The 67900-nt window shown below is 40.7% G+C and overlaps 2 protein-coding genes across 3 annotated transcripts in view; one reads left to right on the top strand and one right to left on the bottom strand.

The window, feature by feature from the left end:
* Positions 1 to 10156: 10156 nt before the first annotated feature.
* CCDC77 (coiled-coil domain containing 77) lies at positions 10157 to 36323 on the bottom strand. The gene is made up of 12 exons (XM_063445332.1): positions 36056 to 36323; positions 35173 to 35249; positions 33371 to 33590; positions 21824 to 21966; positions 20816 to 20912; positions 19648 to 19720; positions 17957 to 18042; positions 17012 to 17160; positions 15733 to 15979; positions 14847 to 14972; positions 13739 to 13891; positions 10157 to 10807 (listed from the first exon to the last, which is right to left on the bottom strand). The coding sequence occupies exons 2-12, from the start codon at positions 35208 to 35210 to the stop codon at positions 10661 to 10663; spliced, it is 1479 nt and encodes a 492-aa protein (XP_063301402.1). The 5' UTR covers positions 35211 to 35249; positions 36056 to 36323; the 3' UTR covers positions 10157 to 10660.
* A 9721-nt stretch (positions 36324 to 46044) lies between these two features.
* The window catches only part of KDM5A (lysine demethylase 5A), a 61662-nt gene continuing 39806 nt past the window's right edge, over positions 46045 to 67900 (top strand). The window contains exons 1-9 of one of the 2 annotated variants that reach the window (XM_063447701.1): positions 46045 to 47025; positions 51914 to 51991; positions 52743 to 52865; positions 54660 to 54830; positions 59365 to 59496; positions 59931 to 60045; positions 62054 to 62142; positions 63189 to 63347; positions 64637 to 64756. In XM_063447701.1, coding sequence (XP_063303771.1) covers positions 46879 to 47025; positions 51914 to 51991; positions 52743 to 52865; positions 54660 to 54830; positions 59365 to 59496; positions 59931 to 60045; positions 62054 to 62142; positions 63189 to 63347; positions 64637 to 64756 — 1134 coding nt within the window. In that variant the 5' untranslated portion in view covers positions 46045 to 46878. The remainder of the gene's footprint in view (positions 47026 to 51913; positions 51992 to 52742; positions 52866 to 54659; positions 54831 to 59364; positions 59497 to 59930; positions 60046 to 62053; positions 62143 to 63188; positions 63348 to 64636; positions 64757 to 67900) is intronic. The other variant, XM_063447702.1, reaches the window with a different exon arrangement.

Below are 67900 nucleotides of genomic sequence, written 5' to 3' on the forward strand. Positions count from 1 at the left end.
ACGCAAACACACACTGCATCCCCTATAAACACACTACATCCCTTACACAAATTGCACACATAAAACATCCCCAACTCATGGATGGGCCATGTAGGTGGATTTATGGGTGGGCATTGTAGGCATACTCACGGTCAAGCTCTGGGTGCCCAGACCTTGAGCTGTGTAAGGGGCCCTAAAAAATGGAGCTGCTTCCTGTTCGTTAATTGTTGTGAGCACTGTTAAAAACAGTCTCCAGAGAGCCTCTTCTACACCAGACCTGTGGAGCCAGACTGAGCCCATCATCAGCCTCTTGTCCTCATCTGGTGGTAAGTAGGCAATCCAATATATTATTAGTGGCACTAATTTCTAATTTACCTCACATTAAATGGATACTATAGTCACCAGAAGCTCTACAGCATAATGTAGTGGTTCTGGTGTCTATAACCTGTGCCTGTAGGCTTTTTAATGTAAACACACTGTCTTTTCAGATAAAAGACACTTTGTGAAGACTGGCATGAGCATATGGGCGGGGCATTGGGATGTCACATGGTGGGAAGGACATATGAGGGTGGGGGGGGGGCAAAAATCCTTGCACCGGCCCTGACAACAAGTGGTAACACTTGAAAACCTCCATAAGGCCACCCTATCGGAAGACACCTACAAAGAAATCTTGGAAGCTCGGAGGAACCTCAGACATCTAGTCGCACAGGGCCTCCTCCGAACCATTCGAAAATCCCATAGACATTTCTACGAATACTCTGATAAATGCGGGAGACTCCTGGCCAGACGATTGCAGCGGGAACAGAGACTCTCACACATCGCTAAAATCCGCGACCGGACCGGCAAGGTCACCCAACTGCCTGACGGAATAGCGAAGGCCTTCTACCAATATTACACAGACCTCTATAATATACCAACGGCACAGGAGGCAACTGCACAAACTAGACGCGAGACCAAAATCGCATCCTACCTGGAACAACATGTGTCCCGAACCCTTACAGAGGAACAGAGGACTGCAATGGAAGAGCCTATCACCCTGGAGGAACTCAAACTGGCTCTTAAGATCGCCAAGGCCCACAAGGCACCTGGCCCAGACTGCCTCCCCGCAGCATATTATAAAAAATTCCAAAACATTCTGCTACCACACCTCCTATGTAGCCTTAACCACCTACTTGACGGCAGCCACCTACCGAGAGACACGCTGGCGGCCACCATCTCACTCATCCCAAAAGACGGAAAGGACTTAACGAACTGCTCCAGCTACAGACCAATTTCCTTACTCAATGCAGACCTGAAATTGTTCACCAAAGTGTTGGCCATGCGGGTCGGGCGTGCACTGACGGACCTGGTACACGCGGACCAGGTGGGATTCGTCCCTGGCAGGGAGGCACGCGACAATACCACCAGGGCCCTTAACGTGATCCACATGGCGGTGGGCAGCCGGCGGGGCACCCTTCTCCTCTCGACCGACGCTGAGAAGGCATTCGACCGGGTGGACTGGCAATTCATGCTGGCAACGCTCCGCGCGATGGGATTCGGGCCACACATTTTGACATGGATAACCTCCCTTTACACAACGCCCACAGCTCGTCTGCGCATCAACGGTGCCCTGTCGCAGCCGTTCAACATCCACAATTGCACGAGACAGGGGTGCCCCCTGCCCCCCCTCCTGTTTGCCCTCTCCCTGGAACCTTTCCTGGGGGCGGTCAGACGGGACGGGGGAGTAACGAGCTTCACCTGTAACGGACTGGAACAGAGAGTCGCAGCCTACGCAGATGATCTCCTCTTTTTCCTCGCCAACCCACTCATCTCACTACTAGCAAGCTTCCGGGAATATGGACATCTCTCCAACCTAAAGCTCAATACAGATAAATCAGAAGCCTACCCACTCAACCTACCCGCCACAGACACAACCCACCTCCGAGCTCAATACCCATTTAAATGGTGCGTAGACAAGATCAAATACTTAGGTATCTGGCTCACCGGAGACACAACACGCCTCTACCAAGAGAATTTCATACCCATTCTCCGCACGCTGCAAAAAGATATGATGACCTGGGGTGGCCTTTGTGTCTCGTGGTTCGGGAGAATCAATGCCCTGAAGCTAAACTTGCTCCCGCGACTCCTCTACCTATTCCAAACTATCCCAATAACGAAACCCCGAGCCTTCTTTCAGGCGCTCAACACTGTAATAATAAGATTTGTATGGAAAACGGGACGGCCCAGAGTAAACGGGGCACTCCTGTCTCTGCCCAAACAAATGGGGGCTTGAGACTCCCCTCGATAGTTCACTACTACAGGGCCACCCACCTACTACGGCTGGTGGACTGGCACACTTTAAGTCCAGATAAAATATGGCATGAACTGGAGAACAACCAAGTGGCCCAGAAGCTACCTTCCGCAGTATGGACGACGCACCCCCCCAGGGATCCTAAAATGAACCAAAACCCGTTTATTCGGGCCACGATGAAGATATGGATAGCCACCCGACTGACTGACGGGCTCACCATGACGCCAGGCCCCCTGACCGCTATAACCCATAACCCTGACATCGCAGGAGGCCTGCGACCTGGAGATGTGGCAGGCCCCGGGGGCACAGACTGGATCCATGAAGCACCTATGCTCCGCTGCGAGACTGAAACCATTAATGGAGCTGATCCCAGAAGGCACCATTTCACTAATGGACAGGTTCCGCTACCATCAGATACAGCACTTTCACCGGACCACGACAGGCAAACATTTGTTCCATAGGGAACTAACCGCCTTCGAACACATGTGCGTAGCCAGAGATCGACCACTGAGGGGAATCACGCTCCTCTACTCCATGCTGCTCACAACCACACCACGTGCACCACCGCGGTACATGTCTCGCTGGGAACAAGCTACAGACCAAACAATAACGGACCAACAATGGGAAAAGATACACATATTAGCACACCAGGGTACAATCAGCTCGAAAATCCAGGAACTTAATTACAAAATTATGGCCAACTGGTACAGGACCCCAGCCAGATTACATCGCATGAATAGCGAACTCCCTGACACCTGCTGGAGATGCGGAGCCGAGGGGGGAACGGACATCCACATCTGGTGGTCGTGCACCAAAATCAGGCAGTACTGGAAGCAAATTCATTCCAAAATCAAGAGCATAGCAGACCCGGAGCTGCCATTCCAGCCCCTACCAATGCTACTCCACCACACCCCACTTCCCATCACCGCCTACAAACGTTCACTTACCAAACATTTACTTAATGCAGCGAAATCCCTCATCCCAACTAAATGGCGCTCGGCGGAGCCACCGACTGTGGAGCAATGGATGGACCGGGTAGAGGACATATATAGCATGGAATCCCTCACTGCATCGCTGCACGGCACAGGAGACAAATGCGCTATCACCTGGTTCCCTTGGTGCACCTTTATAGCCCGAAGACAGACCACAGCAGCCGGGGGCGGACACCGCCCAGAAGTGGGGAACTAGGGAGGCACTGGACCCCACCCCACCCAACCCCCCTCACAGAGGCTACAAAAGATACAGACACCCTTACACCCTTACACCCTTACACCCCAGCCCCCCTTCTTTTTTTTTTTTTTTTTTTTTACTTTACTTCCTCTTCTTCTCAATCCCTGTCCCCCCCCCCTCTGCTCCCCTGCCCTCACCCCCTCCCCACTCCGTCCTTCCCTCCAGTCGGGGGGCAACACACCCTGCGGGGACGAAGTGGGGGCACAGAAGGAGGAGAGAGCCCACGGTCCCAACAGGCGCACATATAGGGAGCACGATGAGAACGGGGCACACCAGAGGGGAGCAACCGGGCGAGATGACCCACCGACGACGGACCCCTAGACCGGGAACCAGGGCTAGGACTTGGACCACCACTAGGACATGAATCCAAAATGATGCACTAAGCCATGACTGATAGCTGGGACAGACAGACGCAATCAGCCAGGTAGCTTGACCAGACCAGATATACACACAGTCAACTGTAAATCGAGCCAAGAGGCGAACCCTTATGCTACCCCACTTATCACTCACATATACCCGACGGCTCCCTACGCCCGCAACACGTAACGACACTCAAGTAACCTACAGCCCATGAAAACTATTTTACCAAAATTGACGAAGTAGCGAAGACCTACCCCATACCACTAACCTATCCCCTGACGTTCACCATTATACCGAACATATAACCTATACCTACTCGCTTAGTTCAAGCCACTGTTTAACCTGAAGACATCATGCCACAACAATAGATGATAACCAAGAAGCCGGCTAGCAGTTAAGCGGACATATCTATTGAGAGTTATACCGTATTATATGATATAGTTTGTTATTAATTATTAGACCAGTATGTTTACCATAAAATGAGGCCTACAGTAAATCTGGGATGATATACATTGCATTGGGCCATACCCGTTATGTGTGAAACCTACTGTCTCCCTTTTCTCATTCTGTACCCCATACACTTTTATGTCTCAATAAAAAAAAAGTGATTGACAAAAAAAAACATAATTCCTATCATACTGAACAGAACTCCCACATCCCCAGATAGCTTGGATCTGAGTGCTCACTATATCCGAACAGCGCTCAGATCCCATGAACACAGTCAAATCGCCATTGGGTTAAACCACAGCAAGGGCTGATGAGAGACAGAGGAGGGGAAAAACAGCAAGTTCCACTGGTCTGGCAGTGTCCCTGGGACAATGCCCTGCTGGAGAACAATAGACAGGAAACGGGGGAGGGGCACACCTTCCCATGTATTCAAAGGGGCAGGAAAAGTGTTTAAAAATCCAATAAGCCCAAATAAGTTTCTTAAAGGGCAATATTCAGGGGCCATAGTCACAGGGCAGGAGGCTGGCAAACAGGCTTCTCCAAGTTCCTGTACTGCGGTGCGCACTGCTCCGCTCGGCCACACTACACAGAATGCCTGGCAGGAGGGAGCGCTGTGTGCCCACTTCTTGCCGTTCACTCTATTCTAGTGCCCCCCGGGACATTTGTGCCGCCTTATGGACGCGCTGGCCCACCTCATTATCAGTGTTACCAGTGATTATCGGCCGATATTTACCAAAAATATGAATATCGCCCAATATGAGCAAAACCGATAATCGGTTGATCCCTAATATTAATACCTTGGATAAGATTATGAGTGGGAGAAGTATTAAACCTTTCTCTTCTTTAGTCTCTGAATACAATATTCCAAATTCTGAAATATTAAATTATTTAAGGATCAAGTTGTATTTATCAAAATATATGTTTAACCCCTTAAGGACACATGACATGTGTGACATGTCATGATTCCCTTTTATTCCAGAAGTTTGGTCCTTAAGGGGTTAAGGGATCAGATAGACAGTGTAATCTTATGAAACAAGTGTTTGACCCAAAGGTTAAAGTAAAGATACTGGCCAAATGTTATGATTTAGTAATGATAACCCTATTGGAGGAAAAATCTAAGGTAATTCTAAAATGGGAAAAGGAATTTACCCCTTAAGGACCAAACTTCTGGAATAAAAGGGAATCATGACATGTCACACATGTCATGTGTCCTTAAGGGGTTAAGGGGACACTATAGTCACCAAAACAACTTTAGCTTAATGAAGCAGTTTTTGTGTATAGATCATGCCTTTGGTGTATCTTTGCTCAATTATCTGCCATTTCTGAGTTAAATCACTTTTGTTTCTGTTAATGCAGCCCTGGTCACACCTCCCCTGGCTGTGACTCACACAGCCTGCATGAAAAAAAAGATGGTTTCACTTTCAATCAGAGAGTAACTTACTTTAAACGCTCTCTAAATTTAATTTTAATCGCATACAGGAGACTCCTGCAGTGTTGTGCAAGTTAGTAACAGAGCAGGAGATAAGAAATTCTCAATTGAACAGAATTAGCAATAAAAGAAGTGTAAACATTAGATGACTCTTTAAGTGTTTAGGAAAGCAATGGAAGTCACATGCAAGGAGGTGGGACCAGGGCTGCAATAAAAAGTGATTTAACTGCTAAATGGCAGATAATTGAGCAGTGAGACTGCGGGGGCATGATCTATACACCAAAACGGCTTCATTAAGCTAAAGTTGTTTGGTGACTATAGTGTCAATTTAATGTTAAAATCAATCTTAACGAATGGTGTAAAGCATTAGTTGGAGTCAATAAACATATTCACAATTTATCATTGAGAGAAACCTTCTATAAAGTAAGCAATAAATTGTATCTGATGCCTATGAGATTAGCCAAAATCAACCCAAATACTTCAAGATTTTGTTGGAGATGTGGAGTTGCAATAAGTAGCTACCGTGTTTCTCCGAAAATAAGACCGGGTCTTATATTAATTTTAGTCACAAAAAACACACTAGGGCTTATTTTCACGGTAGGGCTTATTTATTTACAGTACCGGTATGTACATTGAACCCCCCTTTAATGAATCCACCCCCCCCTTTAATGAATCCACCCCCTCTAATTAATCCACCCCCCCTTTAACCCCTTAAAGGGACACTCCAGGCACCCAGACCACTTCTGCTCATTGGAGTGGTCTGGGCGCCAACTCCCACTACCCTTAACCCTGCAACTGTAATTATTGCAGTTTTTCATAAACTGCAATATTTACATTGCAGGGTTAACTCCACCTCTAGTGGCTGTCTATAAGACAGCCACTAGAGGTCACTTCCTGGGTTCTAGCACAGGTTTCCTGTGCTAGAGCGTCGCTGGACGTCCTCACGCTGTGTGAGGACCTCCAGCGTCGCTCAAAACCCCATAGGAAAGCATTGAAATTATTTTTCAATGCTTTCCTATGGGGAGACGTAATGCGCATGCGCGGAATTTCCGCGCATGCGCATTAGGTCTCCTCGGCCGGTGAGCGAGATTAGTCTCGCCCACCGGCCGACGTAAACACTAGGAGGAGCGTCGCGGAGGCGGAGACAGCGGCGAGGGACATCGCCGCTGTCCCAGGTAAGTCACTGAAGGGGTTTTCACCCCTTCAGTAACCAGGGATTGGTGGGTGGGAGGGAGAGGGACCCTCCAGTGCCAGAAAAACGGATCGTTTTTCTGGCACTGGAGTTTCCCTTTAAGGACCAAACTTCTGGAATAAAAGGGAATCATGACATGTCACACATGTCATGTGTCCTTAAGGGGTTAATAAATCTACCCCCGTCTAATTAATCCACCCCTCCTTTAATAAATCCACCCCCCCTCTAATTAATCCACACCCCTCTAATTAACCCCTTAAGGACCAAACTTCTGGAATAAAAGGGAATCATGATATGTCACACACGTCATGTGTCCTTAAGGGGTTAATAAATCTACCCCCGTCTAATTAATCCACCCCTCCTTTAATAAATCCACCCCCCCCTCTAATTAATCCACACCCCTCTAATTAACCCCTTAAGGACCAAACTTCTGGAATAAAAGGGAATCATGATATGTCACACACGTCATGTGTCCTTAAGGGGTTAATAAATCTACCCCCGTCTAATTAATCCACCCCTCCTTTAATAAATCCACCCCCCCCTCTAATTAATCCACACCCCTCTAATTAACCCCTTAAGGACCAAACTTCTGGAATAAAAGGGAATCATGATATGTCACACACGTCATGTGTCCTTAAGGGGTTAATCCACCCCCCCTTTAATAAATCCACCCCCTCTAATTAATCCTCCCCCTCTAATTAATCCCCCCTCTAATTAATCCACCCCCCTTCTAATTAATCATCCACCCCCTCTAATTAATCCCCCCTTCTAATTAATCCACCACCCCTTTAATTAATCCACCACCCCTTTAATAAATCCACCCCCTCTAATTAATCCAGCCCCCCCTTTAATTAATTCACCCCCCCTTTAATTAATTAAGTTCCAGACATAAAATATCTACTCACATTTCAAAGATGCCTTCCTTGCCCGCCGAGTCCAACCACTGGGTGCCTCACCGCCCGGAAATGGATCCTTCCGCTGAAGATCCGTGAAGGCAGACGGACGGCGCTGCGCGCGTCGTCATCAAGTTGCGCGATGCCGCAGCCCGCAACGCTCGTCCCCCTCCTCCTCAATGAAGAAGGAAGTCCCGTCGGGCCACAAAGGTGCAATGCCTAGGTCTTATTTTCGGGGTAGGGCTTATATTGCAGCCCACCCCGAAAATTCAGCTAGGGCTTATTTTCGGGGTAGGGTGTATTTTCGGGGAAACACGGTACAAACACATTTGGTGGAGTTGCCTGAAAAGTAAAAAATTACGGGAACGGGCCTATGAGATTTTGATTGGTATGGATCAGATTAAAATAGAACGTAAACCTCAAACAGCCCTCTTGCATTTGTTCTGGCCCACCCTAAACAAAACTCAATACTATCTTTATTTCACAGCAATTACAATTTTAATAGCAAGAGATTGGAAACAACAACATGAAATACAATACTCTCAGTGGAAAGAACAAATTATTTATCAATTAAAAATGGAAAATGGCATGGGTTGGATAAATAATTCATCTTCCAAAAACAAAATAAGGGAACAATGTCTTCAAAAAGCACTAGCACTTTTATAATACAATTATAATACGCCTATATTATCACACAAATTTAAAAATGATAATTAAATCACTCTCTGAGAATCCAGCTTAGGGAAAGTCCTCTCAGACGCTTATGTAATGTTGGTTAAGTATATGTAATGTTTAATAAGGATGTATGTTGGATGTAATACATTGTACTGTTTGTATATTTATGCAATATAAAATTAATTTAAAAAAAAAATTGGAAGCCAGGTAGAAAAGAAAAGAATAGATAAAAAAAAAAGTAAAATGGCACACTCACAGATGGAAGTACCAAAATACCTTTATTAAAACAATATAAAATATCCACAATGCGTTTCACCAACAAGGCGTTATCAAATGGAGATAAAGTCTTGGCAGGGAAGGTTTTTTTTCATATGAAATACGAACATGACAGATTTGAAATTGGCACCTAAATGACATCATAATTGTGTAATTGACATTTTTCTTTTTAATTTATAATTGGTGTTTTAACAGTATTGTGAATAAGTTCCCATTGGCAGGGACTGCTTGTTACGATTAAGTGCAAAAAAAACACACATAATTTTACCATAGTTAGAAGCTTATTTTTTTTATATTGCACTATTAGTCTTTTCTTTTTACATACAGATTTAACGAATACCCAGATCTGACACTTTTTTAGAAGAATATTTCTGGACAGATTTGAGGCTATATCTACTGGCAAGTTTTATTGGAACTTTTATTGTATTATTCATATATTGGTCCTTTTTTTGCTTCTTATTATTTGTACCTATACATGGTCTATACTGTTTTGGTGCAACCTTATTTCCTCCTTTGTATAGTATTAAACTACCTGTTTAGATGACTGATCTCCCTCAAATTAAATTGAAAATGGGATTTTACTCATGTTTTCACCATCGCATTGCCAGTCACACTGCGGCTGGTGCCGCCTTCATGGCTGAGATCACCAATCTTGATGATCTCATTCAGTCCAAAACTTTCCCATAGGAAAACATTGGGAGACTATTGAACATGCAAGGCAAAATGCTGCACCAATTAGCATCTCCTCATATACAGTATCTCACAAAAGTGAATACACCCCTCACATTTTTGTAAATATTTTATATCTTTTACAGCCTGTAGTAAGTGTACAGCCTGTATAACAGTGTAAATTTGTCACACAGCCATTAATGTCTAAACCGTTGGCAACAAAAGTGAGTACATCCCTAAGTGGAAATGTCCAAATTGGGCCCAATTAGCCATTTTCCCTCCCCGGTGTCATGTGACTCAGTGTTAGAAGGTCTTAGGTGTTAATGGGGAGCAGGTGTGTTAAATTTGGTGTAATTGCTCTCTCATACTGGTCACTGGAAGTTCAGCATGGCACCTCATGGCAAAGAACTGTTTGAGGATCTAAAAAAAAAAAAAAAAAAGAATTGTTGCTCTACATAAAGATGGCTATAAGAAGATTGCCAAGACCCTGAAACTGAGCTGCAGCACGGTGGGCAAGACCATATAGCGGTTTCACAAGTTCCACCAACTGGAATCTGTATTAGTATTATTTTTAAAATTCAAACTCATGACTTTTTTCAGAAACCTGAAAAACGTGTTTATATAAAAGTAGAGATATTTTCACATTACATAGGAATGCACTTTGGAAACAAAGCTAAAATGTTTATTTTCTTAATAATTAACAGATATTAGCCCAAGTTCAAAAAAGTGTCAAGTCCTATAAAATAACAGAAGTGTATACAGTCTATGCCCAAAAATCAACCACTTGCATCACCACCTCTGAATGTTCTAGAGTGGTGGCTCCCAACCCAGTCCTCAAGTACCCCCTAACAGTCCAGGATTTAGGGATTACCCAGGTGTGTCTAAGGTGTAATCCATAAATCCTTGACTGGTAAGGGGTACTTGCGGACTGTGTTGGGAACCACTGTTCTAGCGAAAATTATTTTTTTGATGATTGCATCACAACATTGAATACAAATATTGTTGAAACTCACAATTACAAACAGTCACATATAGTAACATTACTTGCTTTTAATAGAACTTTAATACAGTAGTAAAAAAATACAAAAAATCTTTAATAATTTAAATTTCAATTAAACATGTCGAGAGAACAGCTGTCCATTTAATTCACTTCTTTGTATTAAGGTTAGCATTTCAGTCTGACTGTATCCAACAACGATTTTCATAACTGCAAAAATCCTTCATCCTATTCGGAGCTCATTCTCCAGCCCATAGATTTTGGCTTTTAGGTTGCGCAGCTCCCCTTGGATTTTGTGTGTGCGTTTGTTCCCTTGGCGCACAGCACTCAGGATGGCGAGGTCTTGGTCTGGGCCAATGTTTAAAGTTACCTAGAAAAATGGTATAAAAAAAATGTAAGAAACCAACAAACAATGGTTCTAATTAAATATTTGATTTTACTATGCTACCAAAATTAATGTGTGGCTAACATTATTAAAGCAAAGTTGGTTTAATATAAAAATATAACAAATTACATAGATAATAAAAGGAGAGAGAGACTACACATAGGAACCACATTCCTTGTATCAAACCAATAAGCTGTAGTAGTTATGGTTATTGGAGGATTAGAGTCATAGAACTCAGAGCTCCATCAGCTGTTCCATGGCCATTTGAAACAGGTAGCCTTCTGGAAGACTCGGTTCCCTCCCACCCACCCCATGCTTAATTCCACATTTATAGATAGTCTCCCACACAACTTTCAATCTCCTGAAATTGACAGGTGAAAACACTGATCAGCACATCCTTCCAATCTCTTAACCCTATAGAACACATACCCTCTCTCCCTACAAATAGATATATCACACACCAATACTATATACTTTGTTTAATTTTGGTTTTTCACAATATCTGTTTCAGTTTAATTTTCAACTACACACCTCATACCACTAACATGAATCCAAATATAACCATACTGATATTCTTAATAACCCTTTTTTTCAATTCAATTTTGTTCACACCACTACCAGAATAAGCACACACCTCAAACTGGAACACAAATTATCATACACCATGGCATGCTTTGTTCCTGTAACTTATCTGCTGAGTGCTGGTGGAGAGTTCTAAAAAATAGCCCTCCTACCCACACCTCACAAAATTATAAAGTATCCCATTCACTATATGCCCAAACAAAAACGATGTCCAAATTCCTATTCCTTATGTTACTTGCCCTTGCAAATGATGTGGAGTCTAACCCTGGTCCCCCAGCTAATTCTAGTCCTAATCTCCTCACTAAAAGAGGCCTCTCTTTTGTGCACTGCAACATCCATAATTTACTCCCTAAACTAGATGCACTGCAAGCCTGGTGTTCCCATTACAAACCAAAAATCATTGTGCTCTCAGAGTCTTGGTTAACGACTAAAATACCAGACACCGCCATTGCAATACAGGGGTATTCATGTTTTAGAAATGACAGAGCAAAGAGAGGAGGAGGCATTGTTATTTATGTTGACAATTCCATAAAGTTTACCCCTTTACAAAACCTTAGTCCTCCTGCCACCTTTGATTTCTTCTCTGGCACAATTGAGATCCCATGCAGTAATTCAATCATTGTTGCAGGAATCTACCGCCCACCTAGCTCCCCTGGGCATTCCCTTTCGGACATAGCCCATCTCCTTAGTGAAACCATTGCTCAAAACCCTAAAAGTGAACTGTTGGTCTTTGGAGATTTTAATATTGATTGGCTGAATCCTAAAAATAATAGTTCTTGCACGCTGTTTAAGACTTTGCAGATAACGCAATTAATCTCCTCCCCAACTCGCATAAACATTAAAAGCCTTAACCATACCCTGCTAGATTGTATTCTCTCCACTTCTCCTGATAGAATCCAGGAGGCCGGTGTTCTCCCAAACACTTTCAGTGATCACTGTTTAGTGTACTGTGTGCGCAAAATAAAGGCTATTAAATCCTCTCCCAAGGTTAAAATAACTAGACCCTTCAAAAAATTAAATCTTGAATCCTTTCTAAAGGACATCAAGAACCTCCCATGGCACAGATTAAACATTATCCCAGATCTAGACTGTGCTGAATTCTTGAATTCTTTCAGTCTGAACTCCTACAAATTTGGAATCTGCATGCCCCGCTGCGTAAGGTGAGGGTAAAAGGAGCACATATGAAGTGGATCACAGCTAACCTCATCCAAATGTACCAGTTTCAGGATTCTTTGTGGTCAAAGTTTAAGCATACTGGCTCTATGAATGACCACATTAATAAACTCAACACATTGTATAACTCGTTCTGCCAATTTGTGTTACAATGTAATTACAGGACCCACCATTGTGACATGCTAAAAGAACTAAACTGGCTGTCGCTGGAATCCAGACGCACCCTTCATCTTTCAATCCTTGTGTTTAAGAGCTTTTCTGGGAAACTCCCACCCTACCTGAACGCAATGCTTTCCCCGGCTGTTCCCACTTCCTACAACCTCTGATCCAGTACCAACACTTTACTTAGTCTACCTCAATACAAAAAGAAAGCAGCCCGATCCTCCTCCTCCTACAGAGCACCGCATTTGTGGAACGACCTCCCGCACAAATTAAAATCTTCCCTAAGCCTAAAGTCCTTTAAGAGATCCCTCTCTACATACCTCAAAACAGAATGCACCTGTCATGGTTGATTATATATTTCCTACCTGTTCTATGTTAAATTTTGTATGTATTGTATATTAATATTGTTTTTGTATTTTATTGTACACTAACTGTAACAATGCAATGATTTGTGGACCTAGGACATACTTGAAAACGAGAGAAATCTCAATGTATCTTTCCTGGTAAAATATTTTATAAATAAATAATTTTGACACAGATCAAAATTCTGAAAGAAAAGTCATAGTTGAACAATATATACCACCTAAGCGTATTTTTAAAGGGGCACTCTAAGAATTAAAAACACTACAGTTCATTGTAAAAGTTCTAGTGCTATGAGTCTATGGGAAGTATTCAAAGACTGAATGGTTTTGCACAAATAATGCAGAAATGTGGCTTCAGATGAGGTGGGAGGTAAAGTGGGTATTATGAGTACCTAAAAAGCCTAGCTTTTTGTTAAACTTCTCCAAAAACAGTTAACAGAAAACTTTGAGAGCTCCAATAAACTGATAGCACAAATAACACTATGATAAACTGTTCATGATGCCTTCATTCTACGTAAATTGTTTATTAATATATATATAAAAAAAAAAAGTGTTGGCATTCAAGTAAACATCCTGCAATTATTTTTAATACCCAATATCCATGTAATTGAAGTTTCAGTGCATTACTCTGACTCACCTTGAACAGCTGTTTCTCTACATCCTTTAACCTCTGCCTGAGCAACTTAATATCAGTTTTGAAGCCCTCAACCTCCATGTTGCGCCTCTTTTCCAGTGCCTCATAGCGCTGGGTCATCATTTGCAGTCTTTTGGCCACTTTATCAGAACGTTCCTAACAGATAAAATTAGAATACTGGAGATTAACCTGCTGGTTAATAAAGCATGGCAAATGTTGGATTTTGAGCTTCAATCTAAAAGGAGCCAGATGATAAAAAAAATGGAAGGAAATCTACAGGTTTTCTGACAAAATGCATATATGTAGAAGGACGCTATGAAATTAGCCATATTCCCCCAGAGCAGTTCCATTTTAAATTTATGTTGTATTATTTTACAGCATAGGTTTTGTTTGCACCCCCCCCCCCCCCCCCCCATCGATAATGGAGCTGCTAGCATTGACGCTACATTCTGAGAGAGGCTCTTTTTTCACTCAATGTCAGGAACACATCTACTGCTCATTATGTTTAACCCCTTAAGGACCAAACTTCTGGAATAAAAGGGAATCATGACATGTCACACATGTCATGTGTCCTTAAGGGGTTAAAGGGGATGCGAACATAACGAAAAGTCATAGCTCTGCTCTCTTTCCACACACCGTACATCTGAAGGGAGAAATAAGAGGTGGAAAGGCAGTTTCCATAATTTCCTCCTGCAACTTCCCTCGGTTTGGATGTTTATCTATATGTATACCTCTAGGGGGAGGTGTATATATAAACACACATTAACCCTAATGCTTCAGGACTCTGGAGTTCGTGCTGCAGCTGTGTGTAAAGGAACATTAATCGGTCTATGTGACCACATCTGGAAGCATAAATGTGGGCATTTTGGAGTACGGTTCTGTGGTACTAATAGAAGGCAACTTGGCCAATAGATACCATGTTAGTGGAGTTGGAGACCTCTGCTCTAGAGTTTCTGACTACAACATCCAAAATTAGCTGGTAGAGAATAAGCCATGCAGTAGACTAACCGCTGAGAGACCCTAGGTTTAGGTAACTGGAGTCACTCGAAGCACCGATGGTGATGGTAATTTATGATTGATCTGAATTTAAAGACTGCACAGTGTCTCTCACCTTAAAGATTTCACGCCCCACGTCACCCTCTTCTCGGATCCTCGCCAGTTCGTCTTCCAGTGCCACACACTGCTCCCGGTACATATCTGACAGACGGTGCACTTGTGCCAATTGCTCTGTGAGGGACTGGACAAACCAGGGATGTGAGTTTGAGGAACAAAAATAAAATGGTGCAAGGTTAAGAGAGAAGGGCAGACAAAAAAATAAAATTTCTTAGTATGGGAGAAGCAGTAAAACTCGGTTTGCAGTGTTTTCAAGCTTTACCAATGCAGAGTGATATTTTAGAAAGGATAGCAGTGAGTCTGCAGTTGGCAATCATCTTGGTCTAGGAGGTAAGCAGAACATGAATTATGCTGCATAAAGTGTTGCAAGAGGCATGTGGGAGGATTAACCTTTTATTCACCCCTGATGTAGAACATACCTTTAATGCATCGTCATGTGGGAATGTAGTATATAGCCATATAACTAAATAATTTACAATTTAGTCATTATACCCAGAGGAACAGAATTGGGAAATGCCTTTATCATGCAACTGTCAAATGTGCATTGAGGACTAGGAACCACAGATCTACAGCTTCCCCATAAAAGAAGCTTTTTATCCTATCCAAACAGCATGGTTACGGTAATAGAATACCATATCTTGACAAATTAATGCTAAACTTAATGACAATTTTTTTGGTGGCATCAAAGCTATAATGTTACATCAGACCTTATGCTTTCATGAGCAAACTTACATCAGTGGTTTGTCTGGTAATATTCGGGGATGCTAAACATAGGTTTCATTGCCCTACATCCAGGTAGTGGATTTAAAAAAATAAAAAAAATGGCACCAGTCTTGCACAGTTTAAAGCAGGAGAGACATTGCAGGTTCATGAAATTGAGTCACCTTAACTTCTTCACTCCGTGACGTCCGAGCTGCTCTTTCAGCTTGTGAAAGACGCAGGACCTCCATCTCATGGTCCTTCTCTCGCTCGGGGTTCTCGGACACAGTTAGCTGGTCTCGGCAACGGTCTAGATCCCGCAGAAGCCTGTCTTTTTCTGCCATCCAAGATTTCTCATTAGCTCGGCCCTCAAATTTCAGCTGCAAAAAATCCCTTGTGCTTTCATAGAGCAGCTTTTGAGTTTTATTCAATCTGGTTGAGACATGGAGTTCAAGATCAGTTAGTAGTAACAAGGTGAACAAGGAAAAAGGAGTGTAGAGTGTTACTGGCTGAGCAAAGTAACTTGATAAACCATGCATAGCAGTGTGTAAATGTCAATGTAAGTCACTAAAGTGAGAATTCAAATTTAAGGCCAATGTAACTAAACTGGAAGCATAGCAGATTTGGAAGAAATACCCTGTTCAGCTACTTTTACCTTACTTTTAATATTTAGTTTTTATTCTCAGTTTAGTAAAATAACCCTGTGTGTGTTGTCTTTTCTAGTTAATTTACTTAAAGAGTTACTCCAAGCATAAAACAATAGAGCAGGCATGCTGTGCAAACCAAAATGTAGACACCCAAAAGACAGAATTCACATTAGCCACCTAGTATGCTTGTTCAAGGCTGGCTAATACAACTCAAATTATGCTGCAGTTACAGCTCCAGCAGCAGATGGATAAAATTCAGTATGTGTAGCTTTTCATAGTAAAACAAAAACTCCAGTCACCATGACCACTTCAAATCACTGAAGTGTTCATGGAGCTTGGAGTAACCCTTTAGAAAGAAATAGAAAAAATGCACAAAACAATGCACACAGAATTGGAGATGCAAGAAATATCTCAATTTTTAAAAACAACAAACATAGGAGAAAAATAAAAATAAAAAAGTGTGGGTACTTGAGAAGGAAGGGGGTATAACCACCACGATGAGTCTATAGCAACCATTAAAAACTAAAATGATGCTATTAGAGACATCATTTTATCAAGGATCTTTAACTGTGTAAAAAGAAGGGAGAAGATTATAAACAGTGGCCATCAATTAAATGATCATCTTCAATTTTAGCTAGAACCGCTCAGAGAGAAGGGGCATAGATTGTATCTTCCCTTCTACTTATCATAAAGCACACCTTTTAATGCTGCTTAATTTTTATCTAGCAGGAAATCCAAAGCAACGTTGATGCCAGAATTATATTTCCTTGATGTCCTGACTTTCTACTCTAGAATAATGATGCAATGTTCAACTCACTTCTCAGTCAGTTCTTTGACCTTGTCTTGATCCCTCTGATGCTGCACCTGTGCCTCTTCCATTCGAATCCTCCGGTCATCCAACAAGGACTCCACTTGCTCTTTAGACAGCCGTGTCTGCTCTTCTAGCTGTGCCTGCAATGCCTCTATCTGGAGAACATTAGAGATTTGTATAGGCCGTTGTACAGAGGAATAAAGTTTACCTAAACCGGGTCCAGAATGGGAAAAACAAGGATACTATGGACCTGTCAGACAGATGTTGCATGCATATAAAAAGTCTCATGGCATTTACAAAATCAAAGGCATGTATACCAAATACATCACATCATTCATTTTACATTTTAAAGGGACACTAAAGTCACCATAACAACTGCAGCTTAATTAAGTTGTTATTGTTTCTATAGCCTTTCCTGCAGGCATTTTAAAGAAACACTGACTTTTTAGAGAAGAAAATAGGTGCTTCCTGGGTCAGTGCTCCACAGTGTGCAGCACTGACATTCAGTGTCTCCACCCTCTACATGGAACTTTCCTTATAGAGATGCAGTGAGTCAATGTATCTCTGAGGGGATGCTGTTTGCTTTCTTGACACTATAGTTTCCCTTTAACTTATTTTGCAGATAATTTTCTGAGTACTTTGCAGTCCTCAAGAACCTCCTGAACTGTTATTTAAACCATTTGTTACAAAAAAAGCCTCAGTAATATCCAGCAGCAGTAAATGCATGATTTATGTACAATGTCACCTATGTTACACAAGGTTTTTGCTAAATGTTTCACAGATGTGAGCAGACAGGCTTGTGGTTTTTGCAGTTTTAGGTAATGTGTATGGAGCTTTAAGAATGAAGTATAGAGAGTTATTTTAGTATATTAAAAGTATTTACCCTATAAGAAGAAGAAAAAAAAAAAAGAGTATTAAAAATCTGAGACAGATAGGTGCTTGAGTATATACCTGCAGCAAGAGTGTTTGATCATCCTTCTTCTCTGCGACCCTCATGTTTTCTTTGCTTGTGGGTTTCAATGTTATTCGCTTACCACCTGCAAGGAAAGAAAGAAAAAAAAAAAAAGCACTTTGACAACGCAATGTTAAACATGTTTAACTAGTGCAGCCAGTTAATTCATTGTTATGCAAGAGTTTTTTGTATACCTGAAGCCATATTATTTTTTTATTTTTTTATTTTTTTTTATTTAATTCTTTATTTTTGATGTACTTTTGAAAGAATACAGGTATGCTCACAATGTCACAACAACATTAGGAAGCCTTCAGTGTGAAACACGATAACAAGCATTGGTATGACATTTGCCTAAAACAGCACTTTTTTTTTTTGAGAGTGTAAAACACGCTGGTACATATTAACATTATTGTCTAGAAGAACATAGCCGGACATTCGATTTAAACATGAAAGATGTCCATTGATATGCTGGGGTGCCCGCTCTGACAAGTACTTAACATACGGTAAACACAGGAATTTCAAATTACATGTAAACGTCGATTAGTAGGCTTGCTACATACTTTATGCTAGATTGTTAACCCAAACGTGTGTAGGAGCCTAAGCCTGTGTTAAGTAGTAGAGTAATGTAGGAGTAGCAACTAGGTTAGATAGGTACTTAGTGAGTATGCTTCTGGGGACCCGCTACACAGGGAGACAAAGGTTAATGCTAAAGGCACATCTACATATTAGCTTGTCTGGGTTACCCCTCTGCTCCCTCCCTCCATCGTCTTGGCTAAGGGTGATAGGAAAGGCGTCCCAGTATAGTGGTATACCCTGCTAGTTTGGCTCTGCAGGTTGTAGCACAAGTTCGTTTCTGGCATCCTCCGATCGAGCTCTATCTGGAGTCGGCATCAGAGTCCGCAGGCGTGTCCACCCAGATGTCTGGCAACGATGTGAGGCTTTTCCCTCCTCGAGGCCCTCGGTTTAGGTGAGTGGTCGTTGGAGAGTCTGTGCTGGGGTGCGAGTGGGTGCTGCCAATCAGCTGCAGGTCTTTCTGCTCCTTGGAGCCCGTGAGTGCAAGACCTGTAGTAGTGGATTTCCACAGCCTCTGTAGGGATTCCTCTTGCAGGCTGCTCAGAGCTGGCTTTCCCGTGGTGGCATAGGTGGCAGCCATTTTAGCTGCAGAGTGCGGGAGATGAAGTTGTAGTGTTCCTTTCCCCGCTGCCGCGGGCCCTCCAGTGGGGACCGGGATAACCCCCACCGGTCCGGGGGGGGGGGAACGGGACCAGGACCACATCAGAGAGCCGGTGTGTGATAGCCGGGGGAGAAAGCAGGATGGCGGCCGTCCACCCCGCCTCTTCCTCGATTAGGCCGCAGACACCAAAGTCTTTTTTTCGCCCTCCCGGGCTCCAAAAACTCCCGATCTCGGGGTCTGCTGCATCACCGACAGCCAAGCAGTGTTGTCGTTATTCATTAGAAGCTTAGTAGCTGCATTTTTCAGCGTATGGGGCTGATTCCCTCAGGAGCCTCTCCAGCATGCGACCGGTCAGCATGGCGGTCCGGCCCCGCCCCCTGAAGCCATATTTTAATTAATTATGGCATAGATTAATTTTGTGGGAAGCTACATTAAAATTAATAAATCCTGAATTCCTCATACTTCAAACATGAATGGAAAAATTGGATATTTTTATAACAGTCATTACCCACTTACCTGCACGATTTTGGTGTTGTTCCCTCCTCTCATGTGGATCTCCAGACTGAATAGTACGCTGGGGGATAGTTACCTGCAATTGGAAATCAAGAAAAATACAATAAATAGTATATTTCTGCTGTTCTAATATTTCTTAGCAGTTATACCAACAAGGCAAACACCATTCTGCTACAAGAAACTCAATTTTATGAAGATAAGCATATCATGTATGCTGAATCAAAAAGCGAGCCTATTGTGATTGAATTCACACCACAACAATAAAACAACTATACAGTTAAAAAAATAACACCACCACATTATACTAATCTTTCACATATGTTAAAAAAGCACAAAATTATTTGTTTCATTGTTTAATAATTTTCTTGGGTTTCTTACCGTTGGATAGATTAGACATTCATTGACCAGCTGATACCCTGCCTATATTCCACTTGATATGGAGATATGCCTTCTAACATGCTCTTGTACGTTCATTTTTTTGAATTAATAAAATACATAGTCAAACTTATTTAGTTCTTTCTATTCACATCAAGAGCTACATTGATTGAGCTATCAATACACCCATTCAGATACACCCCACAAGACAAGTCTGGAATTTGATCCCATCTTGTGAGTTCTCTACCTCCCCCTCCCTGTTCTTTGCTCGGTTGTCTAAACTGTACTATACAATGTAAAGTCTGTGTTCTTCTAGAGCAGGGATAGGCAACCCGTGGCACTCCAGATGTTGTGGATTACATCCCCCATATTGCTATTATTATTTATATAGCGCCATCAGATTCCGTAGCGCTGTACAATGAGTGGCCTAACATACATGTTATTGTAACCAGACAGCTGGACGTACAGGAACAGAGGGGAGGAGGGCCCTGCTCCATGAGCTTACATTCTTACAACCATAATGCTGGCAAAGCATCATGGGAAGTGTAGTCCAAAACATCTGGAGTGCGGAGGGAGGAAAGAAAAAAAAAAAATATATATATATATATATATATATATATACACATATACACATACATATAAAATCACACCAACAACATACCAAATATGGTACCACCTCTTGGAAAATGTGAAACAATTGATATGACATATCAATTAACTCCCTATGCAGATTCTTTAACCCTAATCAAGTGTTCCACAAATGCATTGAAAATGTGGTACTTAATGTTGGTCTCACCTTGTTTGGAGGTTCCTTATGGAAGTAGGTTATTTCTCCACTGCAGGTCCCCACCAGTGCCAAAAGCTGTTGTATCTTCTTTCGGTCATCCAGCTCTCTACAGCAAGAGAAGAAAACATTATAAAACCTCCCTTTCTCCTGTAAATACAGCTTCCTCTACCCACACCATACCTCATGATTCTAGAAGTGCAAACTAATGAACTTGAAGATGTATGGCATTAAGCAAAGCAAATAGAATTTTAACAATGTTTCATTATATAAACAAAATATTTAAAGAGTATAATGTCACTGTTGAGGGTCTTTGTGTATTCTGTATCCCTACTTGGGATGTGGAGGCCTAGGAGTGCAGCAGAAGACGGTTATACTAAACTGAAGAATTCCCTGCCCTGCAGGTGCCATCGTCTTTCTTCATGCATAATACAACATGGACATCTATGGATGATCCCAAAAGAACCTCTATAGATCAATTCTTAGAATGAATGAGACAATATCAGGTTCCCACAGCATTTACTAGCCTTAACTAGGAGAATCAACAACATTTGACAGTGGAAGCTCTCCCTTTCCTTAGCTTAGGCATTTATAACCAGACAAAGTAGTCCCTACTTTGAGTTATATATTTTGACTGCCTTTAGAGTTTAATAAAAGTTCAGTGCAGTCGAGTATTTCATATAGATTTATCTTTATGAAATATATTTTTGTTGACAGAGGTGTTTTACAGAGACACCCAAGCACTATAACCACTTCAGCTTATTATATTTGTAATGGTGCTAGGAAGCTCTCCTTAGCAATTTACTTTTTACTTCCCAAGCAGCTCAGATACAACACTACATACAGAAGCTTGGATACCACAAATTAACAAACTAAAGTGTGTGTGTGTGTGTGAATTAAAAGGTACATTTTTTTAATGGAGAGTCTCCTAGCACAGTAATAAGCGGTAAAAGTTATGTTCTTAGATGGTTCCTTTAAAAGATCCACTGGTCTTTTGAGTACTGCAGCAAGCCTAATTACCTGATTTTGAGTCGGTCATTTTCAGAGTACAAGCGCAGCACATGCTCACGTTCTTGGTAGAGGAAAACTTGCATGTCGCTTAGAGCTTTTTGCAGCTCTGCAATCTCTTCCTCTCGCTGCCTCATTTCCCATTGCAGTTTATGCTGTAAGAGCAAGAATGGTTGCAAAACATTAAGTCTAGACTTTAGAATAACCAGGAATAATCAACCTCTGGGGTGGATAACCATCCTGTGTGCCTTCCCATGTATGCATATTCACCCGTACAATAAAAATACCTGCCAAGTAGGCTGGGCTCATCTACTAAACAATGCACAACAAGCAAGCACAGAGAAACTGTATATTCAATCATAAAAGGTAACAGGTAGCAATATCTATAATATATGAAAAATTTATTTAAACTCAAGATATTTTCGGTAAATTTCAACACAGTTAAAACTATATTGTGGCCACCTTAAACAGGACAAATATACCTCAATCTAATTAGCTATATAAAAAGTTTCATACTGTATCAAAAAAATACAATAATATGAAGTAACAAACTAGTAACAGTTACATGCCTACTCAAATGAATAGAAAAACAAAATAGGGCTATTGAGGGTAAAATTAGGCACAGCTGATATACTGGTGTCCATCGGCTTAGTCCTGTATGGCAATGTTCTCCAACCCAGCCCTCATGGTCCACCACCAGTCCAGGCTTTATATATTTCCCCATTTTATTCTAGTGCCGCTTCCTCTATTGATTAAAACCGCAATCTAATCCCACTTACCCATAATAGATTTGAATTAAGAGAAAAACAAGGAGAAAGAAAGAGGGAGCACAGATAGGATTGCAGATAAGGATGTGGATGTAGAACATAATAAAATGGGGGAAAGGCCTGAAATTCTTAAACCAAGGAAAGAGTCTCCTATGACAGAAATAGGCAACCTTCGGCACTCCAGATGGTGTGGTCTACATACCCCATAATGCTCTAACACGCATAATGCTGGCAAGGCATCATGAGAAGTGTAGTCCAAAATATCTGCAGTGCCGAAGGTTGCCTATGCCTGTCCTATGACATCAGGGGTCAGTGATTTTATTTATTTTTTTAACCAAAACATATAGAGGGAGGGAAGGGGCACAAACATTTTCCCCTCTTCGCCATATATCCAGCCAGAAAACTTTTCAGTATGGACAAGGTATGCGAGGAGTGGAGACCTGATTTTGTGAAAAAAGGTAATGGCATATTTAATTAGTCCACACATATTCACGCCCCCACAAATCTGTGTTAAACAGAGGCTTGAGGTTTGCACTTTTAACAACTCCATCTATGTTTGATTTATTTAAGATTTAAATTAATTGTGAGTAAGTAAACCCTTATGAGGGCTTTCAATATTTAGAAGACATTTAAATTAGAGGAAGTCCCCAGTGAGTTCCATAATCCCTTGGACAAGCAAGTGATGCCAATTGAAAAAATAAAGTCGGGGATAAGTTAGTTTGTTAGGATATTCTATATAATTGTATGACTATGGGATTTAAGGTCCGTTCCTAACATTATCCCATGAAATTAATTAAGGTGAATGTTATACTCCTTTTTTATGAAGCAGTGATTAGTCAGTCAGAAACAAATATGGTGTGAGAGAGGAAAAAGGAACAATTAAAAAAAAAAAAAGTAATATCCAATATACCAACCTTGGCAATGATCAGGGCCGTCTTTAACGCGGGGCAAAAGGGGCAGTTGCCCCGGGCCCATTTATTCCTGGGGGGCCCAAAGCATTTGCCCCTTGAGCCCCGCGGGCACTTACATTTTTCACCGGACCGGGCCCCTTCTCAGACAGACCGCGGCCAGACTCATATCATTATATTTCCAGCGGGCCCTTTAATCATGAGGGCCGCGGCTGGGCCCCTAACAATGTGTTTCCCCGTGGCCGGGCCCCTCTCCCTTGCGGATCATGGCTGGGATCGCATTGCCTGCTGGGAGGAGTGAGTTCCATTCACTTCCTTCCGGCCAGCTAATAGAGAGCCGCCGGGGATGGGGGAAGGAAGAGGAGGAAGTGGCAGACACAAGAGGTATTCAAAAGAAGTCTGACACCCATCACCTTAGGTCAGCCACTGCAGCAAAAGTAAGAAAAAATGTATTATTATTTATATATGTACTTGTGTATGTGAGATTGTGCATATCTGTGTGTGCATGTGTACCTGTGTGTCAGAGTGCATGTGTGTCAGAGTGCATGTGTGTCTGTGTGTCAGAGTGCGTCGGTGTCTGTGTGTCAGAGTGCGTCGGTGTCTGTGTGTCAGAGTGCGTCGGTGTCTGTGTGTCAGAGTGCGTCGGTGTCTGTGTGTCAGAGTGCGTCGGTGTCTGTGTGTCAGAGTGCGTCGGTGTCTGTGTGTCAGAGTGCGTCGGTGTCTGTGTGTCAGAGTGCGTCGGTGTCTGTGTGTCAGAGTGCGTCGGTGTCTGTGTGTCAGAGTGCGTCGGTGTCTGTGTGTCAGAGTGCGTCGGTGTCTGTGTGTCAGAGTGCGTCGGTGTCTGTGTGTCAGAGTGCGTCGGTGTCTGTGTGTCAGAGTGCGTCGGTGTCTGTGTGTCGGTGTCTGTGTATCTGTGTGTCGGTGTCTGTGTATCTGTGTGTCGGTGTCTGTGTATCTGTGTGTCGGTGTCTGTGTATCTGTGTGTCGGTGTCTGTGTGTCTGTGTGTCGGTGTCTGTGTATCTGTGTGTCGGTGTCTGTGTGTCGGTGTCTGTGTGTCTGTGTGTCGGTGTCTGTGTGTCTGTGTGTCGGTGTCTGTGTGTCGGTGTGTCGGTGTCTGTGTGTCGGTGTCTGTGTGTCTGTGTGTCGGTGTGTCGGTGTCTGTGTATCTGTGTGTCGGTGTCTGTGTATCTGTGTGTCGGTGTCTGTGTATCTGTGTGTCGGTGTCTGTGTATCTGTGTGTCGGTGTCTGTGTATCTGTGTGTCGGTGTCTGTGTATCTGTGTGTCGGTGTCTGTGTCTGTGTATCTGTGTGTCGGTGTCTGTGTCTGTGTATCTGTGTGTCGGTGTCTGTGTCTGTGTATCTGTGTGTCGGTGTCTGTGTATCTGTGTGTCGGTGTCTGTGTCTGTGTATCTGTGTGTCGGTGTCTGTGTATCTGTGTGTCGGTGTCTGTGTATCTGTGTGTCGGTGTCTGTGTATCTGTGTGTCGGTGTCTGTGTATCTGTGTGTCGGTGTCTGTGTATCTGTGTGTCGGTGTCTGTGTATCTGTGTGTCGGTGTCTGTGTATCTGTGTGTCGGTGTCTGTGTATCTGTGTGTCGGTGTCTGTGTATCTGTGTGTCGGTGTCTGTGTGTCGGTGTCGGTGTCTGTGTGTCGGTGTCTGTGTATCTGTGTGTCGGTGTCTGTGTATCTGTGTGTCGGTGTCTGTGTGTCGGTGTCTGTGTATCTGTGTGTCGGTGTCTGTGTATCTGTGTGTCGGTGTCTGTGTATCTGTGTGTCGGTGTCTGTGTATCTGTGTGTCGGTGTCTGTGTATCTGTGTGTCGGTGTCTGTGTATCTGTGTGTCGGTGTCTGTGTATCTGTGTGTCGGTGTCTGTGTATCTGTGTGTCGGTGTCTGTGTATCTGTGTGTCGGTGTCTGTGTATCTGTGTGTCGGTGTCTGTGTATCTGTGTGTCGGTGTCTGTGTATCTGTGTGTCGGTGTCTGTGTATCTGTGTGTCGGTGTCTGTGTATCTGTGTGTCGGTGTCTGTGTATCTGTGTGTCGGTGTCTGTGTATCTGTGTGTCGGTGTCTGTGTATCTGTGTGTCGGTGTCTGTGTATCTGTGTGTCGGTGTCTGTGTATCTGTGTGTCGGTGTCTGTGTATCTGTGTGTCGGTGTCTGTGTATCTGTGTGTCGGTGTCTGTGTATCTGTGTGTCGGTGTCTGTGTATCTGTGTGTCGGTGTCTGTGTATCTGTGTGTCGGTGTCTGTGTATCTGTGTGTCGGTGTCTGTGTATCTGTGTGTCGGTGTCTGTGTATCTGTGTGTCGGTGTCTGTGTATCTGTGTGTCGGTGTCTGTGTATCTGTGTGTCGGTGTCTGTGTATCTGTGTGTCGGTGTCTGTGTATCTGTGTGTCGGTGTCTGTGTATCTGTGTGTCGGTGTCTGTGTATCTGTGTGTCGGTGTCTGTGTATCTGTGTGTCGGTGTCTGTGTATCTGTGTGTCGGTGTCTGTGTATCTGTGTGTCGGTGTCTGTGTATCTGTGTGTCGGTGTCTGTGTATCTGTGTGTCGGTGTCTGTGTATCTGTGTGTCGGTGTCTGTGTATCTGTGTGTCGGTGTCTGTGTATCTGTGTGTCGGTGTCTGTGTATCTGTGTGTCGGTGTCTGTGTATCTGTGTGTCGGTGTCTGTGTATCTGTGTGTCGGTGTCTGTGTATCTGTGTGTCGGTGTCTGTGTATCTGTGTGTCGGTGTCTGTGTATCTGTGTGTCGGTGTCTGTGTATCTGTGTGTCGGTGTCTGTGTATCTGTGTGTCGGTGTATGTGTATCTGTGTGTCGGTGTATGTGTATCTGTGTGTCGGTGTATGTGTATCTGTGTGTCGGTGTATGTGTATCTGTATGTCGGTGTATGTGTATCTGTGTGTCGGTGTATGTGTATCTGTGTGTCGGTGTATGTGTATCTGTGTGTCGGTGTATGTGTATCTGTGTGTCGGTGTATGTGTATCTGTGTGTCGGTGTATGTGTATCTGTATATCGGTGTATGTGTATCTGTATGTCGGTGTATGTGTATCTGTGTGTCAGAGTGTCTGTGTACGTGTGTCATAGTGTATGTTTATCTGTGTTTCAGAGTATATGTGTACCTGTGTTTGTATGTACCTATGTGTCCGTGTTTGTATGTACTTGTGTGTATATGTATGTCTTTGTATCGTCGTGTATGTATGTGTACATGTGTGTTTATATACCTGTATGTATGTGTAGCTGTGCGTCAGTATATTTGCTTTTGCATGTGTATCTATTTGTCAGTGTTTTTTTTTGCTCCTGTGTATCTGTGTGTTTCTAAGTGTGTGTGCATACCTGTGCATGTGGCAGTGCATGTATCCCAGTATTTCAATGCCAACACTGCACACAAATACACCCCTGCACCTGTGTGTGTAAGGGTGTATCTGTGTGTGGCAATACAATGCATGTTCAACACTGCACACATACACTCATGTCACCCTCCACACAATGCCACCCCTTTCACCCAACAAAACTCACATTAAAAGGGACACTATAGTCACCCAGACCACTTCAGCTCAATTAAGTGGTTTGGGTGCCAGGTCCCTCAGGTTTTAACCCTTCAGATGCAAACATAGCAGTTGCAGAGAAACTGCTATGTTTACATTTGGGGTTAATCCAGCCTCTAGTGGCTGTCTTCCGGACAGCCACTAGCGGCGCATCTGCGACGCTGGAGGCATATTATGCCTCCATTACGCAGAGCGTCCATAAGAAAGCATTGAGAAATGCTTTCCTATGGACACTTTGAATGCGCGCGTGGCACTTGCCGCTCATGCGCATTTGGCTCCGCTGATGTCGGACATGAGAGCTGACGTCGGCAGGGAAGGAGAGGTTGCCAGCGCAGAGGGAGCCCGGCGCTGGATTAAAATAAGTAACTGAAGGGGTTTTAACCCCTTCAGCGCCACGGGAGAGGGACCCTGTGGGTGGGGGCACTCTCAGGGCACTATAGTGTCAGGAAAACCTCCTTGTTTTCCTGACACTATAGTGATCCTTTAACTCCCCTAATGCTGTCACACTCACCCTCTTTCACTCTGCCACACTTACCCTATCACATTAATCCACCTAATCCTGTCACACTCACCTTCTCTCGCACTGTCACAAACACCCTTCCATGCTTTCACACTCATCCTCCATCACTCTGTCACACTCACCCCCTTTCACCCTGCCACACACCCAATCACATTAACCCCCCAACTCTGTCACACTCATCCCCCAAATCATGCTGTACACACCCTGTCACATGAATCAATCCCTAATCGTGTCCCACGTCCTCCTCTAACCATGCCACATTCATCCCAACCCTGGAACACTCACCCCGCAACCATACCACACCACCGTGTCAATTTAATGCCCCCAAGCCTGTCACACTCACTGCCCAACTTTGTCTCATTCACACCGCCCTAGCACACTCACCTTGCACAGTAACCCCTTTAAGATGGCAAGGTCCAGGGGGCCCAAGCAAATGCTTGCCCAGGGTCCAATCAATATTAAAGACAGCCCTGGCATTGATGACATTTTTGCTTTAAAGAGTCTAAAGAGTAATCCTAATTTAGTAATTAAAAATGCAGATAAAGTTTTTGTGGTTATGAATTACGATTACATGGAAGAGGCGGAGACCTTTAGAAGATAGGACATTTTATATGAAATTAGAATATCCTATTTCTTTTAAGAATACATTAATTAATATTGTGAAGAGAGCATATATCATGGACTATTACACATAAAATTATATTTCATTGTTAGCCCTGAGTACTTCTCCCATTTGTTAATCATATTATAAAAAAAATAAAAAATATTGGTAAGTCCATTATTTCATCTATTGCAGCCTCTACTTCTCCCCTCTCTAATTTAGTAGATTACCACTTACAATGTTATGTTGTAGCTTTACCATCATATGTGAGACATGTATTGCAGTAAAGTGAGGTTCAATTGAAGAGTACATAGCGGTGGGTGACAGTTGATGTATGCTCTTTGAATACTAATATAGTACATAAAATAGGTCTGGAGGTAATTTAATTCTGCCTCTTCTGAACATTAGGCAGTCCGCTTGAAAGTTTTTGTTGCATTAAATTTCAACATTTCCTTTTTTTTTTTTACAGTTCATGATCAACTCTACCGTCAGATCAATGGGACATCGGTGAGGGCCAGTTTGGCTCCCTCTTATGCAATTTATTCATTGGTTATTGGGAAGAAATGTATATTTGAAATATTAAGCCGTGGAGGGAGTGACTGGTTCTCTCTCACCATTACATTGATGACATTTTTTTTTTTTTTTTGTCAATCTTTCTTTTATTAAAGGCATATAGTATGGGATACAGAAGAGAAATTGGAGGAAACGTTTAAGTGATTTTACAGTATAGGGTTGGTACATCGATACGCAAAGTTAGATTACATTTCCAGATATTCTATGCCTCATTTTTGTTTTTTTTATGTATCGTAGTCAGGCATTAGTTTGAAAATACAAGCTAAGGATCAAAAGATCCGGGTTGATAACTCGCTAAGTCACATTAGTCAGGCGTCTGGTGACACATAGGTGAGTAAAACACAGGTTTCACACTAGTTGCAAGCATAATTGTAAATAGTAGGGCTACGCTTTAATTGTAGCGTACAAGTAAAACATTAAAACATTAACGGGTAGCTTAGGCTCCGCAAATTTGAGCACAAATAATGAGAGAGAGACATGTTAGCTGTGGATACAGGCTACCACCACAAGGTCAACCCCGATGCTGAGCCTGGAGAGACATGCCGTTCTAAAGTGTCATGGCCATATATGCACATGGGGAAAGGGATTGTGACTAAGGCATAGCTTATTACAAGGCCGCAGTAGCTTAGTGAGTACTAGAGGGGACATCTACAGGGTTACACCTGGCTGCGTTAGGGTGATAGTTAGGCCTCAGGCGACATACAAATGAGCAGTATTTGAGACAGCGAAAACAAACAATGCAGGTAACATAAAAGAAGAACCAAACGTTGTAATGAGGGGTCGTGTGGGTCCATTCGAGGCATTTGAGGCTGGGTTACGGCTAGTATTGTGCCCGAAATTGAGTCCAAGTCCCTGTTGGGTCAGCCGATGCCGTTTCGGGGCTGAGTATGTGCCCCCTGCGTTGGTCGGTACACCTGGTCCGGTCTCTCTAGCGTGTGGGAGCTTGGTGTCCCCTTGTCGTTTGGTTGCGCTCGTGTTCGGTCAGGATACCGTCCAGTTTCTCCCGTTCGCCTGTTCAGGCTGTCTGGTCGCTTGGCCCGCAGTGTTGCAGTTACCCTCTTGAATCTAAGCAGTACAAATGCCTTTTGTCTTCGGCCCGAGGCTTTGGCGGGGGCCCGCACCACATGTCCATTGGCCCCATCAACAGGGCCGTGGGCCCAGGGTTTTACCGGGTCCCGGTTGGTTCCCTGGGTATATGGGTGGTGGTGGAGAGCTACCTCCTGGTGAGCTCCCAGCTCGGAAGAAGAATGAGGCAGAGTGTCATGTGTGTGGAGGGTTCGTGGAGTTCTGCGGCCTCGCTTCAGTGATCTTTTCCCTGTCGTGCTTTGGTGTACAGGCCGATGGCCTTTTCTGCTGCGGCGCCATCTTGGGGTGCTGTATACCTGAAGAGCAATCCGCTTGCGGACATGTTGCTTGGGCATCTCAGTACCCATGTGTGCATGTAAAGTGGGCTGCCATGTCCGGTGCTCCAGCTTAGACCAAAATGCTGCAAAGATTGCGTTGAGCCTGGCAGTGTAATCTGGTGCTGTCGTGCGGCTTTCCGTCGTCTCCTCTGCTGCGCTTGCCTCCGCCATCTTAGGCAGGCCACGCGCTCGGCTGTCCCGGTGCTGCGGGTCGCCTGACTGCGTGTTCAGCCTGTGGTCGTTGCTTCTCTCGCTTAGAGCGGGCCGAGATGACCCCCATCGGCCCAAAGGGGGGGGGCTAGGAGGAGAGGTCCGTGTCCAGGTCAGACAGCGTGGGGAGCGGCCGCCTCCCCGCCGCTCGATCTCCAGTAGGCCTCATGCCGTTTGGTCGGTTCCCGGGGGAGTACAGGCTTGGAACAGGTATCTGGCGGTTCCCCCGGGTGTCCCCGTCACTATGGTGTGTCTCCGGTGCGCGGTTGTGCCGTGTTAGTCGCAGGATTACCCCGATTAGTAGCAGGTTAAGCGGGAGCTGAGGCTCAGCACAACCGTTCAGCTCGGATGCTAGGCTCCGCCCCCCACATTGATGACATTTTAATTATCTGGGATGGGGATGATGGTGAAATAGATGATTTCCATTGGGAATATTAATAATAATAATAATAATAATAATAATAATAATAATAATAATGAGGATTTTCCTTTACATCCAATATACAGCAAACCCAAATAGAATTTTTAGACCTTACCCTGATAGGCAATAATGGAAGCATTCACACCAAGATTCATTATAAGGAAATGGATGTGACTGGATATGTGTCAGCACATAGTGGCCATCATCCTCAACGGATATGTAATGTCCCTCTTGGGAAGTATATTAGAATTAGAAGAAATTACTTCATTTTGTTTGATTTTGAGAATGAGGAATATATTTTAACTTCACGTTTTCTAGAAAAGAATATTCTTCTTCAGTTTTATTACAAGCATATATATAAGTTCAAAGAGTTGTGATAAAAAGTTATTAAATTTCCCAGATAAAAATTTGTCAGCTCCAATATATACAGTAGTATGCCCCAGTTCCTACTATGTAGTCTTTTATGTTTTTGGATATTCAAGAGAAAGGTAAGAAAAGTGGTAAGGGGACCAAGAAAGATTTGGCTATAAGTGGAAAAGATGAGACAAGAAAGGGGACTGGTTTTTACATACTGTTTAACTCAGAATATTAGAGGATTATTGGTATATTGAAAAAAAGTGTTTGTTGACGGTCGCAAAAGGACACACAAAATTAACCTCACGGCACCCTTTGGAACCACTAGGGGGCAGGAGCATAGCGTGGCTATAATGCGAAGATAGGATTACAGTAGACTACCTAGCCACTCTTAACTCTTTTGCCACCGCAAGATGACACTAAAACTATTATTTATCTAAAATAAGGCTGCAGCTAGATGACAAAACAGGGGACCTGCGAGTCCATTACCACTGCGGGCCTGTGTGCCCTGTTGTCTTGAGGCACTATACGAAGTTATACTTCGCACATGTTGTGCAACTGTTGCCGTAGTTAATGATGTGACAGTAGGGACCTGCGAGTCTCATTGTTTCCTGTTATTGATTGAAACGCAAATAAAAATCATATTTACAAAAAAAAAAAAAAGTGTTTGTTTATATTATTGGAAGATCCCTTATAACATGTTGCATGAGAACCCTAGAGTTACATTCACAAAGTCCCTTAATCTAAATAATTAGTTAGCTCCCTCTAAGTTACGCATTCATCAGAATATTTCAGATAAAAAACACATTAAAGTAGAGAGGGGAAATTTGAAATGTGGACATACTAGATGTGTTACTTGACATCATATTATACATGGGTCAGTTACATTTAGTTCAGACACTAATGGTAGGGGATTTTGCTGGGCTGTAGGGCAAATAGTATATAAATATTAATGAAGTTAGAAACCAAGTGGAATTTTAAATTCGAAACATTAACTACAAAAGGGCTAAAGGAGATTAAATTAAAATAGTGATCAATAATTTTTTATTCTAAATTATGTTAGAAAGGATTGTATAAATTATGTATTTTTTTTTTTCTTTAAAATGGATTGCAGATTTTTTTTAGAAAAATGTAAAGAGTAAAATATAAAATTAACCTTGGTTCAGCAATGGATTTTTATTTGTATTATCTACTCAAGATATGATGGGTAGAGCAGTTTCAATGTAATTTGAAGAGAAAGGCCCTTTAAAAATAGAGGTTATGATAATCAGCCAATGACCGCCTGCAAGACCAGAGTATATCAGGGAGTACCACTGTATATCAGCTACTATTGCTGCAGGAAACAGCACTGGAGGCATTTGTGCTTCCTCAACGGCTTACAGCAAGATTGCATGTCCCATAGAGCAGTGTTCCCCAACCCAGTCCTCATGGACCTACAACAGTCAAGGTTTTGTTAGTATCTCCATTGGAATAAAACCGGGAAATACATAAATCCAGGACTGTTGGTGGTCCCTGAGGACTGTGTTGGGGAACACTGCCATAAAGGGCTAAGTTGAAGGACACCAGTATAGGGGCGGTATCTGATTTTACCCTCTGAGTATATACCACAATAATCCTCTATATATATAGCTGGGATAATGTATTTGATACTTTGCCAGCTAAGTATCACGGCTATGTTGCCAACTTGTTTAACCCCTTAAGGACACATGACATGTCTGACACGTCATGATTCCCTTTTATTCCAGAAGTTTGGTCCTTAAGGGGTTAACATCCTGCTTTTCCATTCATCTTAGTAGGTTTGTAACCATTGCTAGTATGTTACGTCACATTATTGTAATTATATGATACAATATACAATTTTTATCTAGCTATTTACATTGGGATTAAACCTGTCCAGATTAAGGTGGCCACAACATAATTTATGTTTGTTTTTTTTTTCTCCTTTCTTTTTAAATGTTTATGTTGAAATTTACCTAACTTAACTTTAAATACATTTTGCATCCATCTTAGTAGGCTTGTAACCGTTACTAGTTTGTTACTTCGCATTATTGTAAATTTATGACACAGAATGCAAGTTATTGCTGTTCTTACACAGCTAATTACATTTAGATTATATTGGTCTAATTCAAGGTGGCCACCTTATAGTTTATAATGTGTTTTTGTCTATGTTGAAATTTACCTAACATATCTTGATTTTAAATGACATTTATATATTTTATTTGATTTTTTTCCCCCTTTAACTACCTGTCACCTACATATTCACCTGTTCCTCATAAGTAGATTTATATTGCTCAAGCCGCTTCATTAAATCTTCATGTTCTTCATCAAACTCTGCAATTTTCCTCCGGTAATATTCCAATAGCTCTCGAGATGGACGCAGGTATGCCAACCGCTCATTAACTGGAGGCAATGGGGTAGAATCCATTTGATTGACTGGGTTGCTGGAGGATAAGGATGAGTCCTGTGATGGCGATGTACCATACCTGACATGAGAATACATATCACAAGTTTTAGGTTTTGCAGGAGGAAGTCAGGATTATTTACTAAAGAGGAAATTGTTGTGAATTCAAACTTAAAGGGACACTCTAGTCACCAGACCAACTACAGCTTATTGCATTTATTCTGGTAAGTAGAATCATTCCCTTCAGGCCTTTTGCAGTCAACACTGTATTTTCAGAGAAAATGCAGTGTTTACATTACAGCCTTGTGATAACTTCACTGGCCACTACTTAGATGGCTGCTAGATATTTTTCCTGGGGCAGTCCTGCCTTGTGTGCATCACAACATTCAATATCTCCACCATCTGCATGCAGACACTGAACTTTCCTCATAGAAATGCATTGATTCAATTAATCTCTATGAGGATATGCTGATTGGCCAGGGCTGTGTTTGACTTGTGCTGGCTTTGCCCCTGATCTGCCCCCTTGAACGTCTAAACCAATCCTATGGTGAAGCATTGCGATTGGCTCAGACCACAACTTCTGGTGATGTCAGCAGACAAGGGCAGAGCCGGCAGCTGCAGACTTGAATACAAGCAAGATTTTACTATATTTTAGGGAGGGTGGGGGGAAAAAAATCCAACAAGTCCGCTATGCTTCCACTTCAGCTATTCTGGTCCATAATTTTAAATTCACTTTAGTAAATAACCCAGTCAATATTGTAGGGTATCAGATTATGAATAACAAAACTTAATTTGGAAATCTCAAACACTTTTTAAAGGTACATTCTAAGAAGAAGAGCACTTCATCTAGATTAAGACCATTTCTCTTTTTCCTAACAATGTTGACATTTTGCTTTAACCATGCCTCTAGTCCCAGTCAAACTGACCGTCATTAGCAGCACTTGCTCAATGAATTGAATACCTTCATATTTGGCATCATCAGGCTAAATACTGGTGGAGCATGTACTTTACGTACCGATTGCATTTCTATGCTAAGCTTTTCCAGTTTTAAAGAGGGGAGGCTTGAATCTAAACACATAAATACAAATGTGTTTATTTTTAACCTTATAGTGTTCCTTTAATCATCAGAAGGCACTATGAGTCATTATAAAAAATATGTAAACAAACTAGTTTTCAATCATCTTACAAGTGTTAAAGGGATACTCTAGTTTAAGCAATATAACCATTGCAGCTTGGTATAGTATTCATGTTACCCATTCTCCCTCGGAGTCATCCATCAAGACTGTTGACGAAATTATGCATGCACTATACACATGCTGCACGCACCACTTGGGCTGAGCATCCTCTCCTCCCAGAAAGTTTTCTTGAAGAAAACTACATATCCCATGAACCTTTGTTAAAAAGCAGTAGGATAGGACCAGAATGATCACTACTGAGTGCAGGTCTCTTTCTAGTGAGGGATAGGTAAAACTGTAGCAGCAGCAGACCCACTAAACAGTGTTAAAGAAGAGGAGATTCAAATATATTTATTCATACCAATTATTTTGAATGCCTTGAAATAGGGGATAGTTCTCTCTTTATATAGATTCCTTTAAACATCAGCGGTTTGAAATAGTTTTCAGAAAGTAAAACCCGATCTTTACTATCCCTCTTAAGATTCTCACCTGCCATGGCATGTATTTCGAGGGGGTGTCAAAGCCATATCTTACACCCGCTGAGAAAATCTCCAATTAACAATGACCTGAAAGGAAGAAGAATTTGTTGTTTGTTTAGAATAGACAAATCTCAAAATTGCAAGTTACTTATCTGACACTTTAACACGTGTGTTGTACCCTAACATCTACAAAGTAATAACTAAAGTTCATAATCACATCTAAAAAAAAAAAAACAGAGCGATTGCGCATTGCACAAAAAAAAAAAAAAAAAGAATTCCACTGCTTAGCATGGGTGGAAGGACCAAATGCCACACTTTACTCAAACTATCCCTTTAGACTCAACACCAAAACAGAATGTTCCAGGCATTAGCTATAAAAGCTCTATAAAAATCTGCCATAATTAATGGTGCGGGCATTAAATGACCACACTAACCATAATTGATACTTAAAGGGATAAGCTTCCAAAATAATCTTTTAACACACGCAAAATATCATTTGTAACATTTTACAAAAGAGCAAATAAATAAATTAATTAACGTGAACTGGCACAAAAGGTGAAGAAATGATCCAGATAAAAAAAAAATAATAATGAATTAATTTTAAAACCTATTCACCTTGCAATAGCAAGAACTAAGTTACTGACACAAATAAATCAGCAATAAATAAATCAGTAAATACATTATTAGAGTAAGGGGAATGGACATACAGAATGACCCACACAGCACCCACTATATTAATGGCTTATCCACAATTATCATGGCTCTGTGCAAGTGCTAATACTCGCCACGCCATTAACAGCTATCTACATAATACAAGTTTCCACTTCCTATAATATTATATTATTTATTCCAGCTTATCCCCCTCCGCAGTGTTTGTAATGTATAACACATACCGATATGCACACACTCCGCTCCCTCCGCGGGACTACTGCCGCCAGGACACCGCTTTCCAACTGTAACACAAACTGACCGCCTCCCTGCTACCAGCCAATCACAACCTCCTCCGCCTCAGCCAATCACAGCAACGTGACACGTTACGTTCACGCGGTCCCATGACCCTACTCCTCCAATAGCATTGGACAGTACTTGGTCAGCTGTGCCCGAGGCATGAAGGGAGATGTAGTTCTCAGATCCAGACAGATTTTATTTACAAAGACTGTAGAAGCTCGGTTGCGTTTTTTTTTTTTTAAACTCTCCTTCCCGGTGCCGCGAAGTGAGTTCCTGCGGAAAAAAAATATTTAGTTGCAGAATTTAGCACTTCCTGGATCCAAATCAGACGTTGAGCGGCGTACAGATGGGTGCGTGCCATCCATTACGCACGAGCTGCGTTATTTTATGGCAACGCGTCACTGGATTGATTTACGGCAGTAAAAAAAAAAAAAAAATGATATCAAAGTGATGTAAGAAAAAAAAACTATACAATATATTTAGCAATCTTTCTTATTTTTAAATTATAAAGTAAAATGGGTGGAATGGTATAATGCTATTTTAGAAGATGGAGATCATGTAGTGACCCCATTGAACTGTTTACTAAAGTGAGAATTTCTGGAAATTTCTGATTAATTAAAAGTGAATTCAGAAATTTAGGCCAAAATATCTGAATTTGAAAAAAAAATCAAGAAATAAAAAAAAAATTTTAAGTTTGGCTACTTTGGATTTTATGAAATGTTTGAAATGAAACGCAATTAAAGAAATACTAGAGAAACTGTCAGATTGTAGATGAACTGTGTTATTTAGCTTACAGTAAGTTATGCTGCTATCTCAACCCACAAATGAGACAAGTACACAATATATCTGAAAGCAAATATCAAAATTCACACGATAGTATACAGACAGACATCCAATTTGCAGAGCAAAGCAAGTGGATTGAGGGGTTTTATAACTAAGGGAAAAAAATAACACAAAACATAAATTGGCTTATATATATTTATGCATTAATAATAACACACAAGAAAGAAAAAAAAGTAAGAAAATACAAAACATAATCTACATATTACTTACTGATCCTTAAAGTATCTACTCAAAGTTTGTTAAAAAAAAAAAAAAGAAACAGGTGAAGAAAAGAGAAAAAAAATGTAACTTATAGTTCTATTGAGTCTTGAACATAGATAGAGGGATCAGACACTTTAACAAGTTTGGATTGGGAAAGACGTTGAGTAAATGGTGTGACTTCTGGACCCAACTGAGAACACTGTAGAAAATTACCAAAGTCCAGACTGGCAGAGGTTTTATCTGCCTTTGGCTACTTGTTTTTGTGGCGCTTAAACAAAAGGGAGGTTCCAACAAGAGCATATTCTACAAAAAATAAGAGTTTTCTTTTGTTACACAGCTTTTTAAGCTGGAGCTCAGGGAGAGTAAGTCTGATCAGATCGAATGCAAACTCAGCCCCCAGCTGTTTTGTTTTAAATTTATTCATCAATGGCAGCTAGTGAAATTTATAGATATTGCATTGGAAGATTTGATACCTTAATATTCTTCATAATTTAAATCCTATTTTTTTTTCCCAAGACACAGATACACACTCTCAGACCTACAAATATTGGTAGGTATTACTATTGTACAGGGTACAGGGCAGGCTGTGAATGGGTAGTGATAATGTAGCTGAGCGCTTGGAATATTGGAATAATGTAGCTGAGCGCTTGGAAAAGGGATGCTCCCAGTCTAAAGGTGGTTCTGTAAGAACTGAGCCACCAACTTCTGTCCCACAAATCCAGGACTATTGTAAGGTATATAGTCTCACAAGACACACAAACACAGATACCCAGATTCATAGACAGGTTTGTCTACACATTCTCAAAAAAGATGCTGGAGCAGTGAAACTTCAGTAGCATTATCTATACACAAAAACAGCTTCTTTAAGCGAAAGTTGTTTCAGTGACTATAGTGTCTCTTTAATGCATTGATCTACGCAAGGTCCCTTCTCAAACATCTTACTGATACCTGTGATTGGGCCATGCAAGTTGAAGTAACCATGCAGGCGGGTGAATCAAATTTACAGCTCTGCTTTTGCTTCAAAGCCCTTCACTAACAACTATTGGAGTAAATTAAATGGTTACAGTGCCAAGAGTGCTTTGGCTTCGTCCCACAGTAAGAAACTATTTTGTATGGCTTGACTACTTACCTGGTTCCTATTGGGACCAGTGTTGCTTCCAGTCTTCTCCAGCAGAAGAAACCATATGTTACTGTAGAGCAAAGCAGGCCTGAAAACACTGTCTGAGAGTGTCAGCTGAATGCACTCAGCCAATGATTGCAATGTTACGTTACTTTGCTCTAAGTTGTCATATGGCTTCTGCTGCTGGAGAAGAATAAATATGGCACATGCACCCAGTGGGACATAGGTAAGAGGGACTCTATAGTGTTAGGAATACAGTTTTGTATTTCTAACATTATAGTGTTACTTTACATATACTTGCAGACCTATATGAATGAAGGAAGGAACATATAAAAGTGGTTATGTCACCATCTGGGGTCTTAACATAATTTGCAATGTGATGGGGACATGTGATTAAATTCCCTTGGAGTGTTATACTTACATGAACCTGTACCTCACGGTCGCTGCTATGGTGTTCCTGTTGGCCCTTTTCAGCTCCTGGCACTAAAGCTGCCAGGAGCTTATGTCAGTCTATGGAGGACCTTGCAAGATCCTCCATAATAAACAGAGCCTTGTCAAAGGTAGCGCCACCCTTTGTTGTTTTGTCAAGTGTAGGAAAAATACTGAGACAAAGTAGTCCCTATATTGTCACAGTATATCGTTTGACTGGGTTGGAATCTTAGTGAATTTCAACACAATCAATGATTTTTTAATCTTTATAAAATACTCATTTTGGAGGTGGGTGACAGTGCAAATCATGATCTCCATACGCAACACTGCTTTATTTGGGTATAATGCCCACACAGTGCAAACATATGGCACACTGGGCATTATAAATACAACTACCTGTATGGAGATCATGGTGCCTGTTACTTATTTTGACTATTAATGCCAGTAAGGGGCTGGCATTTTCAGGACCCATGAAGTCTAGTACTGTAAAACCAGAGTGCGGTGCTCATGCAATAATTTCTGTCTTCTATTAACCTGTTGTCAGCCTGTTGAAGAGGCATAACATTTTTCTGACTTTGTAGAATTCCCTGTATAGCACTAGCCATCAGTTCTATACTTGCTGCAGAGCTTTAAGTCGGTCCCCTTTTCTTTTGTATAACCATCACTATACTGGTGAGTGTTGCAATTCCTTTACACTACCCAAAACAGAAAAAAGGTAATAGGGAATGTGTTGTGGTTAGTAGAGGAAGCAAGAGAGGCAAGACTAAAGGGACCATATCTGTTTATTTGTTTTGAAAGCATGCAGCTGCCCCATTTCCTGGAGTAACCACACTCCTGATGGTTGCACATATCAGCCATATCGCCATTGCTACAATATGCTGCTGTTTTCAAACAGAACTGAGTATCTTCACATCTCAAGGGGGGCATCTATTGCACGGGAACTTTCACTCAAAAGGGCCAAAAGTACAAGTTAAAATTTTTTTTTTTTCTTACAAAATATTTTTTTTTTTCTTACAAAATATCAATGCAGCACAGAAACATTATGCTTTATTGATCAGATACATTTGTGTCCAGGGAATGTGTACAACATTCATGGAGGGGGGAAAAAAAACAGGAGAAAAGGGAAAGAAACGTAAGCCCTTAAGATAAATAAGATAAAGTCCATACAATTAATACTATTGGATAAACTTTCAAAATTATTAAATATTTTTAGATAAACTTTTAGAATGATTTTTTCAACATATTAAAATAGCATAATTTTGCGCTATACATATGCCAATGATAATAATAATAATAAATATATATAAATAATTTGTGTCTAGCTGTAATCTTCCTCTTACTCATTTACTATACCCACATATATTATATACAGTTTTTCTCACCATCAAATGGTCTTTCTAAAGATACCATTATTGTTTTCCATTATATCATATAATTTACTATAACATTTGTTTATAAAATATGATGAAAAAAACCCACACTTTTTCGAAACTTTGACAACCAAAAAACACCCATGCTAAATAGTTTCTACATTTTGTCCTGAGTTTAGACATAATCAATGTTAACATGTTCTTAGCTTTTTTTTTTTTGCAAGTTATAGGGCTAGCCATACAAGTAGGACATTGCTGTTTCAAAATATATATTTTTTCAAATGTATCAATAGTGACATTATAACACTGTTATCTGTCATAAATCTTTGAATCACACCTCACATGTACATATTTTTTTAAAGTAGACAACCCAGGGTATTCAATATGATATATGTCCAGTCTTTTTTAGTAGCCACTTAGTCACAAACACTGGCCAAAGTTAGCATTTATATTTGTTTGTGTGTTAAAAATGCAAAATACAATTATGAACGCTAACTTTGGCCAGTGTTTGTGACTAAGTGGCTACTCAAAAAGGCTGAACATACCCCATTTGCAATACCTTGGGTTGTCTTCTTTTGCAAATGGTATGCCATCATGGGGGTAATTCTCAGTCCTGGGCTACCATACGCTCTTAAAGGCAACATAAGCAATCTGGCAAATTTCAATGTGAAAAAACTAAAATTAAGTCTTATATTAGACCCTGTAACTTTCATACACACTATAAAACCTATACATGGGGGGTACTTTTATACTCTAAAGCATGGGTCGTCAACCTGGTCCCTACCGCCCACTAGTGGGCGTTTTAGGATTTCAGGTGGGCGGTAGGGATTTCCAGGTTTTGACGACCTGACGACCGGGCCAACGGACGGGCGGGTGCGAGCCGGCGGTACCCCTGCGACTGGGTACCGCTGTGACAATTTGCGGCCCTAACCCGCGCGGCAAAGCGCCGGGGCCGCATATGGAGGGGTCCATCGCGTGGCCCATGCTGTCAGGGCCACCCGATGGATGTGGATTGTGAGGGGGCCCGGTCAGCGCTGGGCGCTTTAACAGCGCGACCGGGCCCCCTGTGATGACATCGCAGAGCTGGGAGGAAGTGACTGCACGTCACTCCTCCCAGCTAACCCTGAGAGCCGCGCGGGAGGAAGACCAGGGAGTCAGAGTGGGAACTCTGACTCCCATCCACCTGAGCCACCACTGGACCCAAGAGAAAGACACCCTCCTGAATCTAAAAGGTAGGAAACAGGAGGGTGAATTAAATATAATGTGTGTGTGTGTGTGTGTGTCTTTGTATGTATGTCTTGTGTGTGTGTGTGTGTGTGTCTGTATATATGTGTGTCTTGTGTGTGTGTATGTATGTGTGACTGTCTGTTAGTATGTGTGTCTTGTGTGTGTCTGTATGTATGTGTCTTGTTTGTATGTGTGTCTGTCTGTGTTCCTGTATGTGTCGTATGTGTCTTGTGTATGTGTATGTATGTATGTGTGTGTATGTATGTGTGTCTGTATGTGTTGTGTGTGTCTGTATGTGTCGTGTGTGTCTGTATGTGTCGTGTGTGTCTGTATGTGTCGTGTGTGTGTGTATGTATGTGTCGTGTGTGTGTATCTATGTGTCTGTATGTGTGTCTGTATGTGTGTCTGTATGTGTCGTGTGTGTGTGTATGTATGTGTGTCTGTATGTGTCGTGTGTGTGTGTATGTATGTGTCGTGTGTGTGTGTATGTATGCGTCGTGTGTGTGTGTATGTATGTGTCGTGTGTGTATGTATGTCTGTATTTGTGTATGTGTGTCTGTATGTGTGTCTGTATGTGTGTCTGTATGTGTGTGTCTGTATGTGTGTATGTGTATGTATGTGTCGTGTGTGTGTGTGTGTATGTGTATGTATGTGTATGTATGTGTATGTGTGTGTCTGTATGTGTGTCTGTATGTGTGTCTGTATGTGTGTCTGTATGTGTGTCTTGTACGTGTGTCTTGTACGTGTGTCTGTCTGTTATAGTGGACTATATAGTAAGTGGGCTACCTAGCTCAGCCTTCCTACTGGGCATTGCTACAAGGAAGGTTAAAAAATAGAAAAAAGGGGAAAAAAAAGGTGGAGAGGGGAATTGAGGAGGGAGAGGAGATGAGCTGACGCACAAATGAGAAATCATATTATGCGCAAACAGAGAAGTCTTCTGAATATCACTGAAAGAGACCTTCGTTTGTTCCTTACGAAAATCGAACCAGATATCAAATATTTAGTCTCGCAGCATCAACCTCAAGGATCTCATTAATCACTAGTAAAGGTAATTTCAATTTACTTTATTGTTTTCTCATTAAACTTTATAAAGTTAAAAACCTTATAAACCTGCATTAAGTAGAAATAAAAAGATAAATGTACGTACATTTATTTTTTGTAAAACACCCTCCTTTCTAAAAAATATTCTGCATTTGCGCGAAAACTGGTGGGCGGTAAGGAAATTTTTTCAACCAAAAAGATGCAGTAGTGGGCGGTAGGTAAAAAAAGGTTGACTACCACTGCTCTAAAGACTTCACTGAACACAACTATTAGTGTTTAAAAACCGTAAAACGTATTACAACAATGATATCATCAGTGAAAGTACAGTATGTGTGTGAAAAATGCAAAAAACTTCACTTTCACTGACAATATCATCACTGTGATATGTTTCACTGTTTTGAAACACTAATATTTATATTCAGCGAAGTCTCCTGATAAAACAGTACCCCCCATGTACAGGTTTTAGGGTGTCATGGAAATTTACAGGGTTAAGTACAGTGCTATCAAATTAAATTCTCTGGACTTTCGGCCTGGGCTGTCATGGTAGGTCCCTCAAATTGCAATCAATAAAATTACTTAATTAACAATATTACATAAATATGCACCTAGAATTTAAATATTTTTCATATACATATAAAAAAATACATATTTATATATTTGAAGTCTACGCATATTTATTAAATTATTTATTTAATTATGTATTTGGATATATATATTTTGTATTATTTTTATTTATTTATATATACATTTATATATAATTTCATTCTAAGTGTATTTTGATATATATATATATATATAAATATCAAAATACAGTTAGAATAAATTTACATACATACATATATATATATATATATATATATATACACACACATTTTTTAAATTTTCCCATTATTCTTTTTACTTATTATTTATATTTTATAATATATATATACACACACAATATATATAGTTATTATATACATTATATATATATATATATATATGCATAATATTTTTACTTATTTATATTTTATAATATATATATATACACACACAATATATATAGTTATTATATACATTATATATATATATATATATATGCATACATGTGTAATTTAATTATAAGTGTATTTTTATATTTATATATGTATGTATTCATATAAAAATACACTTAGGATGACTTTATATATATAATATATATATACATATTATATATAGATATAATATATGAATTATGGACGCCTATTTCAGAGCGATCACATGGCCCGCGGGGGCCTAATTTGCAGACGGCTTACTGTCTGGGCAGTCCCCCCAGACCGGGAGCAACACCGATCGCTGGCGGGGAATGGCTGCGATTGGGTAAGTAATAAGGAAGGAATGCTGCAACGTACTTAGTACGTCCGCAGTCCTTAAGGAGTTATAGGGATACTACAGGCACCAAAACAATTTTAGCTTAATGAAGCGGTTTTGGTGTCTGGATCATACTTCTGCAGTCTCGCTGTAATTTACGGATTAAAGCATGTTTGTTTCTGCCCATGCATCCAAAGCCACTCCTCCCCTAGCTGTGACTCACAAAGCCTCCATGAAACAAATGGTTTAATTTTTCAATCAGATCTTAAACTTACTTTAAACGTTTTCTTTTTTTTATCTCCTGTACTGTAAATTGAACTTGAATCAAACATTGGAAGCTCCTGCAGACTATTAACAGACCAGAATATAGGAAATTCCAAATTAACTGTGAATTCTCACTTTAGTGAATAACCATGTAGTGATTTTAGTTTCCCTAGTGTCCATTTAAAAAAAAAAAAAAAAAATATTTTGGTTGTGCACAGACATACAGGTATGCTTGCATTGCCACAACAGCTGGTGCAGGCTTTACAGTAGACATAGAGAAACATTTGTATGGCTTACTAACATTGCACATTTATGAGTTAATACAGATTTATAGAAATTATAAGGGCTATGATGAGTAATGCAAAACTTGTGAAAAGGTTGTGAAAAAAAAAAATCTTTTTTTATATATCTTTATTTTTCAAAGTTTTTTTATTTCTCTTTAATTTATATACAAATAAACAAATTATCAATTTGTTATACATAAAATATAAAATATAGCATTGGATCCACATTTATACATTTTAATCGTTCAGGTCAGATATAATAAAAGAGAAGAAGAAAAAATAAAAATAAAGATTGATATTTATTGACCAGGCCTAGGGGTTGAAACAAAAAACCTCCCCTTGCCAAGCCCTTTCCCTTTTATAAGTTTTCTAATCTTTCCACACTTATTTGATCTCATTCAAACTACTTCCCTCTCATACATTCAAGTGGATGGCAGTGGGGGATGTTGTGGGGGTAACGGCTCTCAGTCACTAGATCTTGCATAACCAACCCAAGGGGCCCATATTTCTTCATATTGCTCCTTGGAGACCCGATCTGAAGCTAGCCCTGCTTCCATTCTATATTGGAAATCCAATTGTGAACGAATCTCTATCCATTTCAAAAGGCCTAGGTTTCTCCAGTTCCTAGCCATAACTATTTTAATAGCCATAAAGACATGAATCAAAAGAATTTTAGTTTTAGTATTACCTGTAGCCATGTCGATATGGAACAAAAACATTTGCGCTGTTAAGTTAGTTTTCCTTTTAATTATAAAATGTATCAGCCCCGATAGAATCTCTTTTAAAGGATCCAACTCTTCACATTCCCACCATATGTGTGGAAATGAACCAAGTGCCCTGTAGCTTCGCCAACAATCTGGAGACACCTGATTTTGCATAGTCGTATAGGGACTATTTACCATCGGTAAACAAGTTTAAAGAAAACTTCCAATATGTTTACCCTGTGTATATGCCTTTTCGCAAGAAGAAGGCCCTGTAGCCATTCTTCAAGGGGATAAGAAAACTGGAGTTCTTGCTCTCATTTGATCAATGCCGGTGCATTTTCTATTTGCCTTTGATTTATGAGCAATCTCAGAAGTCTAGAGGCCATTTAATTTCTGTAGTGTTGTGCCAAAAATTGGTAAATTTTACTTAATATAAAGGATTTTATTCTCAAATAGTTAAATAGCTCTGTAGAAGGGAGATTGTATTCAAGCAGCAGGTGAGGAAATGGTAAAATTAAGTTCACCTCTAATATCTCAGAAAAGTCCTCAATTCCGCACTTTTGCCATTCTTGAATATTTATGTCCTTTATATAATATTTTAGACATATTAGTTGTGAAATATTTTAACGTTGCTACACATAGCCCTTGCTAGTGCCTAATGCTCATTTTAAAGGTTATTGGTGCAACTTGCTTGGTTTTTGTCTGTGAATCTGGATCATATGAACATATGAAGCTAATTCAGTTGCAATTCACAGCTGGTTTATTCACTTACATTATTATTGACTACATACCAAATTGCAGCAAATTAAAACCCGAATGGCAAAATGTAGACTAAATTAATCAAGTTGTGACTATAGCTGGATAGCTATATATTTGAGACACACACATAGATATAAATGTATAATGGACACAATGTTCACCTATCAGTACTTGTCCACAAAGTCTCCAGCCTGACCTTAGGGTCCCCATCCAGTCTCTCTATTGTCCCTAGCTCTATACACTCAGAATAGAGGCCCCATCACTGCACCACAGCGCCCCTTTTGGCCACCTCTGGTAATGCAGGTCCTTTAAACGGTGGCTATAGATCCTGCGGATGGATATTAGTACATTACACATAGTAGCTCCGTCCGCCGGACCCCTAACATCAGATGCTGCCGGTCGGAATTGTCTTTCCCGGTACCGACCTGCTGCCTTCTGCCAGTTCCTCCGCCGCATCCTCTAGCTGGTCGCCCAGGGCACTACATACCCCCGGCCAGCGGAGGGTGACACTTCCTGTTTCCGGGAGGCGGCCCAGTGAACCTCAACTTCCGGCCTGGGACTGAGAGCAAAACAAACCGGTGTCCGACCCCCCTGGACCAAGTGAGAGCGGCCTGCTGACACCGGGCCCACGGAGCGGGTAGGGGTTGAGGCAGTGGGGTCACTGACACCCCGCTAGGGGGGCCTGGGCCTGGACAGTCACATTGGGGGAGTTGGACAAAGGCCGGAAGAACTCAGGGACCTGTTTGAGGACTGAGGGAGAGTTTGGCCTCACAGAGAGGCAGATGCTATAGTGGTGCGGAGTACCGGGGGGAGGGGGGCTGCTCACCCTGTGGATCACTAAGTTTGGTACCCAGGATGGGGCTGCGATGCAAGCATTGTACCTGTGCTGGGCCATAGACACTCAGTGCCAGTGCTCCAGGCTGGGGGTGCTGCAGGGCCAGGGGGGGGTAAAGGATGCCCAGTGCCAGGTGGTGAGGGATACCCAGTGCCTGGATGTGTCTTTGTCTTTTAATAAGCAGAGCTGGCAGTTCTCAATACAGTATTCCAGAAACAGAATCTTGGTTTGAAGTTTACCCTGCTGCCTGATGATGATCTATCACTGACTCGTGAAAGAGCAAGAGGCCTGTCTGCTTCTGGGACCAACTTTTAAGGATTTACACGGAACCCTATGTTGAAGGACCATCCTCGCTTTAAAGAATGGATACATACAGCGAATTTGTGCCCCCTCCCGAGTGCCCAGTGTTCGAGCCCAGCTGGGAGGAATTCACTGACCCTCTGAGCTTTATTGGCCGCATACGCCCTATTGCTGAGAGGACAGGGATTTGCAAAATCCGCCCTCCCAAGGTAAGGCTGCTGGCACACTGTGATGATCTGGATGTTGGTTCCAGGAGACATTTGACTAACAAAATGCATGATTTACATAGGGCAGAGGGAATACATAATTCCAAGACGTAGAAGAGCTTGCAGACAGCGAGAGGAGTTTACACAGAATATTGAACTGATATAGGATTATTACATTAATATAGGATTTAATTCTTCTGGATAAGCTTTTCAAATTATTGCAATCTGTCAGTAAAAAAATCATTTTTATCTACTAAAATTACCATAGACTTTAATAATGACTTCTGGAAATTATTAGATTTTTTTGTCGTCTGTCTGATTGTGTTCATTCGAAAAACTTATCCAAAATGATTCATTTGAGGCCATAGTGTGCAGTTTATCAGCCATGGCTGATAAATAATAACTATTATTTTTTTTTTTATACTCTGTCAGAGATATAGAAAAGTGCCATGTGAGCAGTAGCCTAAGTAACCTTCTTAGATAGAAGACTTTAAAGCCCTGTGCTTACTACCTGGCTTGGAAGAGAAAGAAGCCATTATTCTTAATGTAGCAATACTACAGTTTCAATACATGTAAATAATTTTCTTTGGATCGAGAGATACATTGAAAGATACCAATTTAAAAAAGAAAAGTAATCCTTTCACTTGTTAATGCAAATCACAGTATCCCCCCCCCCCCCCCCCTCCCAATGTTGAATATTCTAATGATGCCTTCATGTATATCTATTTAGGAGCCAACCCTTGGCATTTACATGACAGACTAATATACAAAGTAAAAAGGCTTCTGCTTTGCATACTTTATTAGCTATTGGCCAGTATACTAAGTAAATAATAATCATAGTAAAGTAAACCCACCATTTAAGGAGAGTAAACTGAAAGAGCGTGACCAGTCATCATAATAATAATAATAATAATAATAATAGAAAATAATAATTTGTAAAGTAAAAGAACATTTGGTAAACCATGGAAAAAAAGTGCACACCCACTATCCAAAACAAGCTAACACTTTTTTTTTATACCATGTTAGATGTCTGATTAATGTAATTTTGCAAAACTAATAAAAACATAAAAGCAAATTGTGCTCCTTTTTAAACTTGTTAAGTGAAACACAATAATTTTTATTTGAACAAAACTTGTTATACATATTAGAGATTTGGTAAGTATGTGATTAAAGGAACACCTAAAGGCTAAATTGATCTATATATTTTTAACCTTAGAGTGTTATTTTGTTTTATTTAGCCCTGTTTTTAGTTACCAGTAATCCACCACCAGGATAGACTTCTGGGCAGCCACTCCTGCTATTCTGAGATCATCCCTTATAATGATGTCTGTGAAATCCAATGCCTATCATAAGCATTGGAAACCTATGGCACATGAAAAGAAATTGCAGCATTTAACCAATTGGATGCTTATCATGGAGATGCTTTCAAAGCATTCAAACCGTTTGGCTGCAGGATTTTGGACATGATAATGCAGTGTATGAAACATTTCAAAATGTAAGATCTTCATCAAGGAAGCACTTGTAGTGGTTGTCCCTCTAAAATGTAAACATTGCTGTTTTGCAAAAATTGGCAATGTGTTTTTTATATAGCCAAACAATACTCACCGGGTCTATCCATCAAAAACACTTAACTAAGATTTTTTTTGTAAAAAGTTTTTTGGTGCTTTCGAGTGTCCCTTTAATTTTTACTTTAATATGTAAAATCTGGCAGATTGGCAGTGTTAAAAGCAAAATCTTATTTAATTAACACATTTATGTGTTTCACGAGTGATGCTTGTTTTTAGGGGCGTCAAGTGTTAAAACCCCCCACTAATCTGTCACTTGTCGCCTGGCAAGCGTTTGTTTATTTTACTTATAGTCACTTTAGCGTGTTCAAATTGAATTCCAGGCATAACTGCATGGGATAAATGTTCATATATGCAAGGCACCTAATTTCAGTCAAAAATGTTTTTTTGCAAAGAATTTCAGGCAAGTAAATTTCATATTCACGAGAAAGCAAGATAGAACTGAAGAAGAAAATATTGTCCCAAATACTATGAAATGATTAAAACCATAAACCAGCTAGAGCTGGGTGTGAAAGGAATTAGTGCAGTACACTCCCAGCCACCTGTAATAAGTGCATCTTGCTAGGTACAAATGCTAGGTGGAGATCGGAGGATTATTGTTGCACTGGCTTAACACTTTGGTATAGATGTCTCTTAAGCTGGGTTGCAGGGGTATAAAAAAAAATACTTTGTGTAAAACGAAGTATAGAAAAGTACAAATTATTACAAAGGTAAAACAGAAATTGCACTCACTGATGAAAATGCACAACATAGTGCTTTATGTTTGTAAAGATAAGAGAAGCTATAACTCCACACCCAAGTAAATTCATACTGAATATATTAAAATAAAAAAAATAAAAATACAATTAGTAACCTGTTAACTACTAAGTTATATTTATTAACTTAAAACCCTGTATACATCTAAACCCTGGGATAAAACTTTCTTATTAAATTAACGTAGGAGAAACGTTTCTTGCTTAGTTTGCCAAATAAATATAACCAAATATAAATGTTTACTATTGTTTGTTTGTGTGTGTGTGTGTGTCAAAACAAATGGCGTATTTTATTATTAACAGTCATTATTTAAGAAAAAACATAATGGTTTTCATTAAAAGTAAATGATGATATCTTAGAAAAATTGTAATGAGAACTCTTAACAGTAACTGGGTCCGATATCTTAGAAACCAAATGGTAAATAAAATAAAAAAAAAAAAGGTAAAAGTGTATTTTAGCGTATCGCATGCAGTAGATGTGACAAATAATCGATTTGAATGAAAACTGCCAAATAACCTCCCAGATATTTGTAATGATCTTGCTGACATTTTAGGTAATTAATAATCTCAAAAACGCCATCATTGTATTCAAAGTGGTGCCCATAATATTTTTATTTCCATGTAAACCCAGATATTTACTGCAGCCTGCAAGTAAAATGTTATGTGCTTAGAGCTCTCCCTTAAAATCTGAGTGCTAAAATGTCCTTTGAGCTATAGATGTTCATGTACTATTGTTATTTATTTTTATACAGATGAGGACTCACGAGTAGACTCTCAAAACATCTGTATTTATAGGTTATTTTCCCTTTCTCTTTTATGCAGACTCCACAACATATCCATGTTGCTTTTGTGGCTATATTTCTGAATTTTGGTCAAAGTCCGTATTTAATGATATTACAATCCATACATAGATGTATGAAAAAAGAACGCAAAATCTTTCCCTTGAAGTAGAGTAGGATATTACTTGTTTTGCATGATCATGTGTATGCTAGAAATTATGAGATGCTGAAAACATCACATGGGAGCAATGTGGATGCACTCAGTCACCCATGGATTGCCGGTTTGTTTTGGTTAATGTTATGATACGTATCAACTACTGCCTTCCATCTTCTCATTGAAGATTGCATTTTATTGTTATTGAAATTGTTTTCTCCAAAAATTTTAAGTAACAGATGCCATTTGCTTTTCACACCCTATCACATCTCCGTAAAGTACATAAAGAAGTAGTGACATGACACGTCTTATAATCTAAATAAAAAGCAGCTGACATGCCCCTTTTTAAATTGGACAGGAGAATGAAATGGTTACATAACCTTTGGTTGTTCTTATATACCAAGAATCTTTATTTCAAATCAAATCTGCTTTTTGCATGCTGATAGCCAAAAATGTGTAATTGCTGCAGGAACAGGAGGATTAATATTGAGATTCCTGATTATCATTTTATTTATTTATTTTACTAAGGGAGAACATGGCATGGGCAAATATTTTAATAAAACAGTGCACACTTTCTATGGAAAAACAACCTCAAATGTCAAAAGCAAAATAAAACGTTGAATTAATTTAAAGTACTTTATCTGGAAAGTATGTAATAACGTTTGTTTTTAGATCCTTTGTAAACCGGAATAAAAGAAATGTCCTCTCAATACTATTTAACATAGTGGGATGTTGTTCTATTACGCATGCAAGTGCCAGCTGGAGTGATGATTATAAAGAAGGTTTATGCAAAATGTAGTGTTACACAAACACCAGACATTCTCATTATCTGCCTACAGGACTCTCCCAACAGTGAGCTTTCATCAAATGCTTAGCATCTCAAAGAGACAGCCACTGCTCTGAATGCACACACTTTTCTTTTATGTAAATACAATCAATCAGTCCATGTTTTCGTTTTGAGGCATATATATGCTGGCATTGTAAAATTACTGCTTTTTCTATTGTAGGTCAGATTTTAATGATTTAGAGCATATAAGAATTTGTGTAGGTTATGTTGGCCCAGTTTGTTAGAAAGGTATAGATAACATTGCCTTCTAAGTATAGCATATATTTTATACATTTGGTTGGCTGGTTATTTCTGTTGTACAATATTTATGTTAATTGTTATATGTATGAAATGTACACTTTTCATTAACACATCTTTACTCATGACTGGTTTAAAACATGCTTTGTTTAATCTTGGTGATTGACATTGAAACACCGTTCTAAAACCCAATGAAAGGGCATTACTCATTTGTTGTTGAGATACACCTTTCATGGTTCTCACACTGTCATAAGCTAAGAATGCATGTCTGAGTTCTAGAGAGTTCTAGTTTGCGGACGCATTCCATCTTGCTTTTACTAGTATGGCCTCATAAAAAGTTAGCTAGCATATAGCTCTCCAGCTGATTGTGTCACATGATGCCTGAGGGTCATGAAAATTACCAAAAACTCTGTTTATGTCTATTGGTAGGGATACTTTTTTTTTTTTTTCTGCAAGGAACACTCCCGGGTGCCATTACAGCATCAAACAAACTTTTCTGTGCTATGCTCTCAATATGTAACATCTTTCTATCTCTCTCTCTCTCTCTCTCCCCATAGGAATGGCAGCCACCTTTTGCCTGTGATGTGAAAAGCTTCCATTTCACTCCTCGGGTGCAGCGTCTTAATGAATTAGAGGTAAAGTGTCAAACACGCAACTTGGGGTTCTGTATATTTACTTCCATACATTTTTATTTCACAGCTGTCCTTTTCTGGTTCTGAAATTGCTGAATGGCTACCTGTGAATGCCTACTGATTGAAATGCCTACTACTGAACTGGGGGCCATGCTACTCGTGTATAGGAAATATTTGTATAACATTTCTCCATGTATTCTGATAATGTTCTTTTGTGTTTCTGCTACTTGTTGCAGTTCCTTGATATTTGCTTGTTTCATTAAGCACAACTGTTATCTCAAAACTATTTTTAATATAGTAATCCTATCACGTTTTGGGAAGAAAATATAGGTGTGTGTCTTTATTTTTATTTTTTCATTTTTTATGGAGTATGTCAAAAAACAAAAATAATCCTCATCCCTACCTTTAGTATATTGTTCGATACTTTATCCAAATACATACACCTTGGCTCGGATAATGATCAAAAACCGACAGTAAGTCTTCATGATCTTCCCTGCTTTACTCCCTGCACAAAAGCTTGGAAGACTATATAGAGATTTAACTGTTGGTTTTCAAACTTTAAAAAAAGTGTTCTGCCTGAGTTTGAATTAAAACGGGAATGGCCAAAATTGTTTCCGGCTTACAAATGTAATTTAGCTGGCCAGAAGGTGTTACAAGAGATTTATAAGAAATACAGTCTGATAATACGGCAGGTTCACTTCTAATATGAAGTCTTTATCCAAAATTGGGCTAACTGCAATTATCTTATTATCAGGCAATGACCAGGGTGAAGTTAGATTTTCTGGATCAGCTGGCAAAGTTCTGGGAGCTCCAAGGTTCTACGCTAAGAATTCCTGTGGTGGACCGCAAACTACTGGATCTGTATGCACTAAGCAAGGTGCGTGGTTTATGGAATATTTAAAATTACACTTCTGACAGTAACACTGATTTATCCATTGCTCTTTATCTATGTGAAAAAATATATAAATCTTTGACATCACTCTTAACCATGTCTCCCATGTCTTACCTCCTCTTTTTTTTTTTTTTTTTTTTTATAAAACACTTCTTGCTAGTTTTTGTAATTGTATGAACAATTTCACTGCTCTCTTTCTGTCCCTCTTAAAAGCACAGTCAAAACAACAAAACCATTTCATAGTAGTGATGTGGTTTTCATCCAATGACTCTTTATAGAAGCATTCAGTTGGTGGAACTTGGTGACTGCCCAATGCATCCCATGTTCCCAGTGATTCTTCGTAAAATACAACATGTCTCCAATAACTCAGTTGTTAATGTCAAGAACGGTTTCTGGGTATAAGTGGAGGGATCTCATCCTTTGGCCTGGGAAAAAGTACAAACAATTGACCTATTTTTGAGTCTGAAACTCAGTTTTGTGCGGATGGGAGTACTCATGTGGAGTATTCTATATATGGATTGGACAGGTGGAGTTGCTAATGCGATATATGCCTGCAATCTCCATAGTAGGTTTAATTTCTCTCAGTGGGATGCCAGTGGATCAGGAAGTATTACTTTACTGAGAGGGTAGTGGCTGCATGGAATAGTCTTCCAGCTGAAGTGGTAGAGGTTAACACAGTAAAGGAGTTTAAGCATGAGTGGGATAGACATAAGGCTATCCTAACTCTAAGATAAGGCCAGGGACTAATGAAAGTATTTAGAAAATTGGGCAGACTAGATGGGCCGAATGGTTCTTATCTGCCGTCACATTCTATGTTTCTATGTCTGAGGGTGTTAGCCTATCACCAGACACTTGGAAAAACCTTTCGTATACTGCGGCCAATGGAAGAAAGTCAGAGCACAGTGGTTTTGGGCACAAACAACTTAATAGTTTAACTCTGGTAAGGAAACACCCAGATAACCCTGCTCCCACCACAACTTTAATTAATTAAAGTTATTGGGTGGGAGTGTTCCTTTAATTTTTGCATTACATGCAGATGATGCAGAATAGCAGAAGATGGGTTAGGCTTTAGACCCAAACACCTTCGGGGCAGGAAACTTCACAATGTGTTGTCTGGCCAGTGTTTTCTAGCTATCTGTCCGATTTAAAAAAAAAAAAAATTAATACATAAAGCCTGTGGTGGTCAATAAGACCCCTGTAAATTTTATAAGGGAGGTTTCAAAATCTATGTACCCAGCCCCCACCCACGGGTGGCAGGTGGATGCTCTAAATGTTTATATGAGTGGAAGTTGTGGTTGTGGATTTGTCATTGTCAAACCTTCTCCAAAAATCTGTTTTTGTCCAGCTCCCCCTCAACTGGTGGCTCAGCCCTTAACACCTCCCCTTTAAAAAGGAGTAACCTTACATACACCTCTCACCCTAATAATATTGAGGAGATGGGGCATTAAACTAATACCTGTAAAAAAAAAAAAAAAAAAATACTTGTCATTAGAACGCCTAATTCTTATTTTCTTCAGCCCCCCAAAAAGGCCATATTAAAATCTGTAATACACAACACATATATATATATATATATAAAAAAAAATAGATAAATGACTGCTCCGCTCAATTTAATGAATGTTTAGATGGGCAGTTTGGCTTTTTAATTTGTATGCCGGTGATTATAGTGAATTTCAGACAAGGTGAATATGTCAAATTTTATCCTCCCTCTTCACCCTAACTTTTTTTGGCTGCTGCTTTATTTCTACTTGCATTAAACTTTTAACTCCTCGTTTTCAGGTGGTTTCCAGTGAAGGGGGATTTGAAATTGTGAGCAAAGAGAAGAAGTGGTCCAAGGTTGGCACACGCCTGGGGTATATGCCAGGAAAGGGCACAGGCTCCCTGCTTAAGTCGCATTATGATCGCATCCTTTATCCTTATGAGCTGTTCCAGTCTGGTATAAGTCTTATGGTAAGTAGATTTTCCAAGAATCACGTTTTTTAAGTTGACCCTATATGAAATTACATTCTTACTATATTAAAAGCAGCGTTGCTGTGTGCTAATTCACAAAGTGTAAAAACAAGTTGCCTTGAATAACTCTACAGCTCAGCTCTTTACTAACCTTGTATATTTGTGATAAAGAGCAGCTCTTTACTAACCCTGCATATTTGTGATATAACTCAACTTTTTACTAACCCTGTGTCTCTGGGATATTGCTCATATCTTTACTAAAACACTGACAAAGTTCCATCTTCAAGCTCTAGTCTCTGCTAGAGTCCAAGTCAAAGTGCTCAGGTTGCTTGTGAAGCAGAGGTGTGCTAATGAAAATGACGCCTATGGTAAGCACTGTTATTGCACCCCCTGTCCAAGCAGTGTTTGTGTGCCTGCCTCTAACTCACCCTATTAGTGTCCGTGCATTTAACCTCTGTTGCATCTCTTATCATGGTCTGGTAGTATAGCTTAGTGGGATTCAGATTGAGACTTGGTGCAGGTTGTCTGTCAGGTCTCATTGCTGCAAGAATAGGTAACATTCTCTTCCAGCCTCTCTCTACCCCGAAAGAGAGATTAAAACACCTGACTACAGTCAGGGAGAAGGCATGCGTTATGTCCTGCCCCCTCCAAAAAGCCTCTGGCTGGAACTGAAGCCTAAGGCTGGGAAGAGGGAAGGGACAGCAACTTTGTCTGCAAAAGCAGGACTTCAAGAGTTTTAGACACTCTGTTTGCCCCTAGGACTGCAAGGCCACAATCTTCTTTCCTGCGGGAGAGCTAAAGGCAGAGAAAACTGCTGTCTCTGAACTATATGTCACAGGTGTTGGGCGATAGGAATTCACATACCTGATGATGGCTTGTTTAGCTTTAATATAAATTGCTAAATGGCACTCAGGGCATGTGCCATACCTGTGAAGACTAACTTTCTGTCACAGTCTGTATTGTATCTGTTCATGTAAAGACATTTAAACCATTACATGTCAAGCAACTTTTTGTGTGTTGTGAACTGATTAAACTATAACCAGCACATCCAATGATTTTGCAGAGAGTTTTTAAAGTGAGTGTGTTGGGGATCGACCATTTATCGGTCTGACCGATATGATTGCCCGATATTCTGTATTTTCAGAAATATCGGTATCTGCCTATATTGATACCGATATTGCAGACAGTGGGGGGAGGAGGAGAAAATCAGGGGATCAGTGATCTCCCTCCCCGGCCTGCTGGCAATCGGCAAGAGAGGGAGAGAGGACCCGGGGGAACGCACACGCACACCTCCCACTGCATCCATTACGCACACACACGCACACCTCCCACTGCATCCATTATGCACATGCACGCACACCTCCCACTGCATCCATTACGCACACCTCCCACTGCATCCATTACGCACACCTCCCACTGCATCCATTACGCACACCTCCCACTGCATCCATTACGCACACCTCCCACTGCATCCATTACGCACACCTCCCACTGCATCCATTACGCACACCTCCCACTGCATCCATTACGCACACCTCCCACTGCATCCATTACGCACACCTCCCACTGCATCCGTTACGCGCGCGCACCTCCCACTGCATCCGTTACGCGCGCGCACCTCCCACTGCATCCGTTACGCGCGCGCACTTCCCACTGCATCCGTTACGCGCGCGCACACACACACACACCTCCCACTGCATCCATTACACACACATTCTAGAAAACATAAAAAAATCTGACTGGCATGTTTATTTTGTTCATTTACCCTAATAAAAAAAGATTTGCAAAAAAATAAATAAAATAAACATGTTCAGTTAACAGTAGATTTGTGTAGAAATAGTTTTTTTTTTTTGTTTTTTTTTTTTTATTTAATGGTAAATGTACAGAATATAGGTATCAGTAAGTTATCGGCTATCTGCCTAAAAGTTCACAGATTATCGGTATCTGCTCTAAAAAACAAACAATATTGGTCAATCCCTAGAGTGTGTTCTTTATTCTCCTTTTAAAACAGTATGCCATTAACATATTGCTTGGGAATTTGTTTTCAGTATACACGAAAACAAGTTAATCCACTAAACACATGGTTATTTACTAAACTGTAAACTGTCGGGAATACAACAGGGAATTGAAAATATTAGACTTTATTAGTTAAATTTTGCATATCACTTGAATTTCTCTTGGCAATTACGAACAATTCACACTTCAGTGGATGATTTTGCTTGTGGTGAGTCTAAAACCTAATTTGCAAAACCTAGGTCAAAATAGACAACTTGGGACTATAGGTTAGCTGTATGGTTTTTCTGCTGTGCGGTTCTGTCCTTAAAGCAACATTCTAGCGCCAACATACCTTTCCGATATAGTGGTAAAATGACTATTAAGACCCCTGGCCCCCCCATCATAGAGGGAGTGCTACTTACCTTATTTCACATTTTGCTGCTCCCACCGAGTCCTCATTCACAGTTCTGCCATCTCAGTATTTTTAAAGTGGTGCCCACTGATTAGGACCTACGGCAGCCTTCATAGACTTATGTTAACTCTCGGGATCAAGTGAGAGTCAACAACGTAAAGTGATGACCTGTCACAACACTGAAAGTAGATCAGTACAAGATGGATGGCAAATGAAAAAGTTCATAAAGTATATGTAGCTTGACTAAAGCTCTACCTTTTTGTCATCCTACAAGTTATACATTAGGAAAAGTAGTCCCTGAATAATAACTTAAAATGTTCATTATAAATAAAACTTTTAAGTGGATCTGTTCATCCACATGTTTGCTCACTCTGTTTATACTCTCTCTATATTCAATTAAATACCTAAAAGAGGATAATCTCAGTATTTGACACTTTTAGACACTAGCTATTTCATCTCATTGAACTGGTTATAGTGCCTGGAGTACCCTGCCATTCTGCCTCCGTTCGCTGGTAAACCACCAGTGGCGACCCACAACCCTAGCTCCCACTGGATGCATGGCAAAGGCAGAGATTACATATTTCCTACTAGCTGTACCAATTCTTACCCGCAATGGATGCTTTAATAGGCTGGAAACGGGCAGCTGACAATCTCTGTCCAGCAAATGCTTCCTCATAAGCCCAAGCAGCACATGGGTGATCGGCTGCTAGGGACTCTCATTTAGCACTAAAAATATTTTAACTTCTATATGGAAGCATTGAGCCAAGAGACTCTAGACACTTAAAACCTCTCAATGAGATGAGGCAGTAATAGTGTAAAAAGATTTACTTTAATGAGTAAATTTGAACTTTTGGCTCTCTGTGCATCTTACTGGGATTGCATTAAACATACAACACAAATGCTCAGATATTTATAAATTAATCTGTTACCTGGAAGGGTAGTTGTTATTCACCATTTGTGGATATATTTAAATGGGAAATGAGTGCTCATTTATTCCTCCATCTGCCCCTGCCCCCAAAGCAATCAGTTGAGACACAGAACCCCTGCTACCCTCCTATGGTATCTGCATTTACGCAGCATTATTCAAAAAAAAAAAAAAAAAAGTCCAGGGCTCACATGATTCTAAATGGGTGGATTGCAGCTCCAGCACGTGGAAGTGATGCAAAGGAAAATGTGTTTTAAACTTGCTTTATCTGTGCTCCTCATTTCCAGGAAATGCTTCATTATTAATTATTTGCGTGAACAAATGAGGGAATATCTTGGTTTAACAAAGAATTTCTTTCACTGAAGTTTTAGCACATAACTGGTGCACATTGGTGAAATGTGTGTTGTACAAATAAAACTGTCTAGTCCCACCTCCATATGAGCTTGGAGAAACATGTGCTATAGTAATTTCTTTAAAATGGTAGACTGTTGATTATTTCAATTCAAAGTTGGAGGATATCTGCAGTTAATCAGATGATATATGTTTGGTTTGTTCAATAAATTAGGAGTTCTTTTTAGTGGTATTAATAGATCCAAGGCTGCTGTTCAGTCTCTAAGTTGGGGATCTCTGCTTTTAACTTTTCGTCACTGAACTGCTGATCTATTGGTTCACTAAACCTTGGATCTTTGTGTTGATCAATCCATTGTTGAAGCTTTTCCAGAAATTTTTAAAAAGGAAGTCATGGAGCTATGTTTATGTTCGTTGAATATTCCTAAGGCTGTTCTTGTCTTTGTTTTTCTTTTGAGCTCATCCCCTCATTAAGAGGTAATGTTTCAGTGGTTATTTTGATGATGGTCATGCTTTTTGCTGAATGTTTGGAAAGAAAAAAACTAGAATACCCTAATACTCCAGGCTAGGAATTATACAAATTTAAAAACATCTGAAGACTGTAAGGTTGGTTATCACAAATGCCCCTGTTAGTCTGTGTGTGTGTGTGTGTGTGTATATATGTATGTATATGTATGTATGTATATATATATATATATATATATATATATATATATATATATAATATACACACACATTTTTTTTGTCAGACCTCCACTTCCATAAACTCCACCTCTAGCACAGACGAACAAATCGGCCTTCGATGCACTATTTAACATTATAATATTGTTGCTCTTTGACCGCCCTCTCTCCAGGGCATCCAGAAGCCAAGTTTAAAAGCTGAGGAGAAGGTGGAAGTGACAGAGCCGTGTGAAGATCACAGAGGATCAGCTGAGAGCGAGAAGACAAGTATCCCAGTAAAGAGATCTAGACGCATTAAGTCTGAGGTGCTTGTACTTTCACATTAACCTCCTGAGCCCTGGCCAGAGTGCTGTTTATGTGCAGGTCCATAGACACCGTGATGTGTGTTTAGATTTTATAGCAATAGTAAATATGGAGTTGAGCATCATAAGATGCTTTACCTTAATTTGGAAGTTGTCAAACTCTGTCCTCTAGGGCTAGCATCCTCGAGGGTTGCCGGATTTTTCTAAAACTGAACTCAACATTTTAATATTGTGTTCTTTGTGTACTAACTTTTCTAAAACTAAACTCAAAATTGATTTATTCTGTTCTTTGTGTACTAACAACCTGGTAAAGCTGCAGTCCTGGTGGAGTGGAGTTTGTAACTTTTGTCTAGTTTGTGTATTTATTGTGTGTGTATGGTATAGAAACTTGTGTGCCAACCCGTAATCTCACAGTTATAAACTTTCTTTCCTTTTAGTCGGAGCCCCTGGAAATCACAAAGTCTGCAAAGTCCCCAGAAGTGAAGAAACTCCATGTTTTTGGAGGATCTCCTAAGATGACAGGTGTTGGAGACAGTGTTAAAGACAGAACTGGTAAGAGAAGGTTGAGAAGAAATAAAATATGCAGTAGTAATATGATTGTTGATTTTGTGTAGTACTGCTCTTTCATCTCCAATTTCAATAACTTTTTTTTTTCTCTCAAAGCGAGAGCTTGATTGACATTATCCTGTATTTGTTTGTTATTATTAATAAAGGTTTTTACATTTGGAATAAATGCCATTTTCTTTCGGTCCCCCATACCTGACTCTTCTTAAGCAGTTTATATTCCATAGTCCCCAGTCCTATACTGAACTACAGCTTCCATAATACTGAGGCAGCAAGAGGTTGCCTCGGGATTTTGAGAGTTGTACTTCAGCAGCAGCTGGACCGCTGTCTTTTTGTTTTAAATATTTTTATTGTATTACAATATAAACGCAGGTTTCAAGTGTTCACAATGTGGTTAGTCGCCTACACAGAGGCGTGCTTATTGAAGTTATGGTTAGCATGAGGCATTCATATTGCAGTTTTATCTGAATGTCATGTGGTTGCCTGGGCAGAGGCGTATGGATCAATGTAGGCAAGCACGTACAAATATTAGGTATACACGAGCTTTACGGAACTAAACATTACAATCAAAAGCATGTCGTAATAAGATCGTATAATAAAGGAAGCGTGTTCATTTTTAATCTGGATAGTGAGAATTCATAACTGGGACCTCCAATTCTCATGCAACAAGTGGCATTTCTTTAACACTAATACTAGCCAGCATGGTAAGCTAAACAGTTGCTGAAGTTTGCAGTTGACTTCATACTTTAGCTGATATGGGCATTGTAGCATGTTATGCAGGAGGACTCTGAAGTGTATCTTAATCTGGGTCCTCTGAGGGTAAAAATGTGAGTCACTTCGCTGGAGGTGGCGTTTTAATGCCTGTTGTGAGGAAACGGTCTGGTATGGCTGCCTCCTGGGTGGTATTTGTACAGGCTCCCCTTTGGCATATCTCCTTTGCCGGTGTGTCTTCGGTGAGTGTACAGATAATGAAGTCCCCCCGGCACCCCCATCATGTCAGATCCCCCCCTGTTCTCCCCCCTCCCCCCCCCAGGCATGCCTCCGGCAGTCAGTGAGAGGCTCCACCGCACTGTGGGCACTCAGGGACGATAGCAGTCCTACGGTTTCCACCCCTGAAAGTCCGCGAGCCGCCTGCCCCTGCACCTCCCCAGCTCCTGCAGAACCTCATTGGAGCTTTAGCCCTGTTGCGCCTCACCCTGCTCCGGTCTCGTGCATGAAGCCGGTACTTGCCCCTCCAGCCACCGGTGGGCCCGCTTGCCCCGGCTCCTCAGGGCTCACACTGCTGGGGGCTGTTTCCCCTGAACCCACCACCAAATCCAGGGGTCAAGGCTGGCTCCTCGCTCACCAATCTGCCACTCAGTGGGGTCCATCTGTGGGATCCTTCACCCGGGGGGCCGAGACGCCCCCGTGTGGTCTCCTACAGCTTGTGCAGTCCTCATCCACCTTATCTATGTGCGGGAAGGGGCCTGGTGTCACGCGGGTTTCCGTCTCTGGCCTTCGAAGGTTGGACTCATGGGCCGGAATCACCACCACCGGCCGGGGCGGCACCCCCATTTTCCCTTCTTCCGCATCTTTCCCTTGCCTCCGATTACCATGCGTGTGTGTAGGCCTCATGGGTCTGACGTGCTCCGGGTGCGTTGCCAGTGCGGTGAATGTCACGCTGCTGTGCTCCTGAGTGTTTCCCCACCTTGTAGCCTGCTTTGTCTCGGCTTTTGGTGGGGTCTCTGATCTGTTTTACAGGGTTTTATATAAATTCCGTGCCGGAGCTGGCATGTATGGCTGCCGCTCAGCTCGGCGCTCCCCTCCCCCCCCCCCCCTCCCGGCTGTCTTTCTGTATGCACAATATTAAAATCAGTTTTTTCTGCAATTACATTTCACATCTTATGTACTTCATTATTCAAATTTGACATATTTTGATCTTAAATCTGATGTTAAGTGACTTTTAAAAAAAAAATAAAAATTTTATTTAAAAGATGATCTTTTTTGTATTTCCCAGACGAAGTGTCCAGGAAGCGGAAAAGTTCGAAGTTAGAAGCCTTTGGGATGCAAATGCGACAAAGGAAGGGAGCTTTGTCTGTTAACTTTGTAAGTTTTAAAGCCCAGACATGAGTAACAATTTAATAAAGAATAGTTGCAGTTAAATATAGTGTGGTTACCTTTCTTAGACCACCTTACTCACCAGGGCAGTCTCAATAGTTTCTATCTTGGCAACAAACAAGCAAACCACTAAAAGTGATGTTTTCAGGTTCCTCTCTTTCTAGTGTGCATTTGAGTTCCTATGTCAGTGCTATTCTTCTATTTAAAGGCCTTTCGAATAATTATATACATATGCCTATATGTCTATATCTGTATATTGATATATATGCATATGTAAAATAACATCCAAAATTAGTACCTTAATAATTTAATAGAATTCACTTTTTTTTCCCTCTTTTTATGAATAGCTTAGAGCATCAGCTGACCAGTATAGCCAATCAGCTACACCCCTGCCGGGTGGCACTCTGTGCTTCTGGTAACTCCCATTCAGAAGGCAGATGCTGCCTGGGGGACCTTGAGATCGTCACTGCAGTCAACCTTTGTTAAACTGTTTGACAATGGTTTAACCCCTTAATGTGAGACTGCGCCCAGAAACCTCCTGGCACCATCACAACGTCATATTGATGAAGTTGTTATGGTGACCGGAGTGTCACAGGGCTCACACTGCTAAGGGCTGTTTCCCCTGAACCCACCACGAAATCCAGGGGTCAAGGCTGGCTGATAAAGTGGGGGGAATATCAGAGTGTCTCAGGGAGAGGTAATACATTTGTCTGACTTTAACATACTTCTTAGTGTGCTAATGCATATTTAATACGTATGCATACTTCTGAAGATGTGGCCAAGCTGTTCAAGAAACACCCTAAACACCACAGCAACCTATACCTGCATAGTTTTGAGCTAATTTTTTTTAGAAGGCATTCCTTGTAACAGCCCATATTTGAATAAATTACAGTGCTGAGCTAAATATATTTGAGAAAGCATCCCCTTTCAGCCAATTTACATATGTATAAAACAAGTTAACCTAGATTTTGATACCTCAACACTTTTCTTATGTGATCTTTACAATGTTGATTTTTATGTCTATATAATTCCAGGTTGACCTATACATATGCCTGTTTTGTGGTCGTGGTGACGGTGAAGATAAATTATTGCTTTGTGATGGTTGTGATGACAGCTACCACACCTTCTGCCTCATACCACCATTGCTAGAGGTACCAAAGGGTGACTGGAGATGTCCTAAATGTATAGCAGAGGTAATTGCTTTACTGTCCTCCATTATTAATCTCCCAACGTAACTTTTTTGTTACTATTGTGTACCGTTGGATAAGCAACCTTTCTATGGAACATGATAATGGATAGATTTTACTTGATGTTCAAGACGCCTTTAGATGTTCTCTTTAGACATGGTTAATTTGAATATTTACATAAATTTAAAATAAAAAATAACATTTTTAATGCTGTTCATGTGACCCTATTGGTCCAACACGTTATTGTTGAATATTCATATAGTAAAGGCATAATAAGCTGATCCTAGACACTCTCTTGAAAGTGGACCGGTCATCCTCAAATTATGTTCAGGTAGGATATGTAGTTGCCAGCAAATCAATTCTAAAATATATCTACCTGAATTTATCACTTCTTCCTCCAAGAATAATCTACTCCATGGATACATTTGATGACTACTTTGTCCCAGCCCAAAAATTACACACATCTCAGTGCTTATTCATTTGCTTATAAGTAGAAGACTGCACATCTAGAGCTGATGGTGTAGCTTGTGGTGATGTTCCAAAGAACATAGCATACCACATTGTAAAGTGTACCTGTTATCCTTTGTGAGGAATTGCAAATTATTTTGTCATGGTTTATAATTCCGGTAGAAAGAGTGTTTGTGTTTTGTTTTTTTTAATGCAAGAGATACACAAACCTTCGCTAAAGCTCCCTTGCTTCTATTGTAGCACTGAGACATTTGTGCCCTTGACTTGCAGAGACTGATGGGAGTTAAAATTCAGTATACAGCTGCCATCATTAATGGGTGGAAGGGCAAGAGTAATCAGATGGCCACAGGCCCAAGATTATGACTCTCATAAGCAGCAGGCAGTCTTGGCGGGACATCTATCTCCCGCTAGTGCATGTGTTTCCTACATGATGTTCAGTTTTGTATCGCACGGTGCATTATGGTTGGTTTATATTACAAATTTGACATCATACTTTGCATTTAGGATTTAAAAATCCTCATCTGCCTTTTTTTTTTTTTAAATAACAAGAACATTTCCCCTCCCCCCAATGGAAGGGAAATATACATACATCTCATTCTTATTACTATATACAGTCTCAATATGAGTGTGCCAGCTGTGTGTATTGTGGGGAAAGATGGAATAGTCAAATCTCATCCCTTTAATGTATCTGTCAATCAAGTCTTTGCATTTTTGCTTTGAACACATATTCCTAATGTCTTGGTGATTTACATTTGTATTGGGGTATTTTTAAAATGGATGCTTGTATGGTTATTTAACCCTGTTTGTGATCTGTTTCCTTCTTTTAGGAATGCAGCAAGCCACGTGAGGCTTTTGGGTTTGAGCAGGCTGTGAGGGAATATACCCTGCATAGCTTTGGCGAGATGGCTGATGGCTTCAAGTCTGATTACTTCAATATGCCTGTGCATGTGAGTTGTTTAACGATCATACAACTTGAACCTCTTAGGTTTTCCTAGCAATTCATATAATCCTTCCCCAGCTTACACAATGCAGAAGCAGACTATAGTCTTTGCTATTGATATCTATTGCATTAAGATGTTCCCTCTTTAAGTCAGGAGCTACAAGCCACATAGAAAGTAGAGTGAGGAAGATATCTCAGATGCTATAGATTACCTGCAATTTAAAACAAAACAAAACATCCTGGCCCTGATGGCATTCCTAATAGGTATGTTAAGGCATTTGGGTAAATTTAACCTCCAAACTCTACTCCCCTTTTTAATTATCTGAGAAACCAAACTAGGCTTCATTCCTCCCCCTGGCAAAACTAGGCTCCATTCCTCCCCCAATCTGGCCCATATAGTAATGACTCCTAAAAATGGAGGCACCCACCATCACCAGCAAATTACAGAGCAATTTTGTTGATATATTCTAAAAAAACAACTCCCAGGGCTGATCCAATCCGATCAGGTTGGCTTTATACCTGAATATCAGGGCTATGATAACTTCAGATTATGTGCTGGCTGCGAATAGAAAAACTCCTCTGTTTCTGGACGGAAACATGAGAGATATATATATATATATATATATATATATATATATATATATATATATATATATATATATATATATATATATATATTACAATGTTAAACAAAAATCTGCACACCAGTCAAGCCATAAGACTTGCTTTTCCCCACAGAAATTACACACATATATATATATATATATATATATATATATAGTTGCAAGAAAAAGTATGTGAACCCTTTGGAATGATATGGATTTCTGCACAAATTGGTCATAAAATGTGATCTGATCATCTAAGTCACAACAATAGACAATCAGTCTGCTTAAGGACACGTGACATGTGTGACATGTCACAATTCCCTTTTATTTCAGAAGTTTGGTCCTTAAGGGGTTAAACTAATAACACACAAAGAATGAAATGTTGCCATATTTTTGTTGAACACACCATGTAAACATTTACAGTGCAGGTGGAAAAAGTATGTGAACCCCTAGACTAATGACATCTCCAAGAGATAATTGGAGTGAGATGTCAGCCAACTGGAGTCCAATCAATGAGATGAGATTGGAGGTGTTGGTTACAGCTGCCCTGCCCTATAAAAAAACACACACCAGTTCTGGGTTTGCTTTTCACAAGAAGCATTGCCTGATGTGAATGATGCCTCGCACAAAAGAGCTCTCAGAAGACCTACGATTAAGAATTGTTGACTTGCATAAAGCTGGAAAGGGTTCTAAAAGTATCTCCAAAAGCCTTGCTGTTCATCAGTCCACGGTAAGACAAATTGTCTATAAATGGAGAAAGTTCAGCACTGCTGCTACTTTCCCTAGGAGTGGCCGTCCTGTAAAGATGACTGCAAGAGTACAGCGCAGACTGCTCAATGAGGTGAAGAATTCTAGAATGTCAGCTAAAGACTTAGAAAAGTCACTGGCAAATGCTAACATCCCTGTTAGCGAATCTACAATACGTAAAACACTAAACAAGGATGGATTTCATGGGAGGAAGCCACTGCTGCTCAAACAAAACATTGCTGCACATTTACAGTTTGCACAAGAGCACCTGGATGTTCCAAAGCAGTACTGGCAAAATATTCTGTGGACAGATGAAACCAAAGTTGAGTTGTTTGGAAGAAACACACAACACTATGTGTGGTGAAAAAGAGGCACAGCACACCAACATCAAAACCTCATCCCAACTGTGAAGTATGGTGGTGGGGGCATCATGATTTGGGGCTTCTTTGCTGCGTCAGGGCCTAGACGGATTGCTATCATCGAAGTAAAAATTAATTCCCAAGTTTATCAAGACATTTTGCAGGAGAACTTAAGGCCATCTGTCTACCAGCTGAAGCTCAACAGAAGATGGGTGTTGCAACAGGACAATGTCCCAAAGCATAGAAGTAAATCAACAACAGAATGGCTTAAACAGAAGAAAATACGCCTTCTGAAGTGGCCCAGTCAGAGTCCTGACCTCAACCCGATTGAGATGCTGTGGCATGACCTCAAGAAAGCGATTCACACCAGAAATCCCAAGAATATTGCTGAACTGAAACAGTTCTGTAAAGAGGAATGGTCAAGAATTGCTCCTGACCGTTGTGCACGTCTGATCTGCAACTACAGGAAACGTTTGGTTGAAGTTATTGCTGCCAAAGGAGGTTCAACCAGTTATTAAATCCAAAGGTTCACATACTTTTTCCACCTGAATGTTTACATGGCAACATTTCATTATTTGTGTGTTATTAGTTTAAGCAGACTGTGATTGTCTATTGTTGTGACTTACATGAAGATCAGATCACATTTTATGACCAATTTGTGCAGAAATCCATATCATTCCAAAGGGTTCACATACTTTTTCTTGCAACTGTATATCTATCTATCTAATCTCTATATACACTGCTCAAAAAAATAAAGGGAGCACAAAAATAACACAACCTAGATCTGAATGAATTAAATATTCTTCTGAAATACTTTGTTCTTTACATAGTTGAATGTGCTGACAACAAAATCACACACAAATTTAAAAATGGAAATCAAATTTTTCAACCCATGGAGGACTGGATTTGGCGTCACACTCAAAATTAAAGTGGAAAAACACACTACAGGCTGATCCAACTTTGATGTAATGTCCTTAAAACAAGTCAAAATGAGGCTCAGTAGTGTGTGTGGCCTCCACGTGCCTGTATGACCTCCCTACAACGCCTGTGCATGCTCCTGATGAGGTGGCGGATGGTCTCCTGAGGTATCTCCTCCCAGTCCTCCCCAGGACTAAAGCATCTGCCAACTCCTGGACAGTCTGTGGTGCAACATGATGTTGGTGGATGGAGCGAGACATGATGTCCCAGATGTGCTCAATTGGATTCAGGTCTGGGGAACCGGGCGGGCCAGTCCATAGCATCAATGCCTTCGTCTTGCAGGAACTGCTGACACACTCCAGCCACATGAGGTCTAGCATTGTCTTGCATTAGGAGGAACCCAGGACCAACCGCACCAGCATATGGTCTCACAAGGGGTCTGAGGATCTCATCTTGGTACCTAATGACAGTCAGGCTACCTCTGGCGAGCACATGGAGGGCTGTGCGGCCCCCCAAAGAAAT

Source organism: Pelobates fuscus, chromosome 3 (assembly GCF_036172605.1).
Source record: "Pelobates fuscus isolate aPelFus1 chromosome 3, aPelFus1.pri, whole genome shotgun sequence".
Taxonomy (NCBI): Eukaryota; Metazoa; Chordata; class Amphibia; order Anura; family Pelobatidae; genus Pelobates; species Pelobates fuscus.

Bases quoted from the DNA above. Each gene is read 5' to 3' on its own strand.
- CCDC77 (XM_063445332.1), bottom strand. From the start codon at position 35,210: ATGGCTTTGACACCCCCTCGAAATACATGCCATGGCAG. The intron at 21,967-33,370 runs GTGAATATGTAG...TTGCTCTTACAG, and splicing joins AATCTACTTATGAGGAACAG to CATAAACTGCAATGGGAAAT. The intron at 17,161-17,956 runs GTATATACTCAA...AATGTTCTCCAG, and splicing joins ATCAAACACTCTTGCTGCAG to ATAGAGGCATTGCAGGCACA.